This window comes from Cygnus atratus, chromosome 2, assembly GCF_013377495.2.
Source record: "Cygnus atratus isolate AKBS03 ecotype Queensland, Australia chromosome 2, CAtr_DNAZoo_HiC_assembly, whole genome shotgun sequence".
Lineage (NCBI taxonomy): Eukaryota > Metazoa > Chordata > Aves > Anseriformes > Anatidae > Cygnus > Cygnus atratus.
In genome coordinates this window covers 89,678,228-89,739,175 of record NC_066363.1, presented here as the reverse complement: position 1 = coordinate 89,739,175, position 60,948 = coordinate 89,678,228, and the positions used below count along the sequence as shown (strand labels likewise).

The 60,948-nt window shown below is 37.7% G+C and overlaps 1 long non-coding RNA gene across 1 annotated transcript; it reads left to right on the top strand.

The window, feature by feature from the left end:
* Positions 1-9,640: 9,640 nt before the first annotated feature.
* Positions 9,641-45,621, top strand: LOC118249986 (uncharacterized). Its single transcript, XR_004779263.1, has 6 exons — positions 9,641-9,733; positions 12,567-12,638; positions 14,059-14,092; positions 14,660-14,795; positions 15,352-15,459; positions 44,665-45,621. It is a non-coding gene; the product is annotated as an uncharacterized LOC118249986 (long non-coding RNA).
* The last annotated feature ends 15,327 nt before the right edge of the window (positions 45,622-60,948 follow it).

Here is a 60,948-nt window from a genome sequence, read left to right as displayed (position 1 = left end):
TGACAGCTGTAGGTGCCGTGCATTTCTGTAATTTCACTTTGAGAAGAGGAATTGCAGAGTGTGGTTGCACTCTGGGGAGCAATTTCCCATAGGTGTGCTCTGTCACTGTAAGGGGCAGGCAGAAAGTGCTCAGTTTTTAAGTCTGCTGCTGCTGCCCACTGTTTCTCCACCTGATGTGTTGGGGCAGTCACTCCCCAGGGCAAGTCTCATCCTCTCTCCCAGCTCGCTGCCTACTCCAGCAGCAGCAGGGCCAGGGAAAGACCCCCAGCTGCTTACCTCTGAACTCGGGGCCTCCATTTCGGACTGAGCACTTGCCAACCCTTCTGTTAGCAGCCCACTGCATGTCCTCATCTGAAAAGAGCTCTTCCTGCTTGACCCCTGGCCCGCCCAGCTCAATTGCAGCAGAACACCCCTCCTCTCTCCCCCCTGCTCTCTGCTCCCCTGGTTTTCACAGCACCCAGTCCGCCTTAACCCTTTTGCTGAGGCAGCAGGTGCCAATGTGAAGTGTCTTCCTTCTGCTGTGAACTGCTTCTTACTCTTTATTTATTTATTTGTTCTTCTTTCCCTACTGCTGTTTGGCTGCTCCTCTGGCCTGATGTGGGCCTCTCAGGGGCCAAGCTCCTCTCAGGGGTGTGCTTGGCCGCCTCCCCCCTGCGCCAATGCAGATTCAAACTGAAACTCCCTGGGATTATTCTGTGGTGTCTGCTACAGGGTATTTTGCAGTGGGACCGTGGGTACAGAAACTGTGCTGCCCGAAGCAAACACTGAAATATTAATTGACCGAGGGATTGTAAGCCAATGGGACCTTCTTAATTCTGGAGTAGGAGTCTTCTCCTCGATGGTCCAGAGAACATTCCTGTAGTCTGAGAGAAACAGTGGGATCTGACAAAAGAAGCTGCAGGGACCCTCAGTCAGTGGTGGGGCAGAGTAAGGTACAGAAAACCCTCACAGAAACAGGCAGATAAAGCAGCAGATAGAAAACTCCACGTACAGAGATTTAACTTCAAGGGCCAAGTGGAATGAGAAGGGAGCAGTTGGCCAGCGGTGATATTAGTGGGAACGTTAGATGAGTTTTTTCTCAGATTAAAAAAAAAGTTGTTCTGAACAATCCATATTTGTGTTTACCCTTTGCCATTTTACAAAATTATTTTTGTTGCTGTTTTTAGACTGCAAGATACTTTTTCCTCACTAGCCCCGATGTATTGCAAGCAATTCTTAAACCATGCTTTCAGAGCACAATACAGACTGCAGACTAGTTCTGTGCAATTGTGTTCCCTGTCTTGAGTCTTTGAGAGGCAGTGATAAACTCTTTTTTTTTTGACATGACCTGCAACAGAATTGGACCCTTACTTACCAAGAGTGATGTAACCTTTTAAGTTGCACCCTGATTGATCCTGTTAGCTTTCTTAACAATTCATAAATATTTATGCCAATGTACCAGCTACACAGTTCACTCAGTTCCTTTTACAGGAAAGTTTTATTAAATTGGACATACTACAGTGATTCACAGGCCTCAAATATGGAACATTTTTAACCTCGTCTATTTATGCTGAATAAGTTTCCAAGTGGATATACAAGTGATATGTTAGCATCTCCCCCATTCTGCTCTCAGGTGAGTAGCTTGCCCTTGTACTTGCTGTGGTCTGAACCTTAGTCAGATTCTGCTTTGCGTAATGAAAAATCTGTGCTGTCCCACAGGGAGTCTCCAAGGATTGGAAATGGAATGAATTTTAGGATTGGCGCAGGTGGAATAGATTACTTCTTTAATCCTAGTATCATTTTTAGGAAGAATTTCAGTTGTTTGAAGTCTCGTGGCAGTATTGAAATTGGGGGCCAGATCCTTAAGCGCAAGAGGAAATGTTGTCACATGTAGCTGACTGAGGACAAGTATTGCAAATACGATTTTAAACCGTTCATATACATTCCTCACTGTGCATTTTGGAGTTTAAATTTTGAGCACTAAACTGAAAGACTCCACAATATATGCAGCACTTGGATTAATAATCCTTCTTGCTATTGATAGCTTACTTGCTTTGCATACTTATTTAGAACATGATGTTACTACTCGTATATGTGAATTGCAGACTGAAACTTATGAAGTGTGTCAAACAGACTTTAAGCTACGTTATGGATGTCATTTCTGGTCCTGAAGTTTCCATTCCGCACACGCACTGCAAAAATAGCAACAGCAGTTCCCTGCGTCTGCAGTGTAGTGACCTTTCTGCCGTTAGACATCCTCTCATGTCTTCCTGAACACCTCTCCTGTCAGGATTTTTAGCTGGGGTGTTCTCTCCTTGATAGGTTTGTGCTGCAGATGGTGCTGAGTCATTGCCTCACGAGTTGCGCTTTGGAGGTTTTTATTTGGTGTAGGAATCTTCTGATTACTACCAGTGCTGAGCTGAAGTGATTAAAGCTACACAATTAAAAAGAAGGAATAGCTGGGAATGCAATCTGGGAATAAAATCCATAGAAATTAGCCTACTACCGCACTGGTTTCACGGTTGACTCCGTAAGTGGTTATCTGACACAACAAATGTTCCTTTGAACTCTGTTGCCTGCTGAAGTGTAGCAGTGATTCTGTGTAGCTTGCTTTTAGGTCTTTATTATTAAAGGCTTCTGATTAAAAAAACATCAATTCTGTATTCCATTTCTCTCTCCTCAAAAACATATATATATATACATATATAATGGATGTTTTTCTAATATAAAACGGGACTACTCAGAATCTCTCGGAAAAAATGAAGGAAAAAAAAAAGAACGACGAAGTGAAGATTTGCAGGGAGGGGTAAGATAAAGAACGACGAAGTGAAGATTTGCAGGGAGGGGTAAGATACTGGGGCCTGCTGTGATGACTGCTTCTCAGCAAGCTCACTAACTCTCATTCTCCATCTCTATAAGACTGGTGAAATCCTTAAATATGGGGAATTTTAAGAGTGTTTATCAAGTTCATGGTTCACGTTAAAAGTGATCTTCAGGGGATGAACTGCAAAAGGGAGGGTAGGGGGAAGGAGGGGGGAGGACGTTCACCTCTTTTCCATAAATCAGAAATTGCAAACTCTAAAGTGGCTGGAAAATTTGCCAAAGGCTATCCATTAAAATTAAATTTTGCATAATCTCCATATAACTATACAGAGGTTTAGGACATCAGAGTCTAGGCTAATGAGAAAACTCAGGACAGAGGCTAGAGAAAACATTAAGGAAGAGGAAGAAGCAAGAGAGTTAATGGGGTGTGTTGGTGCCCTGAAAAAAGAGTAAAGCAGCAGACATTGCAGATCAGTTCAAGAGGTAGGAGGAAAAAACAGAAAGTTCAATTTATTTTATCTTGGTGTTATTAAAAATAAATTTTAATCCCACCCTTTCCGATGTCACAGTGTATCATCAGTCTTGATGAGAATTCAACTCCAGGCATTGAAGTGTTTTCTGCCTGCCCTATCACAGATGTTATGGGGTGACTTTCCTTGAGGAGACTCCATTGCTGAAAGTGAGGTGATGCCAGTTGAAATCATGTCCTACTATATCACAGCAGGTGAAAAAAATGGACGGCTTTCTGACCCTAATAGATAGTAGATTGCATGCACTATTGTCTGAGATACTGCAGCACTGTTTCGGTATTAAGATGGGAAATAATGGGGTTATCAACCTGAGATACAGAGAAAAGGCTTCTTGTCAGCCTAGTGCAGGAAAATGCACTATAGACAGGACAACAAAAGCTGTCATTTTACAGGGGAGGGATTGTTGTATACAATTGAATGCTGTTCTTATTTCACTTGTAGTAAAGTAGATAATGGTAATCAGTGTGAGCCTTTTAAAGTCATTATTGCCTCTGCACCTATTTTTAATTATGTATTTTGAACCTGTGAATCTATCTGATGAACACTGAAGCTGTCATTTCCCTTAGTGGCAGTGGGAACTTATGCCACTGTCATAGTAAGCCTATTTCAGTAGTCATTCAAAAAGGATTTTGCACTTTGAGCATACGAAATATGGAGAAGCTTGTCTGCAGGCAAAACTGTAATAGCTTAGTATGCCAAGCTGGTTAGACAGTAGCTTTCTCCTAACCTGTCAGTACGGTGAGGACCTTGAAGTGTAATGTAGTAGTTTTTCCCCTCACACAGACGTATATTCACAAAAGGACATACTGGGGAAAATGGTGTGAGGAAAAGCTGTAAAGAGCTATTTTGAAGTCATACCATAGACAGTCCATCAGTTCCTAGAGTTATTTAAGGAAGCGATGACATAAATGCTGCATTTGGCCTCTGATCTTTTAATGCAAGCTCCTTTCAGCAGAATTTAACCTTCCTCCTTTCCTTTTCAGCTTGTATATTTATGAGTGTTTTGCTCTTCTGTTACAGTGACTTAGAGAGTTTTTGCTCCCTGGAATGGCAGTCACTACTTCATTCCAAAAAGCCTAAAGGAAGATGCATTGCCATGAGTTTTTGGACCAAGATACGTGATGGGAAAATAAAACCAACAGATTTTAGGAGGGAGAGAGGGCTTAGAACTAATTGGCTTTCTTGAAAAAATGTCTTCCAGGGATTTTTAAATTAGATGTACAAAATGATCCTGTTTATGAGAAATGAGGCTGCCGTGAATACTTGCAGCTAGCCAGGTTCTTTGAGCAGTATTGGTCACACGCTTTGATCTTCGAGATGGATCAGCTGGGGAGCCTTGCCAGCTGGAAGACAGAGGAGCTGAAATCCTCCTTTTCCCTGTACTGGGAAATGGGCTGAGGCAGCAGAGAAGAGCACTTTGTCTAACCAAGGAGAGACTTGGCACTGCGCTTAAGATACCTTTTTTCCTTTAATTTTTCTGGCAAAACTAAATACACCACAGCAAAATAATATATTTTGACAGTTTTGGGGCTAAGTTCACAACTATAGCTCCAGTCTTACAGCAGAGCAACTGAAGCAATGATTTCCAGTAGTGTCATAGTGGAAAAGTCAAAGCAGTTGACTGGTGGGCTAGTAGCATACCATTATATAACTTCCCAAAAAATGTAGTTCCTTCAGGTGGGTGGAGATTTTAGAGTGAGGGTTGCCTCAAAGTCTTGACCCCTTGTTTGTAGACCGTACGATGTATAGCTGAAGATTGTATTCCACCTACTCTGGTTGGTTTGTTAGAGGTTTCTTTTCCCAGACATTGCTGGTTTTAATGCAGTGTAGAGAATCACTGGCTTGTCTCAGTATTGATTTCCTTGTCTTACCTACTTTGAGTAACCTGCTTCTATCCCTAATCTTATAACATAGGTGTTCTTTGATGCAGATGTTTGAATTTAAATTTCCTTAAAGGTATGGAGAGCAATTGGAAGAGGGGAACTGTGAGGGGATACGTCAGGGAGAATGATGCAGACTCCAGCCTTGTCATTGGTAACTTTAGCATGTATTGATCTACAACAGACCATTATGTGCTCTGTGTAGAAAGGGAAAGATATGATGCATTACTTGTCAGTGTTTCACATCTGCCCTGTCCACATCTGTTTTTTGGAAGACACTGTGCAATATCAGCTGATATTTTCCCTATTGGAAGCAGGCTTATGACTACAGCTATTTGACATTGTTTCTTGCATGTTTTCTGTTTTCTCGAGACTCAGAATGGTCAAAGACTATTATGGTCGTGCAGTTTGGATAGGATTTTTCTCAGTGACTGAAGCAATCCAGATATTTTAGTCTGGGGGAAAGTATTTGTAAGTAGCCAGCAATTCTGTGGGGCTTTTAGTACCTTTTGCTTCTATTGGAAGGATTTACCCTCTTCTGTCAATTGCACTAGAAGCCCTGGGATGCCCCAGTAAGGGGTGTCTTTGACAATGGCTAGCTTGTTGATAGCCTTGTTCCTCCAGCTTTTTATTGGGGATCTCTCTTTGTGAGAAGAGAACCTCTTGGTGAACAGTAAGCAAAAGCAGGCACAGTTCTTAATAACATGCTATGTGTGGACAAGATAGTGATCTAGGGGAGATTTTACTTTTGCTCTTGGGGAGCATCTTGGGGAGATGTAAACCATTCTTTCCTAAGGAAGTTTATATGTTCACCTGACTATTGCCAGGGATAATTAAACTAATAATGGATTGCTCTTTAATGGCAGCCATATATCTGTCAGGAAGCGCTCCCCTCAGATACCTTAAGGTATCTGGTATCCTTTGTATTCCCTTCAATTACACCTCCTTTTTTAACAATTTATTACACCCTTCACAGTATAGCTATCTCATTATGGAGTCTAGTCGTTATTATGTAATTTGAGCTATTAATAGGGCAACACAATTAATCTGTATTTTTTCACTCACAATTTTGTTAACATAAACCCTTGAAAACGTGTATTTTATTTTATTTTATTTTTTCTTTTAAGGCTATCATGTTGTTTTTTCCATTTCCAGACTAAATTTTATAATGGTATAGCAGTTAACCATTTCAGATTTCACAGGTGACAGAAGCAACAAGGTTTGTTAGGAAGCCTGTGAAAAAGCACACTTTTCTTCACAGCTTCTGTTTCCTCCCTCCCTTCACTGCATCTTTTACTATAGTTTGTGTACATCTATGTATCTGTCCTCTGTGTCTAGGGAAGTAGTTTTTCAATAAAAAAAAGCTGTTGTAGCAATACTTTTTAGAGAAAATATTAACTAATGCATGGAGCACTAGACTGGAATGCAGGAAATATACACTGCCATAGGCTATATGCGGAGTATTTTACCTTGAAGTTTTACAATGGAAGTGGTAAAAATAGTTCAGAATTCCATGCTTATTCTGTTTAATTTTAGACAAAGTCTGCTCAGTTTTAAAGTAGAAAGAAAAGGAATGTGTAAATTGTTCATCCCAACATTTGGGACCTGGAGATCAAACTAGAACATTAATTTATGTCTCATTGCCAACACCAGAAATTTCCCCTGACGAAATTGTTTAATTATCCCATGTCTTCCACCTATACAGCCCTGATTACATAAATGAAAGCCTCATCTATGTGGTGTATGTAGCTTTTTCTGCGATGTTTATTTATTCTGTGTACTATACTCTCATCTATCTAGAAATTAGCTTTCTATAGCCCTGGGGCAATGAAAGACAGAGATCAAAGAGTATCAGAGGTACATGGTGTTCTTGATCTGAGACTTCTGATGCTTTAAGTGGCTGCTATGGGTACTTAACAAGTTTAAATTCCTGCTGGAAGGCTATCTTGCATGCTGTTGGGCTGTCATTAAAATGTGCTAATGCTTTATGGTTGTAGTTGTATGGCACCAAGGTGGATGACTACACTTCCTATGACCTGTGTTATGTCCCACGCTAGTGCAAATGAGATGGAAGAACTTTTTCTTTTAGCATAATTTATTTGAACTAGAGCATAGTGTAAGGCCTTAAAAATATCTAAGTGGTGTCTATCTGTAAAAGACATCTCATGAACTGCAGCTGTTGGCTGTTCACACATGGGTAAGCCTAACAGGGTGGAATAAGCTGTTTTGAAATTGTGTTCCATTACACCTGTGACTATGACTCTGAGGCTGCACAGATGCACTTAATTGTCTTTAGTGGGACTAGGCTTTATGGAGGGAGTAATTTGGCACAGCAGTTAAAAGTGAAGCAATGCAATGATGTGTCAGAATTTATATATTTAAACAAACAAAGGGTGTTTTCCTCACCTGTAGCTATTTTGGCTTTGTGGTGCTTGCAAGAGTAGAAAACACTTCAATGAGTCTGTTCAGCTGAATGTTCTAGGAAAAGTCACTACGCAAAAGGACAAGGTGTAGCTAAATGTTCAAACTGCTTCAGCAACTGTACCTACGCCGTGCATTTGCACCTGCAGGTATGGGGCTGTGCAGCCTGCTGGTGCCTCAAGAGGTCCCATCCATTTAACAGCAGGAAATCTTTGTACTTGCACATGTGGAACTAGATTAATTAAAAGCAAAAGTGTATACGTAGTGGTGCTCATGGTGACTGCAGAAGGGCAAGTAACATGTTTGTGCTTAACCTGTTGAAATTACAGGTTCCTGTGGGTGGAGATCTAAAGTCAATTTAGAGTGAAACCTGGCTGGAGGGACTGTCTGGGAGCTTATGTTGGAGGAAGGAAGAAACTGATGTTTTTAACCCATTTTCATGGGGAAGACATTAGTAGATGAAGGTTAAAATGGTTGTTTAAAGTTAAGAAGCAAACAATCTCTTGCTGTCACAGAGACTCCAAACTACTATATTTGGAAACATAAGCATACTCCAGTACTTAATGATATTTTAAAATGCTTGTTAAGGAAGTAATTTCACTCAGATTGTCCGTATCTCTCTTTTGAGCATCCTATCAGCTGACTTGATGCAGGAGCCATTTCCCTGCAGCTGTGATTGGACCTACTAGGTGCAAGGATGTAGGAGAAGCTTTTCTCTGTCGTAATCCCTGTGTGGCTGGAGTGGAAGGTACTTTTCCTGCTCCGTGGAGTGTGCTGGCTAATTGGAAAGGGAACAGAAGGAGCATACTGGCTAAGGGAGCATAGCCCTTTAAGACATTGATGGCGTGACTGACTTGTTAGACTAACAGTTGAGGCACTCACCTGGGAAAATAAAAAGTGAGTGCTTAATGTTTGAGAGATTGTCTTGTTTAAATAGCACAGGCTAGAATATGTAGGGCTGACTGACTCTTTCTCATGTGATAATGAATCATGCTAAGTAGTTCCTGTACTACAGAATAGATGTTACTTTCTAATTATACAGAATGTGTAGAGGAAAATGGATTTGCTGTGGTTAAGCTTCAGACTTGCTTTTATTGAGTCAGTTGCCTGTAAACTATAATCATGTGTGTTTCAGAATTTTGCTGATAATTTCTGTATATTTTGAATGAATCAGTATGTATCAGTCTCCTCCTTCAGTGATGCTGAAGCTCGCTTGTTTTCTTTTGCATTAAAACAGCAGAAGAATGTTCAGGCAAGCAGAGATCTCAGCTGAGAGAAAGCAATTCACTGAGTCTGTTGCTAGAGTATCTGCATGATTCACAGTTCCTGCTGCATAAAGGAGGAGCTTCGTCTTCCCTGAGCATCCCACTCACCCTTGATATTCTGTTTCAAGAAGGCTTCCAGATATCGCAGGAAGAGAACAGAGCCTCTGGAAAGGCCAGGAGGAATGATCTGAAAACTAAGGCACAGGTTCTAACTTAAGTGGAAGTTTGTCTTGCAGAGCGGGTATGCCCAATGTTAGCTATTTTAGAGTCCCACTGCACACATATATTCCTGAACTGTTAAGTTCGATGTAGATGAATGTTAAATGATTTTAAGTATGTTGAATTTAGAAGTTAAACAGCATTGTGTGCATTACTAAGGAGGGAAAAAAGCATATGAGTTGATATGCTGTAAAACTGAAATAAATACTTTTATAAAATAAGTATTTTTCATGAGCCCTCATCAGCTGTTGATGTTTAGCTTATATGGTGCTCTTGCATACCCCCATTAATTTTATAACATTGGGACTGAGTTAAAAGGAATCAGAATGTGGCTTTTTTTGTTGTTCTCTGTTTGTTTTTAACCTCTGATGCTCTCTAGAAGTGTGATGGTAGATGAGGCACCCACATGTGAGATGGGTTTAAATTAACTAGTCTGTGTATGGCTAATGCATTAACTGTGATGTTATAGGCCTACTTTGAGTGTCTGAATAAACATACTGATGATTAACTTTTGTGAAGCTCTGTAGAATTGTTGTTGCTGTGCCCTTTCTCTAAAGCGGGGTGCCAAACTGCACGTTGAAGAATCTGGCTAAATGCCTGAGATGAAGGGATAATGGTACGTTGCCTGAATTTAGTGGGGGGAGACTTCATGTCTGTAGCCTTTTTTTTTGTTTTTTCTCCTAACATCTGCTTGCCATTCCTAGAACTTTGCCAATTTGTTCCTTCTTAAGAAAGCAAGACTGAAGCAGAAAGCTTTTCATTAACAACTGCATCCATTGTTGTTCATCGTGAATCACTCATGGCTGTTAACTAATCACTTTTACAAAATAGCCATTAAGCTATTAGATATAGGTAGAATACAGAAATACCCTGGAAAAGACCTTATTGAACAGACCTTTATGTGTAAAGAGGTGGTGCTGAAGTGTAGATGGCGCATCTGTTGGCCACCAAGAAGGCAAGCTGAATGTTACTTTTATCCTGATGCTGTAACTGTGGATATACTCCTTGAGTCTTCTGGCTGCGCTGGTAACATCACTGTTCCCTCAGTTTGGACTCATTAAGTGGATGGGATTTACAAAGTGATTGCTAATTACTTTTTAAAAGTAAGTTAGCAATTTTTTATTTGTTAGTATTATGTCTGGTATCCATTAATACATAAAATAATCCTCTTACGAAGCAGTTTATTTATCCAAGAGATAAATAGGACTTTTCTAGCAAATTGACAGTTTCTGGTGTGTATAAGTTGGAAGGAAAGAACAATTATCAGATAAGACATACATAGAAATTTCAAATTATTACTAGGTTTATTTTATTGCTATGCACATTTACGATGAAGTAAGTACATATGATCATTTAAAACATTTCAAGATTTCCTAGTTGTCCCACTTGTTCATGTACTGCAGCATGGAGACTGTTGATACAGAACAAAGTTTAAGAGTTCTTTGGTACGAGGGACAGGAATTCTGCAGTGTTGCTGAACAGAACTTCTAACGAGGCCTTGAGAGATGCTAATGAGTAGAATACTGAATATCAATTTAAAAAGTGATCTTGATGACACAGCCTCTGTGGAGCATGAATGCCAATATCAAAAGCTTTGGTCTATGCTTTTTTTTTTTTTTTTTTCGCCTTCTGTTAATGAAATTCAAGGGCTTGATTGTCAAATTTATGAAGTCATTGCCTGTAATGAGAGGGCTTTGGATCCCATCCAAATGATGCATTTTATTTAGCGAGCAAGCAACATCCTTACTTCTTGGAGTTGGTGGCTGTGTGAAGAACTGAAGAATTTTTCTGTTGGTAGCATGCGTTTTGGTTGATGATGTTTTGAAGATATAAGCGATACAATTCTGAGACCTTATTTTCATTGTTCTGCGGAACAACTGACCTGTGGTGTAGCAGTTTAGGTACTCAAGACAAAAATAATACTTCTGGAGATTAAAAATATGAGCTCTCACTGGGCTTTTTTTAATCATTACTATATATCTAGTAAGATTTTCTATGCATACACTTGTTGTTATGCGACCTTTAAATATTACACATATTATTGTTCCTCTAGATACTATCTTAGTTGATTGAGATGAGATTATCTCTGTCCTTTTGTAGTCTGCAGCTACATATTTGTTTTTTTAAGTACAAATTAAAACTATTGTTTATTTCATCTTTATCTCATTCTTTTTATTGTGCTTTATAATGTACATAATATATTAGTACATCTCTATATGTATGCAATTTTTAAAGACATCAATATACTAAGATGTATGTTTTTTTTTTTTTTTTTTTTTTACTAATAAGAGTGTAATCAAAAAAAGTTTGGAAACGGCTAATGTAGAGATTAGACAGTGAACAATAAATAATGGATTAAATCATATGCCTTCCTTCATTTGGTGCAATACCCTACGCTATAGGGGAATTGAAATTTTCCCATGGTTGACCAGTTTGTTTCACAAAGGATGTTTCAGAGCTGAATCAGTTCTGTAACAGAGAATGCAGTGTCTTGTAAGGCTGCTGCTGCTCCGAGGCCCACGTTGTGCAGTGTCTGAGTAATGAATTCAGCTAAAGAGCCTACGTATTAACATCTGGTATTTTGTTGAGTTCAGTAATGTAATTTTTTTAGCTCTTAGCTTTTCAAAGTTAATGGCTTTGACTGGAGTGATTAACACCAACCTTGCTGCCTGTGGCAAGGTTAAAATGACATAAAATGTTTTGGAACACAAACTTTGTCATGGTCCTCATTACATGAAATACCACTGTGTAAGTCAGCCAAGGACACCTTGATTAGTCTGTAATGTCCTTCTATTAACAGATCTTTTTCCCCCCAATGATAGATATTTATTAATACTAGGTATGTAATGAAGATATATTCCTTCTAGAGAGCTATATATCTGCTCATGTATTTCTGATTATATAGCAATTTTTGAACCAATGGTAAAAGACTAATGACCTGAAGAAAGGCATGTGGAGATTCAAAACTTGGCCAACTCTGAATGCAGAACCTGATGCTTTATGTTGATTCTACGTGAATGACTGTATAATCATATATTTCAATGTGAATATCAAGCTTTGCTCCGTGGTGATGGGTTAGCACGTTATATTTTTTTGGAAATGTTGCACAAAAATGCAATCACTGACACTTGATGCTCATTTCAGCTAAACTCTCTGTTTTTATAGTGCTATTTCTGTATTTTCTTCTCTTTAAAAGTTTAATTTCATTTTTGTTTGTGTATGAAGTAAACTTTAAACCACATGTATTAAGGGCACAACTTTGCACCCAGACAAATTCTAGAATTTGAACTGAAATGTGCAAGTTAGGGCCTGAGATAATAGAGTTCCTTGATATGATAATTTCCTGGCAGCAAAATGCCTTTACCAAGAATAATAGCAATTGAAGCAGGAAATGCTGTTCAGGTTTTTGTTTGTTTGTTTGATCAATTCTTAAATGCTTTTTCTAATAGTTTCCATCATACTTGGTATGCTCTATTCAGAGGAAGCGAGAATGCGGGCACAACTTGTATTTATATCCGTAGGTAAGCCATACTTCAAAAGGAGCTTGCTGTAATTAGCATGAACTGAAATTGGGGTAATAAACAGATGTATCTCTTGTGGAACAGAATTATGCAAAAAATATTCTGTATATCCAGCTTGTCATTTTTTTTCTCCTCTGTGGACAAAAGAGCAACTTACGGAGTTATGTTTCGTTATTTGGAGTTTCATCTTTTTTGTGTGGTCTTCCTGTGCGCTTTTCCTCCTACTCACTGTAAAGTCTGCTCCTTTCCCCTGGCAAGTGACCTCACTTGGGTCATTATACATGTGGAATACCTTTGCTTTTATACCTGTGCACCATTTTTTCCAAGGTTTAAGCAATAATTTGGCTCCAAGGCAACTGTAAGGATTGCACAAACCAAACCTCCCCTACCACTATTCTTTGATGTTGATTCACCACCCCTTGCACTCTGACTAAAAGCGTGCTGGTGCTGGGCACAGGACAACTTCTGGGGTGGGCTGTATCCCTTTCTGCAGTGCAGGTTACCTGTCTATGCTATTCTCCTGTAACTGGTGTGTGCGGGGAATAAAAATCTGTATTGCTGGACTCGCTTAACTTGTCTTAAAAAGAAGTTAGGTCTGTTTCTGAAAATAGAAGGAGACCGTAGGAAAAATTGTTAATGTAGGTTATCTGCAAGTTTTAGCAGTGGCATACCGCTCACTTCTGGTTCTGATTTTTAGAAAATGCACTGCCAAAAAATATAACACAAAGATCTACTGGAGAGGGATTTACTTCAGTAGTTAAGCCAAACTACAAGGAAATGTTTCTATCTTCCTGTTAAAAGAGCTGCTGTTTCCACGTTTTAAAAAATAGTGTTGTTTTTGTTTGTACCCAAGGCTCCAGCTCATTTATTTATTTGCTTGCTGTTGTATAGAAGAAATTGTCCTCCAACAATGAATGGATACACATTCTTACCTTGTAATGGATTAATTTTATTAAGGAAGTTTGGCTTTACTCTCTTCGGGGTGACTTTCGAACAACTTTATACGTTTGTTTTCTCCCGTTTTGCTTCAGTTCCTGAAACCTCATCTATTTTAGATTTAATTGCAATTCTGTGAGAAGTTTCTCCCAGTTTTATTGCATTAATAATTTATATCTAATAAAGGGAAACAGTGGAAGTAACAGACAAAGCTGGATTAGTTATTTCTGGTAAGTGGTACCCTGGAGATGCAATGAATGAGTCAGGTGTTTAATATGAAAGAGTGACATCTTGATCAATTTCACTTCTGCATCCTTAGAATCTGTGTATAATCACGTAATTTGCCAGTGATTAGTATAAAATGACATTGGTGACACTGCATTTGTTATAAATAGATTTTAATCTACAGGTAAATGTTAATATTTTAAATGTTGAGAAAAGAAAGTAACCCTGTCTTTCCATCTGTTTCTGTGAATTTCCACAGCTATGTTGGGAGTGCAGAAGCATGAAAATAAGTTGTGAGTAAAATGCATTTATTATTTCAGTAAAATATAGTGTTCAGCTTTTAAGGGACTGGAGAGTGTCCAGTTCCACTTCTCAATTTTTATTTATTTTTTTTTAAAGCCCAGATTTAGTTCTGGTTTAAAAGCAAACCAAGTCCAGGGCTTTACCTGTATTTCATCCTAATCTTGTGAACGCTAATTTTTATGTAGAATAAAATGCTACCAAACTATAATACAAAGTCCTTCACTATTACTGTTTTTGTCATCCTTATTTTCTCCTTTTTTTTCCTCTGTTCTGTAGTAAATGGGTGCTTAAGCTGAAGCAGCAAAATAAGTGCAGATAATCTTTCTTAAGCTTCACTCTTCTGCTGTGATTCTGTCTGAAAGAATAACAAAATCAGAATGAGAACAGAGTAGTATTTTGTGAAGAAAAGTAAGGTTTTCTATGTCTTTTGCCTTAGCTAAACAAAACCTCACTGTTATTAGCAAAGCAACAAAAAAGATTGGGCAGGAAACAATGCAGACACAGTTTTAGTGATATTTTTTAAAAAAGTCCCACCTTTGTCTTTCTGTCTTGCCTAGTCAACCACGATGAGGATCTGCCTCAAGGACGAATGCTCCAAATTCTGCCTTGATTTCCATTCCCTGAAACCATCTTTGGCAGTCAAGAGCAGCATTTAGATTATGCTTTCACTGAAGAACTAGTTAAATATTAAATGTAAGTTGAAAATGCTTGAACCGAGTGAAGTGGTCTTTGACTGTTGTAGCTACAGACAACTTAATGTATCCAGCTTTTGAGTTGATTAGCCACAAAGGAGAAATTCTTCTGCCACCTAGATGCCACATTTTTTTGCCTTTTTTACCTTCATCCTGCTCTGATGACAGAGCGTGAGTATTGCAGCCGAGTGACTTTAAGTCACGTGTTTTGCATAGTTCTTTACTTTAACCTTGGTGCGTAGAGAAGTGCTATATGAACTATAGGCTGATTTTTTCCTTATTGATCGGTGTCTTTACATTTTGTGGGGTTTTAAGGTTTTAGCATATCTAAGTGTAAATCATGAATAGACTAGGTCAACGTGTGTGAAAATCATTTTGCAGAATGGTGAGAGAATTTCTGAACTGTCATGGTTCATAAAGGTTGTGCGGCTGGTGAGTTCCAAAACATACAAATGTATAATGCTTTGTATTTCTTGTGGCTGGTGAAATTTCCTGAGCACTCTGAGGTACAGAGGGGCAGGTAATTTATTGGCTCTTCTTATTTCTGAGTCTTGTAGGCAAAGGAGTGATGCAATAAAATACTCCTTGGAGTAGACCCACAAACCCAGACTTCCTCCTAAATCTGTGTTATTCGAGCATCCAGGAAATGCAGTTTGCTCTATCAGGTAAGAAAACAGCAATGTTAAAAAAAAATGGAAATAAAATACTGCTTAGTTTCGATTCAGTTGAGGAAACTTCAGAGAGATTTTTTGTGTATAAATGGAATTATAAGAAGCATCTCTCCCATAGCGCAAATGACTAAGTATTGTGGCTTTCAATTAACTTCGTCCTTCATGTCTTCCAAGGGATCTTATGCTAAACTGAATCGCGATACTGTAGTTTTACTAACATCATAGTTCTGACCAGTACAAATGTACACACTAGAACAGATTCGTTTGGAATCTCTGCCTGTTTAAGAAAGCTGCCAAGATAAGTGGAGTGTGAGCAGCAACAGCGACTACATTAAAAATCTGAACAGTGGCCTGTTTAAAGAGCATTTGTTCTCAATTTTTCATCTTTTGAAGACCTTCTATTCTAAGGTTTGTTCCTACTTAAGCTAAAACACTTTGAAAGTAGAACCATACCAGACAATATGGGGAAAAGAGGAGGGTTCAGTGTGGGACTGAGAGCCTAATTTATATAGGAAAACTTGTAAAATAAGCTTTTGTCAATAAAAGCAGATATTATCTAAAGTGCATTAGCTACTAAGTCCTAAACCCTTATCTTTTTTTTTCACCCCAATGAGAAGTAAGCCTTTTAAAGGATTTAGATGCTCTTCAAAATAAGGCTGTATTCCTAAATTGCTTGACACCTGAGATGAATCAATTTAAGTAGACACAGATTCTGCATAGTTCTAGATCTTCATCTTCATTGTGGAAGTAGTACAAGCATTGAGAGTGTCCCTCCATAGAACAGCTACATGTGTGTGTAAAATAAGTATACTTAATTGCATCTGTAAAGGCAGTGCCTCCAATACAGATTATTATTTTTTGTAGGAATGATGGGCTTAGGCAATAAGCAAAAGTGCTGTCTTTCTAAGTATATGAACTTGTAGAATTCTGGCAGAATTCATCCATACCTATGAATTAATTGTCTTTTGACATTTCTTCATTTCTTTCCCCTTCCCTTGTTCAGTCATTTAGGATGTATTTTGCAGGCATAATGCTGTGAAAGTGTTTACTGTCTGTCGCCAAACTTTATATATATATATATATATATATATATATATATATAAAAGCTCTTCCTATGATGCGTAATAGAGGATAACATTTTTTTCTTGCCTAATTAGCTTATATAGGAAGCTTCTTGCCTATTTTCTGTTCAAAAGACTAAAAGAAATATATATTACAAAAAGGTTACAGCTAATGCTCTAACTTTTTTTAAGGCTAAAATGATGACAGTCATACCAATCCTTTTACTGTGGGGGAAAGTGGGGGAGCCTTCTCTTTGCTCTCTGAGTACTTTGTCCAGATGTTTCGTATTGGCTGCTGTGTGATTGCATCTTGAAAGGTTACTGTGGAAGTAAAATGACTGTCTTCTTGCAGAAACCCTAGGGAAACCTACAGGCAAGAAATAAAAGTTAAAAGTATATACTTATGCTCTGCCATTAAAGAGAAAAATGTAGAGTGCTACTGAAAATGTTAAGAAAATGAAAAGAGGTTTTTCTGTTCTACCAGCAGTGAAGCTACCGTGTGTGTGCATTTTTTTAATACACTTAATGTTGAGAAAAATGGCCTCAGTAAATGCAGAACATCAATCTCTAGGTAGGGGGGTTGGAAAGACCGAGAGCATCAAACCGTTGTACGAACTGGGAGGAGAAGGGAATGCCTTTCTCTTCCTAAGGGCATGCAGCTAGCCTTCTATAACCTTTTAAAGTAAAGTGCATCTCTGAAAGTACTCTTTCATTACTGTTTTCTATGTTTCCATATAAAATCTACTTACCTCCCTCAACTTTCTTTCTGGTGGTTGTGCTCTGGCTGGTGCGTTGTTAGTATGATACCAGAAGGAAGGAAAAATCTGGTTAAATGCCTTCTTACAGTTAGATTGTGTTTGTGAAAGCAAGGGAAAGGGTGTGTGTGGAAACTTCCGGGAGAAAACTTATAACAGCATTGCCTATGGACCCACAGATTTGAAGGCACTCACTTATTTCAATTATACTTCGTTTTCATCATTATTTTTTTCAAATCCACAATTATTGATCAAAACATGTTCCATGGGATTCTGTGCATGTGACTGTTTGGTGTGTTTCCTTCCATAGTGGTATCAGTTTAGGTCAATTCATTGTGGCAAAGGAGGCCGAAGCCCTGAAAATATTTGACAGCTCACCTTACCCTTAATCTTAAATGGATGCTGAAACGGTGGTCCAGATGAGATCTGTTACAAGGGTCCTGTTCGGTACAGTGAGGCCAAGACTTTTGTCTATATCACCTAAGTCCAGAAAGCCCATGGACCAAAAATTGCAAGATGAGAGATGTCAAATTGCCACTCAGAGCCCTGCAGTCTGAGGAGGAGATGTCAGAGTAATGCTTGTATGTATAAAAAATGGAAGTCATATTCAACTGAAGCTTGATGAAAGAATTAAAAAATAAAAAAAATTAAAAGCAGATGAAATGGTCTGAAAGAGCCACAGAGCAATAATTCTACATCAAAATCTGACAAATCCCAGTCCATCCAGGATTACAGAAACAAGGCTTTCCATTGTGATCTCCAAGACTTGCTCTGTCCAACTCATAGTCCTCCTTACTATTTAGTGTCTTGTACAGAAACGAAGCATGATATTGGTCATTGTAAAACTGCTTTGCTCAGTTCTCAACTCTGATCTCGTTACATTTACTGCCCTTAAACACATGCTACAAGAGATAATTACAAAAATATGGACTAGGGACAGTTTTAAGCATTAAGGTAGAAGTCCACAAGCTCTGTAGCCTAGTGGAGAATCTTGAGTGAGTGCATTTAAAAAAAAAATACAACCCCCTAATGGGAAGGCAGTGGCAAACCATTCTCTTTCAGTAGTGTCACTCTTAACTGCAGGAAGAACACAGGAGTTTTATACTTGAAAACTATATGTCATTTGAATTCTCTTTTGCACTATTCTGAATAGTTGAATCACTTAAAAGTTGCATTGCATAAAGTAATTGCTATCACTCAGACACTGACAGTTAAGGATTATATTGCAAGCAAAGGAATGCTTCAGCTGTGCACAAATGAGTAAGTCTTCAATACACCCAGGAGAGCTATTTAAGTTGTAATGACAAAAAGATTTTTGAGATAAAGACTTCCAATGTCAAAATCTCAATTTATTGGATGTTTTATATATAGTAGGACAGTAATTATTTAGTGATTTCAGCTAATTTTTTTTGTACCAGACGTTCTTACGTGGTAGTCTGTGGGCATGTGCTGTTCTGCAGAGCACTGCCAGCTGTTCTGAAGAGATGCTCTTTTCCATGAGGAAGGCATCTGTAAAACAACAAATGCATAGCTTTCTGCCACTAAAATCTGTTTTCTGGACATATGTATGCATGTGCACTTCTGTACACCTCATCCCTTTTTATGACTATAAAAACTGAGAATATGCAGCTTGAGAAACTTGTTGTTGAGAATTTCACACAAAAGAATGTGGAGTTGGTGGGAATGCGTTTTGAAGAGTGTTTAGGCAATAAATTGAATGAGGATAAGGACAGCTTAAAAGTCATTAAATTCTCCTTGTGGTAAGCACTGTTACAGGTATTGAAACAGATGCACAGAAATGTGCTTTTGGATGGGCTGGCTTTGTCTCTATTTTTGAATATGTATACAAACAAAGCAGTGCTTTTAATCTGCTTTAAGATAACAGGGAGGTGAAGGTAGAATAAGTCAAAAGTAGGATATAGATCTGGTCGTACTTGCAGGTTTTAATTTGGACTATTGATATATATATTGAAAACATAAGTTCCTCAGTCTTCATTGTTCTGAGTTAGTGCGGAAAAATATTTCATCTGTTTTTATGTATTGCCTTGGGCGTCTAAATCTGAGGATGACTTCGGACCTCATTGCAATGACAGGAATGATGAACTATGGGGCAATATTTTCAGGTTTACCAGAAATGTGTCAGAGAGCCAGAGATGCTAGGTATTGTCAGCAGCTGTGCTTGACTGTGTGGCTGGGACTGATAAGCAGAGTTATTACAGGTAAGCTGATAAAGGTTTCCATGATTCCAACACCATTGTGAATATGCTGGTTATGGGTGCAGTATTTCAGAGGCATAAAACCAAAGAAAAAGGGCTGTATTTCCAGATTGAATTGGAGAACCATAATGTCATATGTGCAGAGTGACCGTCATTAGGAAACAACGGCATCTGGGGGATATTTCTTACTAACAGATTTAGCCAGATATGAGCAAAAAAATGCTGAGGACAACATGAGAGACACAGCTGACCAAGTTATCAGTTTCAATCATCATTTGGGCTGAAGGGAGGACAGGAACTGACAGGCATATGTTTGAAGAAGTGATGTGTTATTTTAACTCCACTGATTTGAGGTGAAATGGGCAGAAGCTTTTGGGATGTTTCCTTTGGGGCACACCCTTCTCAGACGTTTGTTGGATTGAGAAAGCAAACTACTCACAAAGCAATAGAAAACACTGCTTTCTAGATTTCTTATGACTTGCAATGCCGCTAATTTTGATTTTCTTTCTAAATGGCAATTTCTACAGGCTAGTATCTTTACTAACCAAGAGCTGATCTTGATATCTAGAAGTCTGAACTGGCCACATGTGAGGAAATAAGATTTTTTTTCCATGTCAAAACATAGACCACAGGAGTGTATGTATTGGATCAACCCTAATCCTTTTATACTCATCCTTATTTATCTCTTATTAAATGGCTAAAAACACGCACTTGAAGAGTAAAAGAGCAGAGCTATTTTTTTTACTTTTTTTTTTTTTTTTTTTTTTTTTTACAATCTACAATACTTATTCCTAATTCTTATCCAGTTTTGGTCTTTCTTAAGCACTTTCTGTGCCACTTGTGGTTTCTCCATTCTTAACCTGTACTAGATTTTCTTGCATGAATGTGTCTAGTGTAGATTTTTAATATGTGCTGTATCCTTGGCAAAGAATTTCCCAGTCATTCTCCAATTTAAGTAGCAGAATGGGGCTGTGAAGATGAATGCCTTCCATCTTTAGAGGTGTTTGTGTTACAGAAACCCTGAAAAAGATATCAGTTCAGTGGAACAGCTTTCACTTTTTTTTTTCTGTGTGTGGTGCTGACATATATTTTATGTCCATTATTATGTCTACAATAACATGTTTAAGCATCTTAAGCATCTTTGTTATTAGCTCTGACTTGGTTAACATGGAAGAGGGAGCAAGATAGTAAAGGCAGTGCAATACACAAGGTATATCAATTAACCCCAAAGAAATGCAGGGCTTGTCAATCTGCAAATCAATATGACAGGTGTGATGATCAGGAATCATTGTTTCTGGTAGTTCAGGTGTGTTGACTGTTCTCTGATTTGTACAAATACCATGTTTTGTTTTCCACACTTTTCCTTAATGGAAGTGATTCATGTCACTAACTGAAGACAGATCTGCACTGACAGATGAGAATGAATAAATAGCAAGTCTGAATGGGGTTACGCATTAAATGGGCTTCTTGTGTGTCGTGGTTTTGGCTGGGATGGAGTTAATTTTCTTTGTAGGGTCTTGCACAATGCTGTATTTTGGATTTTTGATGAAAATGATGGTACTAACAAAATAGCATTTTAGTTGTGGCAGAGCAGTGCGTACACAGAGCCAGGGGCTTTTCAGCTTCTCGTGCTGCCCTGCCAGCCAGGAGGCTGGGGGTGCAGCAGGAGCTGGGAGGGGACAGAGCCCAGACAGGTGACCCAGACTGGCCAAAGGGATATTCCGGACCATACGGCATCGTGCTGAGCAATAAAGGCTGCTGTAAAGAAGGAGGAAGGGGGGATGTTTCGAGTGATGGTTTTTGTCATCCCAAGAAATCATTACACATGATGAGCCCTGCTTTCCTGGAAGTGGCTGAACACCTGCCTGTCAACGGGAAGTAGCAAATGGATTCCTTGGTTTGCTTTGCTCATGCACGCGGCTTTTGCTTTACCTAGTAAAATGTCTTTATCCCAACCCGTGAATTCTGCGCTTTTACCTTTCCAATTCACTCCCCCATCCCACCTGGAGAGAGTGAGTGAGTGGCCAAGTGGTGCTGAGCTGAGCTGCCTGCTGGGGTTAAGCCACAACATCATGTCACCTAACTTGCATTTCTTGTTGTACTGAGTTCAGCAGGAATAAGAGGAACAAACAATCCATGTTTCATATTAATGTTAATGTAAAAGTAGATTATAGTACCTCGTTCTTTTGTTTTTTTCTTACTCTTTGTTTTTAAATGAGGAAAAATATGCCTGCTATTAAATAAATAAAGATGGGGATTCTTCTGCTTTGGATTTCTTTGCTTGCTGCAGAGGCAGCAGCATATTGTAGCATTGAAATCACAGCTGACACTATGCATGGATATGGATAGAGAGCAGTAGTGTTTGAGAGACTGAGCCCAAATCTAAACTCATTAGGAAAGCATGCTTTTTCTTCTGTCTCGTTACTGTGCAAGTGTTCACCTTGATTCTTTAGTAGTCTCTCTAGCTTGATGAGACAGATGGTATTTTATTGTAGCTATAAAATCAGAATTTAAATTTGAAATGTCCTGGGATGGTGATTATTTTTCCCCATAAATAATGGGTTATGATTATATCTGAAAATGCACAAAGATGTGAATGTGTCTGAAGCTTTTCTGTGTGACAAAAGCAGACCATTATTTCAAATGGGGAAGAAGTGCTAAGTACTATATCTATAATAATAAAAAAGCCTCTCTAAACAGTTCTGTGTCATTCAACAAGAGTGCTTCCATGAGGGGATTATTTTAGGAAAAATGACTTGAAAACATGCTGAAATGTGTAATGGAACTGTATACTTAGCTTTGCTGTAGGAAATCATATTCAGCTCTACATCTTGTCTTTCTGTAGACTGCTTTCACAGTATCTCCCTTGCAGTGTATCTGTTGTGTATGTGTGTGTCTCTTTCTAATTCATTAGGAGTTCTGATTTATGAGGTTTCTTCATTTTCATGAAGAGTGAAGGAAGTGTAATCACGTTAACGTGTATGTCTGCAGGTCACCCTTATGCTGTAATGCAGAATGGTGTAGTGTATCAAACCCTCAGAAACCTCAGCTGTTTTTGTGCCCATGCTAGTGTAGGAAATACAAAATTAGTACAATCTCCATGGTATTTCAATTTGTCTCTTCCCTGGGTATCATGAAGTACAATACAATATCTGTGATACACTAGTGTCAGGAAGTTGTGGCTGTTATTTGACTAAATGGGTATTGCTGGTTTGTTTCATTTATCCCACATGTGAATTTATTCTTCTGGTTAGTTAATACTTGAGAGGCCATTTGGATGGCCTTTTCTTCCTGAAGAGAGGGCTGTCAATTCAATGGTTCTTAACTGAGCTGGCATTAAGCCTTCGGTTTAGTTCCTTTGAGGTGTGGAATATAGTGGCATTGACTTGCGTTACTGGAATCCAGTACTGGAATGTGTATTTTAGGACCTTTCTTCTAATAGAGTTTGTTTTCGTGGAAACACCTACATGTTTTCTGAAGGTATTCTAGGTGTGTGTGTGTGTGTGTGTGAGCATGAGTGTTTTTGTGGCAGGCCTTGCCGTAGTCATCTAGTGGTGGGAGTTACTGAAGTCCCCAGGTGCACAAAGAGAGTTGGCTTCAGTCTGAATGCTTCTCAGTCTTCAACAGCTTGACCAGTAGTTCATGAAGATCTTTTATTCAAGCTTAGTGACATTAGCCTCTGGAATAACAGTTAAAACTCAAACTAGGTAGTTGCAGAAATGTGTTTATGTATGACACAGCAACACTGAAGGTGACATGAGTGTTACAAGAGTATTTTGTCAGTATTTGCAGCTTACAGATACCTAAATTATCTTAAATCATGCTTAGATCCTTGAGATGCTTTCCCACCAGGAACTTCCTAAGTGAGGATCGATCAGATATTTCAGTCAGTGATTTAATCAAACTGTTACTTAGCTTATTTTTATTTGCTAAGCCCTCCTTTCTTCCTTGTGAAGAACTTGGGCATTTGCCTGGGCATGCGCTCTGCACCTCTAAAATTGTCAGCAGGGTCGAAGGCTGAAATTCCTAATGTGAAGGAGTTCTGAGGCTTCCTGCTCTGTTGGAAGCCATGTGCAAGATGCACAGGAATTCTTATGTTGCTGTGTTTATGTGCTCTTGGGTTACCTCTGTCAGCCCCCTCTGCTAGAATAAGGCTGTGTCTACCTTTGCAAGTAGTGCAGCCTAATAGGAGCAAATCTGTAACGCTAAAAGTTGCTGTTGTGGATCCTGTAGCCACACTATATGCCCTTCAAGGGTTTTTCCTTTAGGCTGGCTCTAGTCAGGTTCCATTAGTTGTTTAACTGCACCTTTGGGTGTACTATCATCCAAAAGAAAACTAGCTAGTGTGTTTTGAAAGTACAGCAAGTGGAGATGACCAGAAATTAACATTTTGTTGAATCGTGAGCATTTTATGGAGAGTAAAACCACTCTAAGAACGTATAAATTGCTTTGTGTTGTGCTGCTCACTCCAGTGGCTGCGGAGGAGTAGCATCAGAGATACACTCATTGAACAGAATGAAGAAAAGCTTTACTTCCCAGCATATCCAGTGTTCCAAGTTACTTCCCAAGGCATCCGGTATTTGAAGATACTCAAATACAGACTCAGTGGCATTTGATTAACTACAAGGTTCTGGGTAAAAGTGCCATTGTTGTGGGAGCACAGCAAAATTAGCACACTGCTTTTTATGTGTTTTCAGGTTCTTAAAATATTTAATTTTCTAAAACTTTTCCTTTTTATAGCTGCACAAGAGCATCTTGTATTATGCATAAACTTTAAAAATTATCACCACCTAGCTGAAAAATACATATCAATCTAGCACGTGATCATAACACTGTAAAATCACTAATGTCATATCTTGTAAGAAAATGCTGACAGCTAGTGCTCTGCTGGGGTGTTTTTTTTTGGTTTTTTTTTTGCCTCCATTAACTAACATCTGATCTCTGGTTAGCTCATGAAATAATGTGTCCAGCAGGGAATCAGAATACAGTATACTATCTCAATGTAGCGCAAGCCCCGTTCTCACAATCTGACATGTCACCATCATAAGGATTTTAAAGTTAGGGCTTAAAATGAAGAACTTGTTTTTCTGCTGTAATTCAACAAAAACAGTCATTTAAAAAAAAAAGAAAATGGAAGATTTCTGTGCCTTGTTGTCTCTAGGTGTGCAATGTTCCACCTCAGTCAGACTACTACTTTTTACCTTCCAGTCATGGAATTGCTCAATTCAATGGAAGCCCTTGCAGATTGTCCAGTCCAACACCTCTACTTAGAGCCTGATAAGCTAAGAGCAGATGTTTGAGACATTCATGGTTTGAATTTCTCCAGGGATAGAGACTCTGTGACTTCTCTGAGCAATCTGTACCTCTGTTTGATCACCTTCAGAGTAAACAGATCATTTTTTTTCTCTTATGTTTTAGTGGAATCTCCTTTTCCCAGCCTGTACTGCAGCATGAAATTATTTCTCCCCAGGGACTGGTGTGTGTGTTTTGTGCATGTTTTTTTTTTCTTTTTCCTGTAGTTCTTTTATTTCTTTTAATATCAGCAAACAGAGTTGTTCCAAGAGCTGATGGCTTCTTTAGCAAGGCAGTACATAGGGAGCTTGTACAGAAAGATGTAGCACTCAGTTTCTTCTGTTTCCAGGAAACAACATTTTCTGTTAATTATTTTTTGTTCATTTGTTTGCCCTTTTTTTTTTTTTTCCTTTCAGTGCTTCATGGATTTATCTCCCTATGAAGATTGAGAAGCCTTAGGAAACAAAATGAGGGAGAAGACAAAGCAGGTTAAGTTGAGCTGAGATGAAGAAGGATTCTCTTCTTGTCCTCTGGCAAATAGATTTCTGTTGTCTTTCCATAGCTGAGGTGGTAACGAAAAACTTCTACAATGGAACAGTTAGATGTCCTGTTCTTTATCTGCCTTTTGGTGACGTTATGGACTAAGGAGAACTTCGCTATCACCTCGTAGCAGGAATTAAAATAAGCTTGTTTCCCTCAAAACTTGTTACTCATAATAACTTCAGACCAACAGAATGAATCTGTTGTAGGATAAACAATAGATGTTGCCTATAACAACGGTACGACTGGATAGTGCATGAGCTTTGGAAGTCACTTCAGTTTTATATTTCTTCTTTTCTTGGCATCATTTGGTAGCAATTCTGGGTGTTTAGCTGCTTTCACGTTTAACAGATTTATTCTGTGCCATACTGTAGGAGCTCTTTTTTGACTGTTAGTATGTGTTTTCTCTATTTGTGTTGGGGAAGAAATTATCAAAACATATTCCTTTAGGGACATGGTCAACCTTTGTCATTTTGCTTTGTTGGGATTTATTTGTGGTGAGGGAAAACAAACAACCAACCTCCCCAAAAAACACAACAGCACTCTTTTGATCATGCTATATTCCTTTAAACAAATCGTCTAATCTCTTGCCAATAGCTTTTAGCTGGTTTAGCTTTTAGTCTCAAAAGATGTTTTAGTGAGAAATAGCAGTTTTATTTTTTGGTAAAAATGCCCACATTGGGGAAAAACTGCAGTGCAATAGCATGTTAATATATAAGCTCATGCAATATAGCAAATTCTACAGACTAAAGCTCCAGTCTAGCAAATTCTTATTTGTTGGTATGTCATATAAGAAAATAGGTTTTAATAGTTTGCAGAAGATTTTTATTTCCTCTGTGCTTCTCTGAGAAAACAAAAGGAAACAGCTAAGCCTGTGGTTGTGTATCTTTGAGTCTTATTTCTTCTAATCATTCTTCTGGAGCCAGTCTTTCATGAAGTTAGTACCAGAGCCTCTCAGTATCCAAGTCCTCAGTGTCAGCAACATGCTTTGATTTTTGGTCATTTTTAGCATATCTTTGGTCTTCAAAATTGTGTATCTGCAGAGGTACGTGGAGGTCACTAGCATGTTTTAAAGTAACTAGGATCTCTAGCTACCTTTTGTGATTATGATTTAAAGAAAAAACAACAATGAAAAACAACCCTCCTCTCTATATTTTCTGTTAAAACATGTCCCCTGTAACTATTACATTTTCCTTGAAGAGATTTTGGAGATTTACCCATCTGGAATATTTGCTTGCGCTCGTTTTCTACAGGTGAGTTGATTTTTTTTTTAAGCCTATACCAAAATGCCCTTCAACAACAATTCCTTGGGCACTTCAGATGTTGTTTTAGTCAAACAAACTCCTTGTCTAAAACTATCATTTGATATAAGATCTGAACCATATATTTAAACCTTAGTTTGAACACTATTAACACTAACACTGTCACCTGATACTCCTTGGCTGAGTAGCTAGATTGCACTGGGTTGTAATGAATGAACAGTATTGCTTCATGCTATAAGTATAAACTGCATTGTGGCTTTCTGAGTTCATTCCTACAGACACTACATAGTCGAATCTGCTTATATGAGAACTAAGTTTGTTGTATTCGTAAACTGTGAAAAGCATTTATTGTGTTGTTAGTACTGACATAGAAAATCAGTATTGATTTACATCAGGTCTGTTGCTACTATTTTTCCAATATGAGCACCTCTCTCTCTGTTTTGAAGATAATTCATAGGGACTGCCGAAGCCCCTAGGATTCCAGGAGGAACTGAAATTGCCAAACTGGTATTCCTTGCTTTGTTCGAGGCAGTAATTGATAAAATAAATAGCTATCGAGTTTTCTGTTACAGGTTCTCAAAATGCTGTAGTTGTGAACAATTAGCATGTAAGGTCAGTGGAAACTTATCTGAAATGTTTCAGAACTAGTCAGACCCGGAGAACCAGGACTTTGAACAACATGAACTACTACAGCTGCTCAACACTAGGTTGTTCAAATAACCAAAGGTGTTAATGACCTGACCAAGGGTAGTGCTGGGGGCTGAGCTGGGCTGCAGGGAGCCACTCTGTTCCCGTGGATTTCTCTGGGGCAGGAGGTTTCTCTTTATCCTCTGGGGCTTTCTAGATCTTGGAGAAGACTCACCTCAGGCCATAATTTCTCCAGAAAGGAGACGTAGGGTAGCAACTGAACAACAGTAAACTGATGTTCCAGGAGTGAAGCTGACGTAACTCTATTCTTTAGATGTGGCAGTGCAAAACAGATAAGGACAAGATGTTCATTAGCAATGCACCTCTTTGCAAGATGAACTCTCCTCAAGAAGTAGTCTTTCCAACTTAGGAATTTTTCATAGTTCCAAAGTAGATGTAAGGGGGTTACCTAGAAGACTTGCACTTATTTTAGGTGTGCAGAAGTAATAGCATAGGCTGAAGGCATGCAGTATGACACTTGTTAATACTTGCTGAACTGCAGCTTAAGGAATGCATGATGATTGTGAAGGTCTACAGAGAAGTAATAAAGGTGGTAGGCTGTTTGGGGGGGTCGAGGGGGAACAAGATCAGGATGCTTCAGCTGGAGGAATCTCAAAATTCAAATCAGACAAAAAGTGAAATTAATTACTTCATTTTTATATACCACTGCATGTAGAATATCACAAGCAAGGAGATGACCCTACTAATCTGAAGACAACAGAACAAATAATTTTATTGTTCTAAATAAATTTGTTTTAAAACACTCCAAATAATATCTGTTGTCTTTTGAAAAACAGCAGTCTATCTAAGTGATATCATATTCTTTGATAGTGAACTAAATTCCCACAGCAAAAATATGTATGCGTTTGCTAGAAAAACATTTTAAAAGTTCTGTCAAACTTCATTTTCATCTTAATTCCAAACAGAAGTTAAGAAATTTTTCGCAGCCTCAAGATTTTGACAGTTAAACACCCTTGTGATCTGCTTACATAGCAAATACTTAATGTTTTGTGTTTGGATGCCTGTGGCTACATTGCCTGCAGCATTTTATTACTATATGCTGGTTTTGCTATAGAAAGGAGAAGGTTATGATCATTCTAAAAGTGTTTGCGCAGGGGGAAAAAACCCTCAGTAACAGAAGTATTTTGGTAAGCTCTTGGAAGTTAAACAAGAACCAGTGACTTAAAACTGAAGCTGAATAAATTCAGGTGAAAAGGAAATAACGAAATGGTGAACTCTTGGAAAAATTTGAAGAGTTAAAGTTTCCTGTCATACTGATTTACAGTTTTTGCTAAACAAACAAAAGGTACAGACTAGAATGAAAATTAATTCAGGGGGATCCTTTCACCTACTTGTGCAGGGTCTGTGTGTGTCCTCCTAGTTGGATAGGAGGAAGTCTATCATGGTGATGGAGTTTGGGATTTGTAACACTGATTATATTCATAGTCCTAACATGTATAAAGTAGCATGAGGGTGAGTAGAACAAAAATGAGTGAATCTTTATTATGGATTGCAAAGATCCTACTTCTTAACCTTTAGCTCACAGATGAAAGCTGGTAACTTCTCATAGCTGAGGCCACCCATTTAGCTACTGTTTTATAGTGCTGTAATTCTCCCAGTGATGTTTGCTATCATCACTGGGTTAAGAGTGATCACCTCTGCACAAGGGATGTCAGTAAATCTTGTGGCAGGAATGAAGTCTTTGCTGTTTCTCCTTCACTCTCCCTGCCCCCTTCTTCTTAGAAGCACTCTAAGAAATGTTTTTCTATAGTTCTGCTGAACAGCTCCTCAGAGAAAGATGCAGATTCAAATAAAACACTTGTGTTGTTTTTTTCCCATTTTGTTCGATCTGTAATAAATTCTGGTTTTATGCAACATGACTAAAATAGCGCCACTCAGTTTTTATCGGAGTCAGAACAACACAAACTTAAATGTGAAAGCTACGTGTAGATTACAGAAATGCTTTGTGCTTTATAAAATATTGACAACTTTAATAAGACTTTTTCAAAATTATTTGTACCTTTTCTCCCCTATTTTTGTTTAATATATCTGTTGGCAGGATATGCTAACCTCAAATGAAGTTCAGTGTCTGAACACAATGGTAAACAGTCATTTCTGTAGGAAATGATGAGCAATTGAGTCTTTCAGTTGTATAAAAATACTATTAATATTTATCCAAGTATAAAGAAATATTTCTGTGGAAAAAGTGTATTAGTTTTTCCATTACTTTAAACAAGGTAACAGCAGCCTTTGATCTGAATTTGTCTTTTTGAATAATGCATTTAATGAACTTATATCTGCTAATATTGGCAAAAGCCTGAGTAGAACTAAAACAACTGAACTGTTCTGAGCTTTACTATAAGTAAGGATTCTGACTCGATAGTTTAGTTAATGGAGGTAAACCCAATCCTGTACCATTCAAAGACCAAAGTATTAGCCTTTTTTTCCCTTTAAGCATCTGAGCATGTTTTTTCACTCCCCCCGCCCCTTCCCACTTGTTACCAAGTAACAGCCAGCAAAGCCCTTGGAATTCAAGAAGGGTTTGGACAATGCTTTTTAGGTATATGGTTTAACTCTTAGCCCTGTGTGGAGTCAGGAGTCGGACTCGGTGTTTCATGTGGGTCCCTTCCAACTCAGTATTTTCTGTAACTAAACAGAAGGATGCTGGGTTTTGTTTGGCTTAAGATGTTTTCTTTTCTTAGTTTTCCTTTTTGTTACTCATCTCTTGAGGGTGTCAGTAATATCTACTTATTTCAATTAGGATTTTGAGATAGCGGAAGAAGCAAAAATTCCTACCAGCATCAGTGTGCGAATGTTTCTTTAAATGACCATTATCTTGTGTTCCAGTCAGCCTTTTCATCCCACTGTGTTATGCAGTAGTATATTCAGTCTTTGCAGGGTCTTCTGAAGATTTCTTCTGTGCTTGTTTTTTCCTTTTTTTTTTTTTTTGATTTAAATAAATGATTCTTCTTCATTGATCGCAATGGAACAGACTCCTCTGTGCTTTACTGCATCTAGAATGCTTAAAGGGAGGAGGTACTGGGAAGTGGTACAGTGTGCTTTTTTTTTTTTTTAATCTGTGGGTTGTGTGGTTTTACTGTTTTTGTGTTTTTATCTTACAGGAGTAATTCCAGTGTCTGAGCTCCTTAGACAGAAAGCCCCTAAAATGCTTAAAGCAACCCTCCCACTGTGTTGTACTGTTTTACACAATCTCCTCTGATCCAGTAGAAATTCTTGCTGCTGTGACCAAAGTGTATCTCTAAGCCTTCCCATAAGCAACTGTACCATATGGTGAAAAGTCAGTCCTCCACTTACATCCCTCATCCCTTCTTTCCCCCAAAGTCTTTGAAGTCCAGGTGTTCTTAGTTCTAATGCTTCTGCTGCCCCAGAAGACTGTGCCAACTCCCAAAATGAATTTAAAAATCAAAAGATTCTTCTACACCAGCTTTTCTCCATTATAGTGTTACAACATCAGTAAGTCCTGCCTCACACCGTCAGTGTGGTGATCTTGTGAAGAGTTTGGCATGACAACACAACATTGTATACTGGAGCAACCAAGACTATGACAGGAAGCTGGGGGAAAAAGGTGTTAATTGTTTGTCTAGGGAGCTTCACTTAATACCTCTGTGTCAGGATCTGTGCTACTTATGTATCTTTAAAATCCTAGATGTTCTACCTGAAGACTATAAGCTTAATAAAAATCAACAGTGTAAAGTCATTTTGGAGTCTGATGTGGCATTATGGGGAGATTCAGAATAAAGATATTATAAACCTTTGAAACAGCCATAAATATCCACTACCTCTTCAGTTTTATATTATGCGGATTTCCTTGCCTTGGCAGTTACTTTCTGGAAGTATGTAAATGATGCCACAGAAGACATATTTTCTATTAAACGCACAATGAAAGAGTGCAGTGTTAGTAACAGTGGTTTCTTGCCCATCTCAGATGAGGACTGCAGCAGACCCATCTGTTCAGTAGCCACAAGCAGAATTATCTCTCAGTGTAGTGGGAGTGATAAAAGCCTGTAGTATTTCTGCAAATCTTTACCAGTTTTGTCACAAGCAGATCACTGAAGAGAGAAAAGTCCGCTTTCCTGAAGTCCAGGGTAGTGAGCTTGCTGTGTTCCCTCCTCAGGATCCTAAACTGCAGCCAAGGCTGCCCTTGAGTTTCACATTTCCCCACCAGCCCATACATGTTGGGGAGAATGAGGTCCAGCACAGCACCTCTCCTCGTTGGCTACTCTGTCACTTGGAGAAGGAAGTTATCGTCAATGCACTCTAGGAACCTCCTGGATTGCCTATGGCCTGCTGTGCTGTCCCTTCAACAGATATTGGGGTGGCTGAAGTCCCCCATGAAGACCATGGCTTGTGAACATGACGCTGCTGCTATCTGTCTATAAAGGGCCTCATTTGCTTGGTCTTGTCGATCAGCTGGCCTACAAGCCACCCATTATAGTATTACCTGTCCCTCTCCTCCTTTTCTTCCTGATCCATAAGCTGTCTGCCAGCTCCTCGCCCATCCCCAGGGAGAGCTCCACTCACTCCAGCTGCTTGTTGACATAGAGGGCGATGCCCCCTTCTCATCTCCCCTGCCTGTCCATCTTAAGGAGCCTGTATCCTCCCATTCCAACACCTCAGTCATGGGAGCAGTCCCAACATGTCTCCGTAATGCCAATGAGGTCATAGCCCTGCAGGTGTGCGTACATCTCTACTTCCTCTTGTTTATTCCCCATGCTACGTGCATTTTCTATCAAAAGCTCTTTAGCTAAAGCTCAGGTAGCCTGCTTTGACTAAATGCACAAACTAAGTGCAGTTAGTATGTGCTTAACTATATGCTGACAAACATATAAACAGTAAGGAATATCTTACTGGGTTGTGCTAAGTAAAAGTTTAGGCCAAGCCAAAATGAAGGTGACTAGAGGGATGCTTTCAGAGGCAGCTACGTCTCTGTTCCAGACGTGTTTTTCTCAAGAGTAGTAGGCTTACACATGTTGCCCTCACCTCTGAAAGAACTGGTGACCCCTGCTGAACTGAGTGGTTTCTATGCCACCACTCAGGAGGTTTTGGCAGGAATATTTATGTTTTGGCTAAATATAACTGATCTTTCATTCTTGTATGAAAGTTTACTTTTCTTATCTATCTTTTGGATAGTTAGATGCCTCAGAGTGTGAAACATGGCAAATTATTAAAATGGTTCTGACTGACTTACAGTGACAGTGCTTTAAATGTTGTTTTTCATGGATTTATAGCAAAGCAGACCAGGACCCCAACACGAGCCACTGCATTGCTGAGAGCTTCACCCTTCCTCTCACTTGTAATTTTTTTTTCAAGTGGGTAGGTGATAGTCAGGTGCAACCATTATTACTTTCAATTCAGTATTTATTCTAATAAAGCGGCTGTTGTATTCCTGTTCAGGTAATGCAGCTATAATGAAAACAGAGCAAGGTGTTTGGACATGGACCTAATGTCTATGCTAGAACATACATGCTCCTCTTATTTATTTATTTATGTTACTGCCCTGCATATCATATCAGTTTTATAGGCAGGCTAGTTGGCTCTATATGGTCTGTTGGCGTTTTTATGGAGAGTTATATTGCATGACTGTGGGAAGAACTGTTGTGAATTCTTGTGTATTACCTTCTGAAAGAGGTACTGTTACTTATGCCAAGGTAACTACCTTTGTAGTCTGGGCACATTTCTTACTGACTAGAGAACTAATGATTTAATGATCGTTTTATAATTTTAAAAAGAGACTAGTGTATATGCCATAAGGAAAGCAGTGGCTGTCTTTTGGTCATCCTGTCTTGTCTCAGTTCTTCACCAAAAGTTTACCAGAGACACTGAATCATACTTATGCCAAAGGAACTGAGTATCTAACTTAAATTTCTTGAGGTCTTCTGTGAAAATAGTTTGTTCTTAATGATTTGGAAAAGGAGGCAAGTCAATCCAGTTAAAAGATACTTCCCAGTCTGCCTGCATGTTAGTTGTCTTTGTAGAGCCAGCCATAAATAGCAGCCTAAACACAATGTTCCAGCTACTGCTGTTGCTACTTCTGGAAGATGTTCTGTAGTCAGCTTGGAATTTGTTACTAAAAATCACTTAATCTTTGATGCTAATCTTCATGTCATCAGAATAACTACAGTAAATCTATACAGCAAACATTGTGCTAAGACCAGCTAATGGATATTGTTCTTGCATCTTGGTACTTACTACTTGCTTTCGGACTTTTGGAGCCTGAGGTTGAAAAGCGGGTAAGTGGGCTGTAGAACCACCCACAAAACAAACAAACAAAAAGCCCCCTCCTAAGTACCCCCAAGCTATAATCAGAGTTGTAACGAGGTTTGCAATTACTGTGCTGGTTGGGTTCATTGCAAGGTGAAGTAGTAGTTTTTCATGTGTTTGGTAGTACTCGGGGATGGGAGGAGGATAACACCATCCCATTCTCTGTTGGTATGAACAAATGAGATGTGTGGGTATGGCATACACATATGTGCTTGTTCTTGAAGTTTATCACTGCTACCTGGAAAATTGTAAATCTGGTTGTGACTTTTGCTTGAGAGAGGGACTTCAGGTATGTAGGAAGATTGTGGTGACATTTCTTCCAAATCCGTTGGCACAATAGAGAGAGCTGAGGTCTGGTTAGGAGCAGCATGACTTCTCTGCTCCATCTCCCCAAATGTATGGGTATGGCTATATGAGATGGTAATGTTGCTTCTCTCCATACTGTTTGAAGCCATTTGGCAACCTTTCGGGAGTCCAGTGACCTGCTGAGATGGGCAGGACCTAGGGTCATTCTTCTGATAGTAGTTTTTCTGTTATTTGCCTACTCTGTCATTTTTGCTTATGCAGTGAGTTTTCCCTAGGCATTCTGAAGGCTGAAATCCTACTTGTGTAACTTTCTAACTTGTGTAATAAAACTTCTGAAGGCTTAGCCTGAAAATGTCACTTTTCTGCTTGAGAAACCTTGTTTTTGGAATATTCAACACTGGTGTGTAGCAGAAGAGATAGAGGAGTGTGTTGGAGATAGAGGTAATTACTGAGGCATGGTGAAGTACCTTTACTTAAAAATTCAACTTTTTTTTTTTTTTTTCAGGGGATGAAAAGAAACAGTGCAAGTAAATGAAGTGAGGAATGTTTATGAATTAAATGTGATATAAAGAAATGAATTTCTGACTCAGCAGCTTGAATTGCTGAAGTGTTTCTATATTAGAACCAAATGTCAGAGATGACCCTGTCAATATTAAATCCTAGCTATAAACACTCTCATATGTATATTTGGAGCATGGTGTATTCTTCAAAAGAGTTGAACTAATCTGTAAGCAAGTGCACTCCTTTAAAAATTGTATGTGCTAGTGTAGGTTTATTCTCCTTCTCAAAGGCAAGAAGGAAACAGCAAATGGCCTGAGAGAATTTTAAGAGTTAACTAGCTGTTCATTTGATTTCCACTTCATGAAAGCTTATGTTGTCTTCGCTAGTTGTCTATGATGTATTAACCCATTGGTTTTACTGGTCGATTCAAAAGACAAAGTGACATCTTGGCCATCCTCCTAGAGGGAGAAGCATTGAGAAGGTTATGAACCATGTTTGGCTCTTGCTTTTTTGACCAATTCTCACTATGTGCTTTGGTGCTTATATGCACTTTGGGTACAATGCCATCATGGCAGCAATTTCATTTAGTACTTCCCAGGAGTTCTTTAGTAACATAACTGGGATCAACTATAGCAGTTATTTTACTGTATTCTTGGAAGAGATTTGGACAAATTGGCTCACAATATATGTACTAATGGTGTAGTTTAGCTGGTCTTCTAATCTGTCACTTTTGATTGTAAGTGAGGGAAGAAGTAAATTTTCACTGGGAGATTTAAAATTACACTGACTTTTTTGTTATCTGAAGGGAAGGGGGAGTTTTAGTTCTTCATTCTATTTCTGTCCAACAATTTTGTCCCTAAATGTAAGAAAATGAGTACTTGATTAGCTCTTTTTTTTCTTTTTTTTTTTCTTTTTTTTTTTTTTTCCCAAATAAAAGGTTAGTCAGTAAATATATACCCTTTACCTGGACATTATTTTTTTCCCCAACTTGTTTCAGTCAGTGTTCTCTCAGTCTCCAAGTTGTTCTCCTCAAATTCAGTATTGGTGCTCAAATCATTGGCAGTGCTGGATGAAATCAATAACTCATTATTCTCCTGTTTTTAAGGGCACCTACATCTTGCTGAGAGATCGATTTTTCAAATATGAAATCTGAGTGGAAATGATGATTGGTGTACTAAACGTGTTAGGTTGGTGGTGAAGATTTTGATAAGAAAAAAAATCTCTTTCAAACACGAGGAGATGCCGAGGCAGAGCTGTTCCTGAATGATGCAAGTGGAAAGTATATGCTATTACCTGTCGTAACATGGTCAGGTGTGAGAAATTCACAGATATCTTACTCTTTTTGGTTTGAAGTGCATCATATCTTATTTATTGAAAGAAAAGCTTAGGTTTCTCCTCAGGAATTGAGAAAACTATCTCAACTTCCCTTACTTAATTGCTGTAGTATACTCCTTTTTGCTATTTCTTGGCAAAATGATACCTGAATGCTTATGAGACCAAACTTATGAAAATCTTTATTGAAAGAATAGGTTGATTCAGGAAGAAGAGGTGGAATTATGAATCATTCTAAGTTTTCAGGGGGCAACTCCTTGTTAGAGAACTTTGTCTGCCGCTATGAGTCTTGACATCTGGAATCTGACTTTATTTAAAATAGTTATTCTAGCCTCCATGATGTTGAGGAAAAATTTGCAAATCTGATCTAAATGCCTTTAGGTGAGACAGTGCTCCTAAGAACATTCAGTCAGTTCTAAGTCCAGGTGAATAATTTGTACCCATGTCTCTTGTGTACTGGGGAAGCCCAGGCGTGGACACAGCCCTCCAGATGCAGCCTCACTAGTGCTGAGCAGAAGGAAAGGACCACCCTTGACCTGCTGTCAAAACTCTTTTAATGCAGCCCAGTTAGCTGCTGGCCTGCTTTGATATGGGGGTGCATTGCTGGTTCATGGTCAGCTTGTTGTCCACCAAGGTCCTTTTCTGCAGAGCTACTTTTCAGTCAGTTGGTCCGTGGCATGTAGTATTACATGGGGTTATTGCACCCCAAGTTACAAAAGGAATTTGTACTTCCTTTTGATAAACTTTGAGTTTCCTTTCTGCCCATTTCTCTAGCCTGCCCAGGTCCCACCAAGTTAGCAGCATATCCATCTAGTGTATCACCCACTCCTCTTGTTTTTTATGTCATCTGCAAACTTGCTGAGGGCATACTCTGCCCCATCACCCAGATCATTAATGAAGATGTTGAACAGTGTTTGCCCCAGTATCAACCCACAAGGTACACCAAGAGTAACTTGCCGCTAACCAGACTTGGTGCCAGTGGTAACAACCCTCAGGGCTCAGCAGTTCAGTCAGTTTTCATTCCACCTCAGTATCCACTTATCTAACTCATGCTTTGTTGGCTTGCTTGTGATGATGATCAACTTCAAGCTGATGAGTGTGAAAGCCGTGGCTTGGCCATGTGTATGTTCCTTCTTAAATTTGTCTGGAATGACTGAAAACTAGGCAGTGGTTAAGGAGGAAGGAGAGTTGTAAAAGCTATTGCACAGAGCATTTAGCTGTGGTTTACAATCCTCTCTAAGTATGTGCCCAATGGTCATATAAAAGTAGAAGAGTCATGTATGGCTGAGTAGTTCTTAAGGAAAAACAAATGAAATTGAAAAATAAAAATCAGAGTATTATTGAGCAAGGCCTTAGAAAGAATTAAATCTGTGTTCAAATTTGAAATAAGGAGAGACAATAGTCATTTTAACCTGTTCCAGTAGTGATCTTACTACCCTTTTGGGAAGGAGCAAGTCTTGGCAATAAGAATTTGAGATTAAATGGGGGAGATTCTTTAGATTCTTTTTTTTTTTTTTTTCCTTTCCTGTTACTTTCATATGCTGTTATTTTCTTTGTCTTTTCTAGGAGGAAAATGTAGTAAATGAGTAAGGTGGCTCCACGAAGAGCTTGGACATGTCTCTTGCATTCTAAATGTGGTGTGAAACACCTGAATTACACTTCAGTATCTTAATACTCTGCTGTACCAGATCCAAAAACCAAATTCTGACTTGCTTTCTTGCTAAAATGAAGAATCTGTGTCTCAGGACTTGGACCAGTAGAAGTTTTGTCTTAAGGTTGTACAGAACTCAATGGTTAGTAACTGGTTAAAAATATTGGCTTGAGTAACTGGTCCTTTCAGCAGTGCTTTATGCTTCGTGAAATATGTAACATCTGAATTTAAAGCTTGCTACTTTTTTATTGTTTTTTAAAACTTCCTAGTTTATACCCAAACAAGTCAGTTCAAAGTATACAAACAACCATACTACTTATGTTTACATTAGGGTGTGTTTCTTACATTCTGTAGTTTAGCTGAGAAGACACTTCAAGTAAAAAACTAGATTGTATTACATTTTTAAACTGCAGAACTTGCCCCTTGTTTCTGTGTCATGTGAAAACAAACAGAGATGAATTCATTCATTTCACACAGTGAATAATTTTGTATCATTATTTATATAATCTAACAACTCAGTCTTGATTTCAGTGTATCTAGTTATTGGTAGATACCTCCAAAATAACCTAGATGAGTCGTTATCAGTCTCTGTTTGGTTTGTGTTGTGTTGTTGATTTTTTTTTCTCTGATTCTCTGTGCTATTCTTGTTGTTGTGTTGTCATTTTGGCTTTTGCAGAAAAGAGGAATGCTACACTATCCTCCTAATGAGAGTGAATAAGCATTCATTCTAAAAATATGTAAGACTTTTGGGATTTGCAAATGTTGTTTATGGATAATTTGTTACTACATTTGCTCCTGAGTAACAACAAATAAAAGGCTCAATGAATCACAGAATAAATATGCTAGGTAATATTTTGTGACTTGAACACTGTTTCCAGGTCAGCTTTGTCAGCTGGTTTTGACTTTCAAAAAGCTGTGATATAGCTGTCTTCTACAAGGACAAGATATTGAAACACCTCAAGGGAAAATACTTCCAAAACTTGTCTTATTTCTGGCAATACATCCAGGCCATGCTTTTCTGTTCACCAGTACTTCCCTATTCCTTTGTATCCATGGATTTTTATTTTTATTTTTTTTAGAACAGCAGCTGCTGCTATTGCACTAGTTCTGCCAAAAATCTCAGTTAAGTACTCCTGCGTAATACAGAATTTTCCAGAAAGCTTATTCAGAAATGCTGTGGTATATTTTAACCTACAACTTAAACATCTTTGTATCTCCTCACTAGTCTATCACTGAGTAACTGTAAAGTACATAACCTGTGACGTTGTTAGGCTTTGAAGGCTTTCAAACAGCCTCCTCTATCTCCCTCTTGAATCCTCTTATAGTGCATATTTCAACCCATGCAAATGATTCTGAATCCTGTTTTAATATCATTTGGCTGGCCATCTTGGGCATTCACAGAATCAGGATCATTTAGTTTGGAAAAGACATTGAATGTTGTTTCTTCCCAAAATATCTGAAATTGCTCTGGTTGGTCACTCTACTCCTAAGTAGTGGATGTAGAGCTGTTCCTCATAACTACTTTTGTTTGTATTTGAGAGCTAGGAGACATAAGAACTGAGTTCATACTAAGAATAACGATAATGCTTGTCTTGATTGTGCATTATGGAAGAGAGAAAGAAGGAATTTCTTGTTTTCTGTGGGGAGCATCTGTCGTCGAAGTGTAGACTTTGTCCTGATGCTATATTGGTATCAGCATAGCTTTGGAAAAAAGCTCTCTTCAAAGTAATGGTATGGTGCTGCTCAAGCCACCTCTTCCTCAGGACAGCAAACAGGATGATATTATCTAGATGGCAGTACCTGAACTGTTACCATTTAGACAAGAGAAGAAATCTTTCTTTTCCCATATGGTGTAATTGTTCCAAGCATATCTGGAATGAAGAACCAAGGAGAGAATTCATGTCAGAGCATCCATGGAGGGTTTTAATTGCTGTTCCAGCCCACATGAGTCCCTGTGGTTGTGTCCTCAGCATGGGATGTGGATTAGGACTGCAGCACAGACAGCTCTGTTTTGCTTTGTTGCTACTTGCTTCCTAAAATTCAGAGAAAGCACAGCATCCTTTTTTTTTTTCTTTTCTTTTTCTTTTTTTCCCCTTCCTTGATAACTAAAATTGTTTTGATCATAATTGATTTTGAACTAGACTGGACTGTTCCCTGGGTAAAATTAATTTATATATCTTTGAACTTACTAGTCCTGTGATCGTAAGATCAATGACAGCTCTCTAAACACTCACACAAAACGTGTTAAAAAAAATATTCTACTGTCACAGCAGCATCAGCAACCCCTGAAACAGCATTTAAAGCAGTCTTGTAAAGAGATGTAAGTGGGTATATTTGACAACTATTTTTTTTTTCTTGGGAAATACTTCTGCGGACAGTTGAAGTATTCCAGGTAGCTCTCGAGAGGATCAATTCTGTGTTGTTCTATTTTAGGCTGCTACTGTTTGGGAAACAGTTTTCTGTTTTGCAGGTATTCTATATGTAGACCGACAGAATATCCAGGCTTCAGTGCTAAGTAGTACATTTCTAAAGGTTTCATCCCAAAAATGTTTGAAAGAATCTAATGTCACTTTTCTATCTTAAAAAGAATGGAGTAAGTTTCCTGTTCCTGGCTGGGGAAAAACTCCACATTTAAAAGATGATTTTTTTTTTTTTAACTTTTTTATTGTGGTAGAACACAATAACAGAGCTGTTCTCCACAATATATCTGTTTAAATGCAGTCTTTGTTTTAATCACTTTGTTCTGAAAGCTGGGTAGAGGTATGGCTAAGGAGGAGCACAGAAATAGAGAACAGATATTTAGTATGCAAATATACAAAAGCCCACTATTTCTTAAGGACCAGAAGTACACTGTTGTTGACTTGAGCCACCAAGCAAGAGTGGTGAAAAAGATAGACGCTCTGTAAGTAGTCGGTTGAATCTTATCAGGTTACTTGTATGTGTTAGTTCACTGAAGTTTACTTGAAAGCATAAAAACTCAATTTATACTTCCCTGTGTGCAGATGCAATGAATATGCAAAGTAGGTTGGCGTTTCCTTTCCTTGTGGTTTTGTACTAATTCTCTAATCCTTGCCAAAGGTTAATTGTCCCTTGAGATACTTCTGAGGGCAAACATTTTAGTTTTCAAAAGATGTGATTGTCCCAAATCTTAAGTATTTAAGAAACTAATACCTCTGGGAGTAAAAAGGTCTCCCCTGATTTGAACAAGGGAAGCTGGATATCATGGAGTTTTATCAGGATGCTACATTTATTTTTCTGGGAATGGAATGTTTGTTTCCAACAATATGCAGTTATGGGCTCGGTACTAGTAACCCTTTTTTGTTATCTGTAAGGAAGATTATTTGGTTTGCTGACAGATTTCACAGTCCCTTGCCTTTTGATTTGTCAGTATAACCTGTGGTGTTGAAGGGGAAGTCACTATGGAAGCATTTGCCAAAACATTGATGGCAGATACTTCTACAAACTTGTTTTTTTCCAAAATGATGTGAAAGGATGAATCTGCTCACAAAAATATTTAAGTAAAAACAAAACAGAACAAAAACAAACAAAAAAGCTCTAATCAAATATGTGTACCAATACAGCATGCCATAAAATATGATAGCTTTGGCTTTCTACTGTTGTTATAAGTTGGTCACTGGAAAGCAGTATCTTTTTGTGAAAGTGGCATCATAAGAGCAGGCAATAGGTGATTAGAAAGACCATCAGATAAACAGATGCCTTAAATTCTTGGTTTATTATTGACATTATTCTTTCCTCTCTCAAACAGAATTTATTTTTTTTTTTCCTTCATATTGTCATTCTCAAATCTCCATATATATTGCCAAGGGTAGCCAAATACCTTGGCGTGAAGACTCAGAGATATTCCTCTGCTCCATATCTGTGGGATGTTTCTAGACTCAGGCAGTTGTGAGGCTGAGCATATACTTTCAGTTTGTGCATTCGCACAACACAGGCACAACTGTCTGCACATAGATTAAAATGGGCAGGAGAAAAACACCGTTACAGGCATCCACAGAAACACAAACTGCATCCACATAAAACATGAACAAAACTAATGGCCTGGCCTGACCGACCCTTGTCTCTAGCTAGTCAGGTTTAAATAATGCTAGGGGAATACACAAAGATCTCCACTCAGCTCACAAGAATAGTATTACTAATGGGATTACCTGGATACTGCTGGTTTAGGAAGATTTGCCTCTCAAAAGAACCCCTACTCTCCCCTCCAACTTCCAACAGAGTTTTGGATTTTTCTTGCACAACTTCCTTTTAACCATCTGTGAAATCCAGCTATTCCTTATGGTGCTCTCTAACTTTTGTTAGCTGCTCAGTCACACGTTTGTGTTCAGCAATTTCTTATGTCACCTCCAGTAGTTTCTCATGTACTGTTAGCAAATGTTTGAGACAGCAACTAGTCATATCAGCCTGCAAACTTAAGTAGTTTTTTTTTTTTTCCCTTTTGTTTGTGCTCACTTTTAGTATGATACCAATTTGGGTTTAAGTGCAGGTGGTTGTATTGTTAAGAAACATATCCTATCTGATCTGCACTGTTGTCATACATCAAGAAAGTACTTTGTGTGTTACTCAAAATTTTGGTCTATAAACTTATTTCATGTCCGCATATGAGGACATATTTATTGTGTCAAGCTGCCTGTCAAGCATTTAACTATCCATGAAGGAATGTCATGATTACAAAAGTAATGAAGTCCAACTGCAAATCATTGGATGGGTCATTGTAAGCAAGTGTATTACTTATTTTATTGATGAACTGCTGGTCTTAATGCTTCAGAGATCTCCAGTTCTCTCTTCCCTTTCTGTCTGTCAGTTTAGCTAATAACAGCAATGAAACAGATAATTTGAATTACATTTATTATTATGGTATCCCAAATCCACACTTTATGGGATCTGGATTTCAGAGGGAGAATTATTAATATGTTGAGAAATCCAGATGGTTTCTCAACCGAGTACCATGTAGTCCTTAAAACTGTTCAGTTTTCTATATCACAAAGTTATACTGGCAAGAAAGCAATTGAAGAAAATGAGTATTAGAACAAATCAAGAAATTCTTTATACTTCTTTGGTTGTAGAGAAAAGGCTTAGGAGGGAGGAAGGAGAGAGAACAATTGGAGTAAATAGTCAAAAATCAAAATTTTGTTTAAATATAGTGCATAATTATGTATTTATTCCAAAAATATGAAAAATCTACATGATGCTTGGTAAGGAAGCAAATTTCTTTCAACAGATGTGAGGATGCTCTTCATCTAAATTGTATAGCATTGTATGACATTGCTTGGCATTCTGTATCTTCCTGTAATTATTACTGAGAGTTGTACTTCCTTGCGGTTTAGAGAAATTTTGTATCTTATTTGTAAAAGTTAGCATAGTCTGGTGATCTTTTCAGCGACCCTAGCTTCATGTAATTTTATGTACTGGATGACAGAAACTTTTTCTCAACATCTAGTTACTTATCTAGCTAAAGCCTTTGACTAAGTTTGGCAGTACAACAAGTATGCAGTTATCTGTGAACTTAGGCTAGACTTGACTCCATTGCTGGTAACAAAAAGAGCTGTTTTATAGGACAGTTTTCCCCAAATTATTTCCTTACAGCAAATTAAAAAAAAAAACAACACAAAACAATCTTTATGAGGTAACAAACTAAATATGTGCATTTTCTCATTGACTAGTTTTATGTTTCTAAAATTTAAGTTTTCAAGCCTTTAATTACTTCAGTTCAAATGCGTCAGTTCCCTTAGGGCTTTGCTTCCACCTTATGATCTATTTGGAATATTATCAACTTGAGAATGATGAATATTTGATGTAATAATGATAGCTAATCATTAAATATTAAATAAATATCTATACTTAGCTTTCATTTCATATAGCTTTAAATGCCTACCTTTTCATAGCAGTAAAATACAATCTGATACTGGAAATGCAAAAAAAAAAAAAAAAGATATCTTTAATAAGTACAGATTAGTTAGTGCATTGGTTATGCAGATTACTTAGTGGCTCTAAACTGTACTGCGTTTTTTGTTGTTTATTTGTTTTGTAGTGGACAATAAATCTATTGGTTTATGCTACGTGAGAGTAGAGAAGGTCCACAAAAAGACATATTTTAGAGTAATGTCACTTTTGATAATGTGAACAAGGTTTAATTTTGATAAGCTTGAGAAAATTTCTGCTGTAAGAGAGGTAAATAATTCATTAAAATGATTCTAAGAATATTTAGATGCAAAGATCCACTATGCAACCTCCACTCTTCATCAAGGCAATGCAGATTGGCCACTGAAAAAAGTGCTGGATCCCCATGGGACATTGATGGAAATACTGCAATGTGAACCTGCTATTTCATTCAGTTAGAACATTTCAATCTTTCTCATCCCTGAGAGAGCATCTCTTTCTCAGTAGTCAAGGATGTGTAATATGCAGAGATGTTTGTATTCATTATTCAGGAAAAGAATGTTGATTGCATTATGGGGAATTCTGAGTTACATCACTGTGTGATTCAGGGCAGATACGTGCTTGAGTTTTTTCAGGACACATGTTTTTGAGAGAGTTACCCATTACAAGTACATCTGGAATGAAGGTAAATGTATTTGTGGAGGCACACATACAAATAAATAAACCAAGATTTCCATTTGCACTTGGGTAGGTTAAATGTAGTTCTGGAAATTCTTGTAAGCAGAACAAAAAGAAGTGTCTTTGGGTGAGAGATGCTTTCTGCTGGGTTTCTTTCATATCATACCTGTAAGATTTCTCCCTTCCTTGGGGAGAAAGAGCTAGATGATAAGTTTATTCTGTCCCAGCATCTGGATGTCAAAACCTGTTTTTGTCCTTTAGGTCTCCAGGAAAGAGTTTCTGATAGGTTTGGTACAGTGCACTTTGAAAGCAACCATTCAGTGGACCAGTTTCTTTTCTCGCTTGAAAAGTTTTCCAATTAGAGCAACAGTCTGGGGCTTCTTGGGCTCCTTTGTGCCCTATGGCTCTAGGTTTGCACCTTCCATCCTTAGTTTCTCTTATTGTTTCACAGTTCTTGGGTTCCTGCCATTATCATGTAGGTTCTTGTCAAAGACTGTCCTCGTCTCATTGCAGACAGACAGTTTGAAGGGAAGGTGCAGTTGTAGGCTTTTTTTCCAGATCCTTGATTACCTGATCACACTCCTCATACTGGACCAGCAGCAGCATTAACACTTTCTGCCCAGCAAGAACAGGTTTTAATATGCTCTGTACTCATGGAAATCTGATGCAGCTCTGGTTACTGGTGTCTTCTGCTTCGACAGTTGTTTTTTTTTTTGTTTGTTTGTTTTTCCCCTGTAGTGATGCCTTGGACCAACAGAAGATTCATAATAAGGTGTATTGAACACCTCATGTAATAGAAGAATTTGTCATAAGACAGTTTTTGCATGGGTAGGATCAAACATATTCTTGCAAAGATATTCAGAGATGTCTTAGCGTGGGGGCTTGCTGACTGGGGAGTAGCTCTGCAGAAAAAGATCTTGGAGTCCTCGTCAACAACAAGCCGACCATGAGCCAGTAATGCACCCTCACATCAAAGAAGGTCAACAGCATCCTGAGCTCCATTAGAAACCACTGAGAAGAGGATCAAGCAGTGTAACAGGTTTCCCAGAGAGGCCTCCGTCCTTGAACATATTCAAAACACAGCTGGAGAGGATCCTGGACCACCTACTGTAGATCACCCTGCTTGAGCAGGGAGCTTGGACTAGATTATCTCAAGAGGTCCCTCTCCAGCCTCAATGATTCTGTCATCCCTGATCATAGTCATCAGAAATGGTTTGTGAAAAGCATCAAATACTTTTGTGAAAAGCATTTGAAAATCATAGCACTGTGAAAAGATACATAACCAACGTAGTAACTATACGCACTATGCTATTATACAAGCAAAATAGTTGTAAAAATTATATGTATATCCAAAAATTTTACCTTGGATAAACAGAATATCAATGTATTGAGATCACAACATAGATTGAGTGAAGAAAAAATGGAACAAGATTAGTTTTAGTGCATTTGTGAAAAAAAAAAAAGATGGTGCACAGCAGGAATGGCTGGAGGTAATGTCACATACATAAAATGAAAGCAATTTAAGCCTTGTTTGCTTATTGTACACAAGCAGGCATATCTAGCTAACTCTGAAGCAGTGGGAATATTTTGTGAGGTGCTAAGTAATATGTAGGTATGTTGTGAACTAAGATGAGCACTAAAAACAGTTAATGAATTCATACCCTTGATTTAGGAATGACAGATCTACTCGCATACATAATTATGCAGTAAAAACATTGAATAAACAACAAAGACCATAAATGTTCTGAAGTTTCTGGAATTATGAAATAAGTGGCTCTGAGTGCTGCAAAGCCTTTAGGTAGGATATAATGAGGAAAAATTGACATACCTGAAAACAAGGATTTTGTATAATATTAAAAAAAAAAAAATCCCCAAGGAATTTCTAGGCGCTGCTAGACTTTTCCAAAAAATGAAACGCTAGTCTTATTAAAAACTTGGCAATGCTATTATGGGAACAATTGTTTGCAGTGAAGTGTATGGATTCTGGGTGAAATTTTCTTCACTTGTGTAGCCAGTACAAAGTTTAGATATCACTTAAACCATTAGGGCCAGTGACCTTTTTTCTTCCATATTACCCATGGTAAATAGTATGAGCACTAGCCCCTGAAGGCAAGATGTCGCCAGTAACCTGTTGGGTTCCTTATGATGTGTTGGTCACTTGCTATTGTATGGCTATTAGAACTGACAGAGCCTCTGTAGTATGTATGTGAGGAGCTGACAACCTATGAAAACTATTTGTTAGGCTTCAGAGAGAACATCAGTAGTTCACAGCCACTGAATCTGCCACCTATGCAGAGATGTAAATTCTACTTTTCTTTCTGAGTACCAAATTTCTTATGTTTTCATATTACTACTTCTAGCAGTCCTGCTCAACTCTGTGCAGACAATGGTTCTGTGGGGCAGCAAGAAGTGACCTTTCATTATGGATTACTCAAAAACCCAGGTGCTAATTTTCAAGGCTGCAGATGTTTTTAATGCTCAATTGAGATCAAGTGTTTTCAAAGGAGAAGCATAAATTATAGAAACACTTTATTGTTTTAAAAGGATGAGAAGATAGTGGAGTATCTCCTAAGAAATATGACATATTGGACAAGCATCCACTGTATTTTCTAAGATTTAGCTTTTAGATATTAAAATGGACATGATGCAATAAAAGCTTTTCCTAATTATGGTTTAGTACTGGATCACTATATTCTAGGTATGCAAATTGTAAACAGCATTACTTTGACCCAATTAATGATTAATTGGACAATAAAAGTAGTTGAACGAAGAAGAAGAGTCTCTGAGGAGACAGGAGTCTTAACTGAAAAAAGTATGTACATGGTGAGAAGAACATGAAGAATGTGACACCTAATTGCTGGTGTTGCAGTTAATACCGATGATTCAGTTAGTTGTATTAATAGTCAAAATTGATGGCAGTTATTCCAGGGTCTACTTTAACTTGCAGTTATATTGAATAGGCAATATCTTGAAACCTGATTTTTATCTGGAGGCTTTAATGTTTATATAGTGTAGGTTGATCAACATGGTAATCAATGAGTAAATTAAGGCACTGCTCCCCAGTTTTGTGAATTGAATTATTATACCATTGTGGTTTTTACTATTTTTTCTGAAAGAAAAGAATTTTCTTGGTATTTGCATCGTTTAAGCAAAATTATGAAAATAAATTATGCATAGAACTCATGACTTTCCAAAGGTTAAAAACAAAGCAAATACAAGGAGAGATAAAAGCGAAGCCTTAGTAAGGGAAATAACAATTTACTAACAGATAGACTGTCTAGAATTTTCACAAAAGTTTCCAAAGCAAAATATATTTACCACCAGGTTGGTAAGGTATTTTTTTTTTCCTCATGTTGTACTGCATATATACAGTGCACTAGCACTTTTTAGCATTAATGGTTGTGTGCTTTGTTTTTTTTGATCAAAATATATTATGTATGCCTTGCTTTGGGTGGGTGAATATAGGTATAACTGATATCTGAGCCTAAAACCATTCTGCAGTGATTATTCTCAACGTATTCACCTCCCAGAAGAGTGTTTGCATAGTTCTAAAAAGTTTTCTTGATGATTGCTTTTTTACATTGTTTAGGCAGAATGTTCAGGCCATCTATATGCATATGGTCTACATGTATCTGTGTGTGTATAAAAATACCTGTTTATGTGGTAAGTATGGTATCCACCACTGAATCTCCAGAAGTTCAGGCTTTTACATTTGAATAGCCTAAGTAATTTCAAAAATCCTAAAAAAAAAAGTTCATAAAAACTTGTTTCTTTCTGAAATAAGGTATACCTTTGTTTTGAACAAAAACTAGTTCCAGATGTGTTCACAAAAAAGCTTTAGGATCTATGAAGCAATGGCATGAGCTCCAGTGACTAAATTGCTTCTGTATTCTACTTTGACATGGTGCTGGCATTACTAATAAATGAAAGCGAACTTACCTTATGACTTATGGCTTAAAGAAAATTACATATCATCATTTAAAACTATTGTGATGAAGTGAGTACAGAATTCTATGAGTATGTGACATTTGCAATTTAATATCTTTAGCTTGATTTACCTTAACTATTTAACATTTACCTTTTTAAGTTTTCATCTGTTACTGAAAGTGTGTATGACTAGGAATAGCTGAGCTGAATCCCTGCCCTCCTATTTAGTCCTGCCTAAGGTAAACTAGTGATATTAGTACTTTCAGGGTCGGAATAAAATGCAAAGACAACACTGGAGGAAATGAAAAAGAAAGATCACTTTAATACACAGACCTTGATTTAGAGACAGTGTCATTTCTAGACCCAAAGCTCCTCTTTCTACATATAATGTAGATGGGAAGAGGTAAGTAATGAGAAGATGTTTTTCAACAAGTCATTCTATGATGTGTTGCCTGTGCATCTTAATCTTCTGAAATTTAGATTCCTTTATTTTTAATTAACTCTGTTATTGTTATTATTTTTAATGGGTGCATTAGCTATGTTGTTACTCAGTGTGCTTTGTGCTTGATCTTTCTGCATGATAGTGATACAATTTAAATATACTTATGGCAAAGAACTAAAACCAACAACAAACAAAAAATTGTTTTTCAAATTAGTATTTTCTGTTTTTCTTCTGTTTTTTAAAGATTTTTTTTTTAACCAAAAAAGTTCCATCTGAATGGAAAAGTTTGAAGTCAGTGGGCCAATATGGTTTTAAATTAACACAGTGTAAAATTTTTAAGCTGGTGCCTGAAATTCAGCAGTTCAGTTTACTCTCTTTCTCCTCTTGCATATCTATGGGTAGAAGTATTGTTGCTGCAGAGTTTACTCTGCACTTCCTATTCCTCATGGTAGTGGAAGGTAGTTGTGTACTGTCTGGGCAGCATAGATAGTGTCTTAATTCAAGCAATAATATAGCAGCATCTCTTTAATCCCGATAAGGAGTTTAGCAATATGCAAATAGACCCAGGGAGATTATATTCCTATATTAAACTAGTTTTTATGAATGTTGACACCATGTAGAGTGGCATCAGAAACTTGTCAGCTAGCCATTAGAAATTGGTGTTGTTAAGATGACTTGTTGGTTGAGAACATACTGAATAGTTTAGTTCACTGGATTCAAACACCTGTGACTTTGTTCTGCAGTTTCCAAGGGGAGCAAAATGAATCCAAGTAAAATGGTGAGAAGCCAGTGGTATTGTAAAACAGTCCAACAGGTGTGGAGAATGCTGTTCATTCCATGTGAAATAAAATATGGTATATTGTTTTTCCTCTGGGAGATGAGGTAAAACAGTATCAAGAGATACAGGTCAAGAGAATATCGGACTTTCCTCTGTAATAAACTTTATTTGCAGGCATAACTCTTTTGAATTTGCAAAATTTATTATTGCCAAATCATGCTGTTTGACTTGTTCCAATGCTTGGAATTTATTTCTTTGTCATGTTTCAGTGTCTGAAAAGCATTTCAGCCAGCAATAGTTCTACCAACAGCTGAGCCTATATTTTATGGATGATCCTGAATTTCCACAATATTTAACATGAGTACTGATGGGGGGTGGACAATCAGCTAGTTTATTTATGGTCGTTGCTGGCTGACAATACATATCCAGACATTTGTGCTTGTTTTAACCACTTTTCATGACCACATTTCAAGAGTATGGAATTTATTGTAGTAATTAAGACAGATGGAAGTCATACTTAACATGTTAGTTTTCAAGGTGAGGTGTTTGTTCTTATGTCTTATTTAGAAAAGATGTACACATTTTGGGAGGACAAATGACATGACACGTAATAGGGAGAAGGTGAGCAGAATGACTTGATCTGTATGTAGAGAGAGAGTGCTAGACTAAAGATAAAGAGATAAAGATAAGAATAGATTCTCAAAGTTTAAAATTTCAGCAAGAGTCAGAATAGTCACTACAAGCAAAAATATCAGTGTTACATCTGTAAATTTCATCTAGGAGATTTTTCTAGTTTGTTTTCAGAAAACCATTAAATAGAAATGAGATGGAATATTAATGGTCGGTGTGAAACTGTCAGTCAGGCTTGAAGTAGCATTGTAAAAATGCACTAAAATACATATCCACAGATCAGTAATTTCCTAACTGACCATAATAGGATGTAGAATGCTGAAAGGGTGTAGGGCACTCACTGTTTAGCATTGTTATGCAAGAATGAAGAACAAAGTCACAGAGTGTTTTAACAGTGACTGAACATGACCTTGAGTTCATGAGGTAATGCAAGAGAAACCAACTGGTCAGTCCAGTGTTCTGTAGACACTTATCTGTCTTCTGCACCACTCTCCCCAGTAGCAATGTAAGCAAGGTGAACACATTACAAAGTCTGGCATGGGAGTAATATTATTCCTATTCAGAGAAGTAAATTATTCATTTGGGTTACATTGTCATATTAATTTTCTGTAATGTGAAAACAAAACAACATATGTAAAACCTAGAGAATGGTGCTCATATACCCAAATCCGAGATTTAAATCAATTTTCAGGGAAGGGGGAGGATTTAGGATTTACAACACAGTGTTACTAAAAGCAGATGGAGAGACAGGCAAGTGCAAAGATAAGTAAGGTACTAAGTTTAGTAGAGGGAAATGCTGAAGAAAGATGCCTAAGCATTGTAAAACTAAAGTTTTGCCAGTCAGCTTAAATGATATAAGTAAACCCTTTGTGCTTAATAAGGAAGACCCTTGGCCTTAGATCCTCATGTGGGAATCCACTTACATAGGGGATTATATGTCTCATGTTAAGGCTGTTTTTTGTACATGCCTAACTATAAATTTAAAAATGTTCTTGTGTGCTGTCCTAGCCAAGGGGATGCTATCCTGAATAGATGTGTGTTTCTGCTGATGACAAGTCGTGCTATTTTGATGTATCAAAAATATGTTATCTCACTAATTGAAAATGAAAGTGTGTTTTGATTTTTAACTTATTGTTACTTCCTTATTTGATTCTAAATAACAATTCTAAAAAGTTGAAACTATATCTATTCAGAAAATTATTAGAGACTTAGGTCTGTATGGTGTTGTAGTGCACAATTTGGGTTTAAATCAAAGTACCATCAAAGTCTTCCAGTTTGTTACCGGTTCTCTTCTGATGAATACTCTGCTGTGCATCATTTCACCCCATGTATGCTAACTTCTGGTGAGTTCAGAACTGTCTTCCTGTTCCTGACTTTTCTTTTGTTAATTTTAAATGAAACTGTGGCTACTGTAACCATGTTTGAACTGGAAGTTTTTCCCCAAACTCTGAAATGTGTGCTTTTATAGGTTCTTTGTCAAAAGATTATAATATAATACCAGTATTGAATCTGTAATTAACTGAACTAGAAAACAGCATTCTTTTTGACTAGATTCATTGTTCACTTTGAATAGTGAAAAGTTACTCTTGCGTTTATAGTTTGTTTGTTTTAATGGGTGCATGAAAGTCATCTAGTTACTTAGACTCTTAACTTGAAATAGTAAATCATACCTACTCCAAAACTGTGCAAATAATAGCTAACTGAAAAATCCTGGTTCATTCTCTTTTTTTACTCTCTTTTCTCTTCCATACTTTCACTTCTCCCTTCTCTTCCTCCCTTCTTGCTTTCCCCAGCCTTTGAGTTGCATATTTTTCACAAAGTTAAATTTGAATTTTGTAGAATGGGATTCTCTTCTTTGTAGTGCAACAGAGTTTAATAATTGCCTGTTTCTTCAGGAGTTGATGTCTTTTACACCAGCTGTTTGGAGGCATAGGATTCTTTCCAGCTATTGAGGGTAAAAATAACATCTTGCTGGGTCTTATTGTGACTGCTACGGAAGACTATATTCAGCATTTCATGTTGCACTACTGAGATCATGAAATGCTACTCCCTTTGTTCTTTCAAAGCCTAGCATAAGTCCATGCTGTTTTCTAAATGAAGATTTGTTTGTCATTGAATTGCAAATATTTTTAATGGGGATATTGCATGCCATTTACCTCTGTCCTTATCATTTTTTTCTACATTCATGCATTGCATGTTCCCTCTTTGCAGTACCTGTAACTAACACTGATCAACTGATTTTTAGAGAAAGGTAAGACTGAAATAAAAAGTATGTGCAATTATCATTTAATCTTAAATAACCATCGAAGACTGATTAACTGTATTAAAAGAACTGTATCATAAAATTCAATTATTTTAAAATAATGAGCTTTCTTGAAGATGTAATTCTAAAATCAAAGTAACAGAGATTTAAAAAATTAAGTAGCACATTGAAAGATCTAAATCAGTTGCACTGAACAGATTGGTAGTGGCTGTTGCTGCTGGGTGAATGCCTGGCTCTGCAAGTTGATGTGTATTTTGCCTCTGATATTAAAAGTTGGTGGGATTTTATTATTTTGCGGGTGTATAAAGTAGATGGTAAGAAGTCTATGACTTGTCCAGGGTAGCATTTACAAGATGCTTTCCTCCCCCTGCTGTATCACATCAAGAAGAGAAGTTGCAGTCAGAGACTGTTGCGCAGAGGACTATTTTGTAGTTTCCTGTTGCTGAGGCCATTGTGAAGGGACAAGTTAGGGACATGTTATGTGGAGATGAAAGGAGGATGATTTGTGGGTAGTTTTGCTGGGGTTCTGCAAAAGTGAGAATGCAAGAGGTCCTAAAGGAAATAAGATGGTAGAATGGTTATTTTTTTTCCCTTTGGCTGTTTTGCTGTTGTTTGCTCACATTGTACAGCAGCAGTGTCCCAGAAATGTCTCTAGACTATATTTTTAAGAGGCCTGAAATGGTTGTAGGTGGCCCTGTTCACTGACACTGAAGACTACAAATGAAAAAAAATAAAATTGCTTTTTTGTTTCTTAAAAAAAGTAGGAGTAGAAGAAAGGGGAGAGAGCTAGCATATGGTTCTAAGCATTGTGCACTACTAGAATCTGAACAGGGAATGATATTAATGATCTATACAGGGTATTGGAATATTTAACATTTGATGCAGAATATCAGTTTTCTTTAAATTATACTGAGAATGTTGTTCAGTTTTTCCTACACAAAATAAGTCATAAATCTTCCATTATTCTGGCACAAAATAATTTTGCTACAAATCAGGTTGTCATTTTACCGTTGTCCCAATGAAACTTACCTTTTAATGTGGAATCTTTCTTGTGAATGTAATTACAAGGAATTTGTTTGGAATGAGTGAAATTTAGTTTCAACTGTGTTTGAGAAGTAAAATATATGGATTCATGGAGGTAAAGATCTCTGATTTAATACTTGCCACAGAAAAAGTCATATTCATTCTCCCGTGCTTCTATTGAAATCAACTAGGATAATACAGCTGTACAGTGTAAGCTGTAGGACATTATCTAGTTCTATATATACATCAGTATGGATAGATGACATTAAATGAGCTCCATTTACCAAAGGGAAGAAGTAACAGAATGATTTCCCTAATAAGTAGGAACTTGGACTTAAGTCCCTGTGGAATATATTCACAGATACATAGTACTAAGGTTAATGATATTATAGAATTAGTTAGTAGACTGGTTTGTTAAAGTAATATGTTGTGCTAAAAACAGTAAATGTAAAATGCCCATCAAGGTAATTGAATATTAATGTCTTAGTGTTGCTAAAGGTGAAGGACAAAAAATAATATGAATGCATATCAAGAATGAGGCAAATAGACAAGCTCAGAATACCATAGCATGTGTTACTTTATTACTTTCTAATACTGGCCAGCAAAGAAATACAAAAAACCATATGGGCAGTTACCTATGAGATCATTTAAACTGTTTATAGAACCATCTCAACAAATACCTGTTCAACAGATTGAAAACATTTTTTGTCAGTCATGAGCATAGGCAATTCTGTTAAAATTACCATTAGAAAATAAATGCATTTTATTCATCCCTCAGTCACTTTCATTTGCAGCATCTATTCACAAAGTAAAAGCTACAGGTGGAGAACTTCTAAGGTCATTTAATTCAGACAGGTGTTATTTCAGGTTTGGTCCTTGCATGGCCAGGCAGTAGAAACCCACTGGTGTTCTAGATGCCCCAGCAGTGAGCTGCTACCTGCCAGATACCCAACCTGAAAATGTCTTTCACAGTAATGCCTACTTCCAAAGAGTTAGCATTGTAAGTATATTTCTAGGAACCCAACATCCCTGAGCACTGAATCTGACAGTATGTAATTTTTACTTCTTTTGGTTCACTTCAGTTTATAATACAGTTTGGAGCTACAGTGGGACCAAGTCTAACTAAAAGTAGTTCTTTTCTACTGTCCTAATTTCATAGTCTCACACCCCTCAACTGGTTGTTTATTGCTAAAGATATGGTATAACATTACTCTTTCATCTGCAGCTACGTCAAGATTATAAAACACTTGCATCTATCTGAAATGAAGTTAAGCATTACCATATTTTCTGGTGAATTAGGAAGCACAACAGAATACATATTTGTTCATTAAAGGTTGCCGGAAGCAGATCAGCATCACTTTGAATTTCTCCTATGGCAGCAAGGATATTATTGTGACAACATGAGGAAAGCTCCCTTGTGCGTGCAGTTTGTCTCAGTGGTGGCATGTTTCAGTGACCAGAGCAGACCTAAATTTCTCACCTTTCGCATTGGTAAGTTGGTTGAGATGCACATTTCTGCCAAAAAAAAGTTGCTGCAAGACTACAGCAACAACCAGGTCTGGCTTTGAAAAACAAACTATTCATCCTGAGGCAACTATGATGTTTAGTCCAATTTTAAACTGTTTAATGCTAGCATTTCCCTTTGGGGAAACTGGAAGAACTTCTCATTATGGTTTCACTTAAGACTATGTTTCCTGTGTGTGTATATGCTTGTGTACGTGTTTTATTAAAAGTCCTTGGTATGGAGTACAGGGAAATTGGAACTACTGGTTTTGGAATGAAATGTATCTTACTGTATTGGGTATAGGTATCAAGTCTTTGGTAGCGTCAGAGTGGGGGCTGCAAGGGTGGCCTCTGTGGGAAGACATAATGGTGAGAGTGAGCAAGTGGCTGGGTGGGAGTTCAGCTGCTGGCAAAGGCTAACTTAGTACATTTCCTTTACAAAAACTGGGTGATACTGGTCATGAAAAAAACATATGGGAAAAGTTTTTCTTAACCAGGTTCATGAATCCTAAGAAGAGATCAAGAGCAAGTGGTAGATTTGAGGGCGCAGCTGAGACACAACTTGTGTTGAGAATATATTAGCATGGATATACTGTGAATTTGGGATGGTAGAAGACAAGGTTGAATGCATGTTTTTCAAGAGATTTTTTAATCAGTTATTGCAAATTAGATGCATCAGCTTTGCTTCTCCTATATATTGCATTTGTCTGGTGAAGACTAAACAGAACCTTGCATAAAATGTGTAATAAAACAAACAAACAAACAAAACAACAAAGCTATTTGTATGAGTGTGGGTTTTATTTAAACTTACCCTGTTACCAAAGAGAAAAAGACAATGAGCTATTTGCTAAGTTATCACTCAACATGAACAATGAGAGCATTAGAAAAGGTGTTTGGTTTCAGTGTTTTCTGTGATACTGCATTATTTTTAATTAAATCTCCAAGCCCAACTACGACTAACAATGTAACTTTTTAACCAGCTGTGGAATCAGCAACTAGACTGATTTTGTTATCCCAGTTTTTGACTATGTCTTATTTAAATTGAGCTCCTAGAATCAGGCATATTCTTCACGCTATAGGCATATTCTTCACTCTTCAGGCATGCTCTTTACTACTATGTATTTTGTCCCCCCTTAGCAGCAAGGTGAAGATCAGATCCCAATGAGCTTCAGCTTGTAAGGCTTCACTGTATAAATGATAAGGTATAAAGAGTTGTTTCATGACTGAGGGCATTCTGGGAATGTGCTTGAAGGAGAAATCTAATTTTCTTCCTTATTCCCCTTGAATGCTTATTTGCCTCTTCAGCACCTCCTGGCATTCTGTCTTGCCCCCATAGAAAGTCCCTTTGAGTTCCATGGATATCTGAGCTGAGTCTCAGCTGATGGACTCTTGGGCAGAATTGGTAGGTGATAGTATAATTTTTAAACTTCCTTTTTTTATCTTGTATTTCACAGTTTGGTGAGGAAAAAAAGCTAGAAATCATTGCTGACATCTCTAAAGTTCTCTGAAACCTTGTCACAAATTCTGTTATGCAGAGTACAAAATGTTGTGATTAAATATCTCTCAGATAAAAGCTGTTATGCATAATTTTTGTAACATAGAAGATAGTATACGTAAAATAACATAATAGCTGTAACTTACAAAGAGAAAGTGATAAGCAATGGAATATAGGAGGGACAAATTGAAGTGAATAAGGAGGTGAATATATGTTTGGAAATTTGAGTTCAGTTCAATAGTTTCTTGGTGATGTATAAGTAGAGTGTAATTAAATTATTACCCTATTTTACATATTTAGGGGTATACTAATTTTTTGGCTTTCAGAATGAGGTAATATAGCAATATTGACAGATATAAGCACCTGAATCATGCCAAATAATACTGAGAGCTTGATCAAGAGCAACAACTGAATAGCAGACCAGTGGGAGTATGCTTCATGCTGATAAAATGTGAATTTTTACAATATGTTGCTGCTGGGCTGCCTGGTATTCAGAGAAGTTTGCAGATGTCAATTTACCTGTGTAATCGTATGATAATTTAGTACAATTAGCATGTGAAATACTTCAGCATCTCTACATAGTTAGCTCATAATAATAAAGTTAATGTGTACTTACCAAGATGTTGCCTTGCCCTGTGGTCGTGTAGTTTGTCTACCCTGTCATTATATGTACGTGGAAGGTGTTGAAATGGATGTGCCACAGAAGTTTTAGCTCAAAATATTGATAAATGCAAAATAATATAGTGGAGAAGGAACAAAATGGAAGGAAGGAAGGGGAAGGAAAAGGAATGAGAAAAATATGCAAATGATCCATATACTTTCCTGTTCTGTAGTAAATGAACAGTGTCAGCTGAAGGACCTGAGAGCATCAACATGGGCAGTTTGCAAAGGACTTTTGCTCATATGCAGTCAAAAAAAGCAAACAGGATCCTGACATAGCTGAAAAAAAGAGGTAGAATACAGTGATAGACAGGTAAGCCAGAAAGGAAAATATTATTACTTTCTAAAGGTATAAATGATATTTCATCTGGAATACATTTTGTACCTCCTCTCATGCTACTGAATTCCACTGGAGAAAGTGGTGGAAATCATTTAAGACTTAATTATCCTTGTTAAAGGATGTGAATGAGAATAGGCTCACCTATTTTAGAAAGGAGATTAAGAAAGTGGGTGCATTAAAGATGATCCAGGGCAATGAAAAATGTAAACCTTGTGCTAGAGTAGCTTTCAGTTGGGCAGTTGATTAGAAGAGCTACTCCTCCAGCTGTAGGTAGAAGAGCACAGTGTGTGAAGATTAAGGGAAATTAGGAAGGTCTCAGACTTCTCAGAGGTAGTCTGCCCTCCCCCCCCCAAAAAAAAAAAAAAATCCCTTGGAGATTCAAGTAAGGTTTAATTTCCACCTCTTAAAACTGGAAAGAGGACCCATATTATCAATTGAAAATGATAAAAGGAATACTGTGTAGGCGAAAGAATGAAGATAATCGCTCTTAAAGCTCCCTGAGAACAGAAGGTGAGAGACTGAACCCAATAATAAAGAAAAGCCTTTGTTGATGATTTTATAGTGAAACATCAAAGGATGATGATGTTCAAAATGTTAAAAGGAAATACAGCTCATTCAGTAAGGCATTAGGTAATGTTGCACAAGCAAATTCATTGCCACTAGCTGTTGCTAAAGCCAAGAAGTTGGTAAGATTCAGAGGAAGTCCTGAAAAATATTGGTACAGATATGAGGCACAAAAAACAAAAAAAAAAACAAAAAAAGGCAACCTGAAGAATATCAAAAACAGGAAGCAAAACAGCAGTATTTGGAAGAATATTTCAAGACCACTTTTACATATTTTTACAGCTGCTTGTCAATAGTCTTTAAGCTAAGTGGTTATATTCTGAACAGTGCAACCTGATTAAGTCTAACCTGGTAGAGACAGCTGTCCTAGAGAGCGATGCTTGATTGTGTAGTCAAGTGGTAGGTCAGTTCTGGAGGACTGTGTAAAGGGAGCAGAATGCCAAATCTGTAATGATGTCATCTGTCTTGCCTGAAGGGAGCAGACCCTGGTGTGATCTGTCCCTGGAGAATTGCACCAAGGGAGAAAACTATTTAGAAAAGATGTAGTTTGATGCAGAACATTGCCTGAGAATAGTGCTATAGATGTGCAGTGCAAGAGATGCAGGAAAAGGAGCCTCACTTGAAATGGGTTGTGGGGTAACTTTGCCAGTATAAGTGAGCCCTATGGGAATCTGATGGCTGCTGCTTTGCTCAAAAGTGAGCATATCTGGCTCGTACAGGAAAAAATGCTACATGGACAGCCTGCCCCATGGACTCAATGGCAACTTGCTGATCTGCTAGAGGCTGGTATACCTTTGCTTTATTTTCCTGCCTTGGGAGTATCAGAAGGCATCACCAATCTTAAGTCTCTAATTAGTAATTTCTGGAAAGATTTTTTTGGGGATTGTTTGGGAAGAGATAGGTTTGTAGTTTTTACACGTGCTTAATGCAGGATTTCTTATGTTGACAACAAGATATTGAGCAGAAAGCTCTGGAAGAAGTTGGATAGTGAGCTTGATGTTTTGAGTACAGCTCTGCTGTTTCTTAGCTACTTGCTCTTCTGTGTGGAGGAGGTGCAGGTTTCTTTCTAGATCTTGAAAAGAAAAGCACAGCAGCAAATAATAATAGGAGAAAAAAGGATCCAGAACCAGTACATATCCAGAGCCTTCCAGTATTTTGGCATCAAGTCAGGTGCTTCGTATCCTTCCCTGTTCCTTGGTGAGGGTTCCTCTCAGTGAAACAGCTATTTGGTGATTGCTGTGGTGATGCATCTAGTCCTCACTCAGGATAAATTTGCATTGTCTATCTTCTAGTCTGGGAGAATGTTTTACCTGTACAGGATAGCTTCTTTGCATGGAAGGGTCTCAGATGATTTCTTTCATTGTATGAGAAATGAAGAGAGGTAAGATAGGAAGAAGGCATTGCCTTTGACCATTGAAGGAAAAGTGATGCTGCTTCCAGTGAATCCATAGGAGAGCATCTGGTAGACCCAGCTGGATTGCAATGTTGTGCCCAGATGGAGTTGTTAATGCTTTGGCTCAGTCTGCTGTGTTTATTCAGTATGGTCTGGAATGATTTGCTACAGTTCTATTATTTATATTGATAAACTGTGGAGTTTTCATATCTTGAAGACATTAAACACTCCTTTAGTGTTACGTTGATGATTTAGGATCAGTAAATCAGAAATTTGTAAAGAGAGGAGAAAAGGGGAGTGAACAATATTCCCTGAAAAGTCTTTGAAACTTTCTGATGAAAGATTCTACACAGATGAAAAGACAAACTTGGTTTTTGTTTGTTTCCATGATAAATTTGGATTCTGTAATGAAGCACAGCAGGTAGGAAGACTGTACGGATTTCAAAAGAAAATGTTTGTCTGTACAATAAAGCATATTTTAAGCAATGGTACTTTGTATAATGTGATTACCTTCATAAATAAAACTGCTGAATGCCTGTTTTGGAAGTCATTCAACTTTTAAAGAAGTTGAATTAGATACAGTTGTCAATTACAAGGAAATCTGCAGAATACCACACATAGCGAGAATGTGTGCATGTGTAATTCCTCACAAGATCTAAATAATAATATTTAAATAAACTTGTAAGATGAAAAGAAACAATTGAGAACTTTATGTATCAGTATTCCAATTTGGTTCCAGAATTGTTATGGTCTATTTGTTAACTCCTTAGGATATCTGAATAAGGTTTCATAGCTGCAAAAGGAAAGCTGTTTGATTGGTTGTGATTTGAGATACTTGCTGACATAGGGGCTAAATAGCACTCACAATTCCAGTTTAGCTGGTCCTGAATCTTCCAACTTGTTTGAAGAATGCTAAATCTGTTGCTGCAGCCAACACTTAATTGGAAATAGTTTGCATTTTAGAACAGGAAAAAACAGAACTGTGATTCCAAGATGCATATTTTTTTTTTTTCTGCACATAAGTATCCTGATAGTTATCTGTCAGCAATGTATGCATGCAGTAAGTTAGGAAGCAATTTGCAATTAATTAGGAGTATCTGTACTGTATATTGAATGTGAAGAAGCAGCAAAGATTGGAAACAAGGAGTTACGTCAATGTGCAACGTTCTGCTTTCACTGCTTCCAGCTGCTTCCAGTTCTGTGATTCGTATCCATCACTTAGTCAAAAAGACCAGCTTCTTCAGAGGTTTTGTGTTGTAACTAGCAGAAGTTTTGCCTCAAAATTTTTAATATATTTAATCTAAAAGTTAGATATTAAAGATAATTACAGGTCTAATTCCAATTTATATAATGACCTATTTCCACTGCTGCCTTTTTTCTCTAATGCAACTTTGGCACCCTGTCCCAGGTGTCTGCTTATCCTACTCCTGTATTGAATGCCTACAGCACTCCTGGTTAGATGTTGACTGCCTATCCCTCCTTTCTCTTTGTTCTTGGTGTATTCTCCTTACTGAATTAAAAAAATAATAATAATAATAAAATCTGGGTGCAATTTTCTTCTGTGTTCCTTTGGTTGTGTTGGTATAAGTATTTTCACTCATCCTCTTACCACCTCAGTCTGATTCCCCTGTGTTCTTTGTTGGCCCTCTGATTTTTAGTGTTGCAATTTAGCTTTTAGTAGACCCAGTTGCTGTGGTCTTTTCTCACTTTGGGATAATCTTCCATTCAATATATTGGTCATTTTTTTTTAATTGATGTTCAGAGTTCTCTTCTGACTCTAATTTTACTCTTCTGGCATAGATTCCATTGTTTTTCATCATGTTTTAAGGTTCTTGTCTTCTAAGTCCATTGTTCCATTGTGCTGTTCAGTTGGTAACAATGCTTATGTATTAAAACTATTTGATGTTGAAAGCCCACTGGTGTGTTCCTGGGATACGGTAACTTAATGAATATTTCATTAATTGACCTAAGTAAATTAAAGCAGCTCCATACAGATGAGTTAAC